This window comes from Phyllobates terribilis, unplaced genomic scaffold (assembly GCF_046119375.1).
Source record: "Phyllobates terribilis strain yellow unplaced genomic scaffold, ASM4611937v1 Scaffold_3__8_contigs__length_932513732, whole genome shotgun sequence".
NCBI lineage: Eukaryota > Metazoa > Chordata > Amphibia > Anura > Dendrobatidae > Phyllobates > Phyllobates terribilis.
The window spans coordinates 401559356-401631444 of record NW_027362763.1 but is presented as its reverse complement, the minus strand read 5'-3'; the positions used below and the strand labels follow the sequence as shown (position 1 = coordinate 401631444).

At 42.3% G+C, this 72089-nt stretch overlaps 1 protein-coding gene across 2 annotated transcripts; it reads left to right on the top strand.

Moving 5' to 3' along the window:
• Positions 1–17191: 17191 nt before the first annotated feature.
• On the top strand, positions 17192–67777 carry SLC17A5 (solute carrier family 17 member 5). 2 transcript variants are annotated; one of them, XM_073675566.1, is made up of 11 exons: positions 17192–17469; positions 36896–37092; positions 44463–44696; positions 46200–46287; positions 52211–52297; positions 54669–54787; positions 54995–55153; positions 60019–60151; positions 61438–61585; positions 64732–64822; positions 67259–67777. In XM_073675566.1, exons 1-11 carry the CDS (start codon positions 17370–17372, stop codon positions 67394–67396), a joined length of 1494 nt encoding a protein of 497 aa, XP_073531667.1. In that variant the 5' UTR covers positions 17192–17369; the 3' UTR covers positions 67397–67777. The 2 variants fall into 2 exon arrangements, with proteins under 2 accessions (XP_073531667.1, XP_073531668.1); XM_073675567.1 differs by lacking the exon at positions 17192–17469 and adding an exon at positions 35085–35210.
• Positions 67778–72089: the final 4312 nt, after the last annotated feature.

Sequence of the window (72089 nt, the reverse complement as noted above, 5' to 3'; positions counted from 1 at the left end):
TGATTTGTTCATTCTGCCTCCCACAGATTGTAGTAAGGCTGGGCGCATTGAGTGCTTACACAGGGGTTTCCATGTAAATCTCTGAAATACGTGATTCAGACGGAACCCCCGCCGGAAGATTCCCTATAATGAAGCACAGTCTGGCCTGTGATCCTGCGGTGTACTTCTTTTTAGGCATGCAAAAAGTGCAGTTGGCCATAGTTTTGTGCACTTCTGAAAAGAAGAACAACGCTGAACAGAGGCCAGACAGAGACCAGAGTTAGGCTATGTGCACACTAAGCGTTTTTGATGCATTTTCGTGGCGGTTTACCCACCGTGGAAACGCTGCAAAAACGCTTGTTAACCCTAGAACGCATGACCATAAAAATCTACTTTTTCACATACCTGGGGCCTTTTAGACCCGTGTGCAAATAACATGGAATAACTCAAACAAAAATGACAAACAACTATATACCTGAGGAATACCTAGAGTTTCAAAATTCTAACTAAAGTAATCTTGCAGAAAATAGAAAACAATTAACAGGGCAGGCCTGCGAGGCCCCAGGTATGCGTTCTAGGGTTAATAGGTCTGCCAGCTATACAATGGTAATCCTGATGTGCTGTGCACATGATGCGGAAATTTCCGCTCAGGATTACCATTGCGGAAAAAAACGCAGCATGGCCAGTGTTCGGGCATTTCCGCCGTGAATTCGCACCCATTGACTTGCATTGAACCGCAGCAAACCCGCAGGTATAAAATCTACACCTGCGGATTTGCTGCGTTTCAATTAAAGCCAATGGGTGTGAATTTGCGCCGGAAACACGCTGCGGGTGGTACCCGGGTCAGGAGAAGGGACTACTACTTATTATTATTTATTTCTATAGCACCATTGATTCCATGGTGCTGTACATAAGGAGGGGTTACATACCAAATACAGATATCACTTAGGCTGTGTGCCCACGATGCGTTTTTTAAGCGTCTTCGCAGCGGCAAAAACGCTGCAGAAACGCTTAAAAAAAGGGAGGTAGAAGGCCTGCTATGTTCCCCAATGATAATCCGCATGTGCTGTGCACATGCTGCGGAAATTTCCGCTGCGGATTATCATTGCGAAAAAAAAACGCAGCACTACTAATTATTTTGCGGAAATGCTGCGTTTTCGCCGCCATTGACTTGCATTAGATCGCATGGATTACGCATCACTGTATATGTAGATGCGCATTCCATGCGTTCTAATGTGCGGATGGTACCCAGGTCTAGAGGAGAGGAGACTCTCCTCCGGACCTGGGTACCATAGAAAACTGTAAAAAAAAGAATAAAATAAAAAATAAATATATACTTACCTTCTGGCAGCCCCAGCTGCGCTCCTCCTCGCATGCCGGCAGTTCGCGATGGACTGAAGGACCTGCGCTGACGTCATAGTCATGTGACGGGTCACGCGACGCTGACGTCGGCAGGACCTTCAGTGTACCGCTGCCGGCAAGGGAGAACGGAGGGAAGCAGGACACCGGGGGCCATCAGAGGGTAAGTATATATTTATTTTTTATTTTTTACCATTCTTTCGGTCACAGTATATAAATCCATGCCGTTTGCATGGATTTATATAGTGTGACCAAGTTGACAAGCACTTTCCAAGTGATGCTAAAATCGCTTGGAAAGCGCTTGTCAACCCGCATGCGGAAATGCAAGTGAAGAGCGCTTCACTTCCGCATGTCCCTGGCAGGAAAACGCATGTACAATCCGCATGCGTTTTTTTCTGCCAGGGAGATGCAGAAACGCTCAGGAAAAAATCCTGAGCATTTCTGCATCGTGGGCACATAGCATTACAGTAAACAAACTAACAATGATAGACTGGGACAGAGGGAAGAGGACCCTGCCCTTGCGGGCTTACATTCTACAGGAATGGGGAAGGACACAGTAGGTTGGGGGTTGCGGTAGCTCCGGTGTTGTTGAGGTGGCAGCAGGCAAGGTCATGGCAGGCTATAAGCTTGTTTGAAGAGATGGGTTTCAGGTTCTGTCTGAAGGATCCAAGTGTGGTGGATAATCGAACGTGTTGAGGCACAGAATTCCATAGGATGGGGGATATTCGGGAGAAATCTTGGAGGCGATTGGGCGAGGAACGAATAAGTTTTTAAAACAAAAGAAACCATGAGTACAAAATGGCATAGAACATTAAAGTTTTATTTAGTCAATCTGTAAATAACTTACATTAATATATCCATAATATAAATACAATACATAATAAGAAAATGCAATGTGCTGGAAGAAAAACGCAGTCCCACCTTCAAGGGCATATCATACGCAAGCTAAAAAGATGGAGTCCATATACAGACAAGGTCATGGCAGGCTGTAAGATTGTTTGAAGAGATGGGTTTTCAGGTTCCGTCTGAAGGATCCAAGTGTGTCGGATAATCGGACGTGTTGAGGCACAAAATTCCATAGGATGGGGGATATTCGGGAGAAATCTTGGAGGTGATTGGGCAAGGAACGAATACGTGTGGAGGAGAGAAAGAGGTCTTGGAAGGACCGGAGATTACGTAAGGGAATGTATCGGGAGATTAGTTCAGAGATGTACGAAGGAGAGAGGTTATGAATGGCTTTGTAGGTCAGTGTAAGTAGTTTGAACTGGATACGCTGGGCAATTGGGAGCCAGTGAAGGGATTTGGAAAGGGGGATAGCAGAGGAGTAGCGAGGCGATAGATGAACTAGTCGTGCAGCAGAGTTAAGGATGAACAGGAGGGGTATGAGAGTGTTAGCAGGAAGGCCACAGAGGAGGATGTTAAAGTAATCGAGGCGGGAGATGATGAGGGCATGCACAAGCAGTTTAGCAGATTGAGGTTTGAGGAAAGCATGGATTCTGGAAATATTTTTGAGCTAGAGGCAACAGAAGGTGGTAAGAGCTTGGATGTGGGGTTTAAAGGACAGGTCAGAGTCAAGGGTTACTCCGAGGCAGCGGATTGCCAGTAAAGTGGAAAGTGTGATGTCATTTATTGTGATAGAAAGGTCAGGTGGGGAGATATGCGAGATGGGGGAAAGATGATGAGTTCAGTTTTGTCCACATTGAGCTTGAGGAAGCGGGAGGAGAAGAAGGAGGATATGGCTGCTACACATGCTGGAATTCTGGACAGCAGAGAGGTGACATCTTGACCAGAGAGGTAGATCTGGGTGTTATCAGCGTACAGATGGTACTGGAAGCCATGGGATTTTATGAGCTGTCCCAGGCAAGGGTATAGATTGAGAAGAGTAGGGGTCCTAGGACAGAGCCTTGAGGGACTCCAACAGAGAGGGGGCGGGGTGAGGAGGTAGTGTGGGAGTGGGAGACACTAAATGTGTGGTTAGAAAGGTATGAGGAGATCCAGGATAGGGCAAGGTTTGTGACGCCAAAGGAAGAGAGGATCTGTAGTAGGAGGCCATGGTCAACTGTGTCAAAAGCCGAGGACAGGTCAAGAAGAAGGAGTACAGAGAATTATCTGTTAGCTTTGGCTGTAAGTAAGTCATTGGTGATTTTGGTAAGGGCAGTTTCAGTGGAATAGTGGGGGCGGAAATCGGATTGTTGGTTGTCGAAGAGAGAGTTAGATGAGAAGTGAGAGGAAAGTTCAGCGTGAACATGTTGCTCAAGGAGTATGGAGGCAAATGGGAGCAGCGATATGGGGCAGTAGCTGGACAAGGCGGTTGGGTCGAGGGATGGCTTTTTGAGGATGGGCGTGATTGTGGTATGTTTGAAGGCAGCAGGGAAGGTACCAGAAGTTAGTGATAGGTTGAAGAGATGGGTTAGTGATGGGATAAGTGTGAGGGTGATGTTGGGGAGGAGTAAGGATGGGATGGGGTCGATTGCACAAGTGGTGAGGTGTGATTTGGAGAGGAGACGAGTAAGGTCTCCTTCTGTGATGGGAGGTTATGGAGGAAGGGCAATGGTCTGGAAAACAAAGGGGTTTTGGTGGTTGGGCAGTAAAGACTTGCATTATTTGGTCAATCTTGTTTTTGAAGTGTGTGGCAAACTCCTCAGCAGAGAAGACGGAGGTCGGAGGGGGCAGTGGAAGGCAGAGGAGAGATTTAAAAGTGTTGAATAGCTGTTTGGGGTTGTAGGATAAGGAAGATATGAGAGTTGTGAAATAGGTCTGTTTAGCAGAAGTGAGGGCTGATTTGAATACGAGTGTTGCTTGTTTGAATGTAGTGAAGTCGTCTTGAGAATGTATTTTCTTCCAACGCCGCTCCGCAATCCTGGACGCTTATCGAAGTTGTTTAGTGAGGTTGTTGTGCCAGGGTTGCCTATTGACTCGTCGTGCTCTGCCATGCATAAGAGGGGCAACCGAGTCAATAGCTGATGCAAGAGTGGCATTGTAGAAAGCAGTGGCGCTGTCTGTGTTGTGAAGTGAAGATATGGATGTCAGTGGTAGAATAGAGTCAGAGAGTGGGTGAGTATCTAGATGTGCAAGGTTTCTGCGAGGGTGTGCTAGTTGCTGGACATGGATGACAGGTGAGGAGGACAGGGATGAGAACGTGAGTAGATGGTGGTCAGACAGGGGTAGAGGGGAGGTTGTAAGGTTAGATAGGGAGAAGAGTCGGGTGAAGATGAGGTCTAGTGTGTGTCCGTCTGTGTGGATGGCTGAGGAGGACCACTGAGTAAGTCCAAAGGATGAAGTAAGCGACAGGAGTTTGGATGCTGCTGGCTGGCGAGTGTCAGTGGGAATGTTGAAATCACCCATGATGATTGTGGGAATGTCAGCAAAGAGAAAGTAAAGAAGCCAGGGGTGGAGAATTGGTCAATAAAGGCAGTCACCGGGCCTGGAGGTCGGTATATGACAGCCACTTGGAGGTTGGAGGGAAAGTAAATGAGGACAGAGTGGACTTCAAAAGAAGGGAGAATAAGGGAGGGTAGAGGTGGAATAGGGCTAAAGGTGCAGTTGGTAGAAAGGAGAAGACCCAATCCTCCACCATGTCTGTTACCAGGGCGAGGAGTGTGTGTAAAGTGGAGGCCACGTAACACAGCGCAGCAGGGAAGGCAGTGCTGGAGGGTGTCAGCCATGTCTCTGTGATGCCCAGGAAGGAGAGATTGCGAGAAGTAAAGAGGTTGTGGACAAAATGGAGCTTGTTGCAGACAGAGCGGGCATTCCAGAGTGCTCCAGAGAGAGGGAGCAGGGGGGTGGGCGTGAGGGGCACAGGTTTTACATAGGAGAGGTTGCGGTAGTTGGCAGTTGGTTGGAAGCGATAGGTGGGGAATTGGTGGGAGGTGTAAGCTATGGGGGTCCAGGATTGGGAGACATGTCTCCAGCAGTGAGGAGAAGAAGAGAGATAGAACAAGTGGGAGAAGGAGCGTGTCTGGCTTTTTTTATGTTTTGGTAGGAGAGATCTGAGGTTGAGGAGCAGGTCTGCAGATGAGGTCAGGTGGGGAGGTAAGAGGGAAGGAGAGATGGTAATTTGGTTAGAGAGTGCTGGGGTTTGGGGATAGCAAAGGAGAGTGAGGATTGCCAACACAGTTTGGGGTCCATTTTTTCCTGTTACTCTTGTAAAAATAAAAATAATTGGGTCTAAACTAAAAAAAAAATGTTTCACATTCCAAAAATTCTTGTGAAGCACCTGAGGGTTAATTTAACTTCTTGAATGTGGTTTTGAGCACCTCGAGGTGTGCATTTTTTAGAATGGTGTCACTTTTGGGTACTTTTTGTCATATAGACCCCTCAAAGTCACTTCAAATGTGATGTGGTCCCTAAAAAAATGGTTTTGTAAATTTTGTTGCAAAAATGAGAAATCACTTTTAACACTTATAACTCTTTTACCTTTATAACTTCCTAACAAAGAAAAATTTGTTTCAAAAGTTGTGCTGATGTAAAGTAGACATGTGGGAAATGTTATTTACTAACTATTTTGTGTGACATATCTCTCTGATTTAAGAGCATAAGAATTCAAAGTTTGAAAATTGCAAAATTTTCAAACGTTTAGCCAAATTTGTTTTTTTCACAAATAAACGCAAATCATATCAAATAAATTTTACCACTAACATGAAGTACAATATGTCATGAAAAAACAGTCTCAGAATTAGAAGGATCCGTTGAAATGTTCCAGAGTTATTACCATAAAAAGTGACACTGGTCAGAATTGTAAAATTTGGCCTGGTCAGGAAGGTGAAAACAGCCTTGGGGGGGTAAAAGGAATCTGTCAGTAGGATCAAACCTTCTAAGCCGACTATATGGACATGTAGATCATAGGAATTTGAAGTAAATGATACCTTGATATCTGCGATCCCATATCTTATTCCAGAGAAATCCACATGTTCTCATATGTAAATGAGCTGTTAAAGACTATTTTTACAATAATGATATTCAATAACACAATATAATGTTCTCATTGATTGACCGGTTTTGAATATAAAAGTGATGCTCTATATTACTTGCATAAACTTTGCCCAATTATCAGTATATAGTCAAAAATAATACTTTTCCTACAGACACAGCTGGATCTTTCAAGATACCCCTCTCCAAATTTCACATGCAAGGTATACCAGGATTGGGATGAGGGGTCCCATGCATACCAGGATTGGGGATGAGGGGTGCCATGCATACCAGGATTGGGATGAAGGGTGCCATGCATACCAGGATTGGGGATGAGGTGGCCATGCATACCAGGATTGGGGATGATGTGGTCATGCATAGCAGGATTGGGGATAAGGTGGCCATGCATATCAGGATTGGGGATGAGGTGGCCATGGATACCAGGATTGGGATGAGGGGTGCCATGCATACCAGGATTGGGATGAGGGGTGCCATGCATGCCAGGATTGGGGATGATGGGGGCATGCATACCAGGATTGGTGATAAGGTGGCCATGCATACCAGGATTGGGATGAGGGGTGCCATGCATGCCAGGATTGGGGATGAGGTGGCCATGCATACCAGGATTGGGGATGAGGGGTGCCATGCATACCAGGATTGGGGATGATGGGGTCATGCATAGCAGGATTGGGGATGAGGTGGCCATTCATACAGGATTGGGATGAGGGGTGCCATGCATACCAGGATTGGGGATGATGGGGTCATGCATACCAGGATTGGGGATGAGGTGGCCATGCATACCAGGATTGGGATGAGGGGTGCCATGCATACCAGGATTGGGATGAGGGGTGCCATGCATACCAGGATTGGGATGAGGGGTGCCATGCATACCAGGATTGGGATGAGGGGTACCATGCATACCAGGATTGAGATGAGGTGGCCATGCATACTAGGATTGGGGATGATGGGGTCATGCATACCAGGATTGGGGATGAGATGGCAATGCATACCAGGATTGGGGATGATGGGGCCATGCATACCAGGATTGGGGATGAGGTGGCCATGCATACCAGGATTGGGGATGATGGGGTCATGCATACCAGGATTGGGGATGAGGTGGCCATGCATACCAGGATTGGGGATGAGGTGGCCATGCATACCAGGATTCGGGATGATGGGGTCATGCATAGCAGGATTGGGGATGAGGTGGCCACGCATATCAGGATTGGGGATGAGGTGGCCATGGATACCAGGATTGGGATGAGGGGTGCCATGCATACCAGGATTGGGATGAGGGGTGTCATGCATGCCAGGATTGGGGATGATGGGGCCATGCATACCAGGATTGGTGATAAGGTGGCCATGCATACCAGGATTGGGATGAGGGGTGCCATGCATGCCAGGATTGGGGCTGAGGTGGCCATGCATACCAGGATTGGGATGAGGGGTGCCATGCATACCAGGATTGGGGATGATGGGGCCATGCATAGCAGGATTGGGGATGAGGTGGCCATGCATACCAGGATTGGGATGAGGGGTGCCATGCATAGCAGGATTGGGGATGATGGAGCCATGCATACCAGGATTGGGGATGATGGGGTCATGCATACCAGGATTGGGGATGAGGTGGCCATGCATACCAGGATTGGGATGAGGGGTGCCATGCATACCAGGATTGGGATGAGGGGTGCCATGCATACCAGGATTGGGATGAGGGGTACCATGCATACCAGGATTGAGATGAGGTGGCCATGCATACCAGGATTGAGGATGAGGGGTGCCATGCATACCAAGACTGGGATGAGGGGTGCCATGCATACCAGGATTGGGGATGATGGGGCCATGCATACCAGGATTGGGAATAAGGTGGCCATGCATACCAGGATTGGGGATGAGGTGGCCATGCATACCAGGATTGGGGATGAGGGGTGCCATGTATACCAGAATTGGGATGAGGGGGCCATGCATACCAGGATTGGTTTGAGGGGTGCCATGCATACCAGGATTGGGATGAGGGGTGCCATGCATACCAGGATTGGGAATGATGGGGCCATGCATACCAGGATTGGGGTTGAGGTGGCCATGTATACCAGGATTGGGATGAGGGGTGCCATGCATACCAAGACTGGGATGAGGGTTGCCATGCATACCAGGATTGGGGATGAGGTGGCCATGCATACCAGGATTGGCTTGAGGGGTGCCATGCATACCAGGATTGGGGATGAGGTGGCCATGCATACCAGGATTGGGGATGATGGGGTCATGCATACCAGGATTGGGGATGAGGTGGCCATGCATACCAGGATTGGGGATGATGGGGCCATGCATACGAGGATTGGGAATAAGGTGGCCATGCATACCAGGATTGGGGATGAGGTGGCCATGCATACCAGGATTGGGGATGAGGGGTGCCATGCATACCAGAATTGGGATGAGGGGGCCATGCATACCAGGATTGGGTTGAGGGGTGACATGCATACCAGGATTGGGATGAGGGGTGCCAAGCATACCAGGATTTGGGATGATGGGGCCATGCATACAAGGATTGGGATGAGGGGTGCCATGCATACCAAGACTGGGATGAGGGGTGCCATGCATACCAGGATTGGGGATGAGGTGGCCATGCATACCATGATTGGCTTGGGGGGTGCCATGCATACCAGGATTGGGATGAGGGGTGCCATGCATACCAGGATTAGGATGTAGGGTGCCATGCATACCAGAATTGGGATGACGTGGCCATGCATACCAGGATTGGGGACGATGGGGTCATGCATACCAGGATTGGTGATAAGGGGACCATGCATACCAGGATTGGTGATGAGTGGGCAATACTTACCAGGATGGAGAGATTTACCAGTAGCTACTGCATTTCCCACCCTAGGCTTATACTCGAGTCAATACGTTTTCCTAGTTTTTAGTGGTAAAATTAGGTGCCTCAGCTTATATTCGGGTCTGCTTATAGTCGAGTATATATGGTAGTCATGTGTGGACTACATGCATTTGGATGCGTTTCTGATGCGGAAACGCACTAAATACGCACGTGCGCTTTATATCTGCGGACTTTCCGCACGTAATGCAAGTCTATGGGAAAAATCTGCACATAAAACTAGGCGTACAGCAACAGAAATTCACATGCTGTATATATGTAACACGCACCACAGGTCAGTTTACAATGAGAAAAAAAAAGCACAGTGGGCATGAGATTTCTTTACATCCCATCCACTTTGCTGGAACTGTGAAACGCTACAGTAACAAAAAATCATCAAAAACGTATCGTGTGCACACAGCTTAAGGCTTTCATAGTTGGCAGATTCAAGAGCCATAGTTAGTATTTTTATTGCCATGTCACAGGGGAGGTGATGGGGTGCCAAGGGCACCTCCTTTTCACTAAATAATCACTTGGATGCAAAATCACTATTGATCAGAGGTTTTTCTGATTCTGGCCATTAGAATGGGAGACTGGCTAATAGCTTCTAAGCCTATTTGATCACTGAAACATAAAGATAAAAAAGACCATTGCATAGCTGTATTAAAGAGAGCCTATCAGCTGATTCAATGGTTTCACAGTGCTAGAAGCACTGCAATGGCTTATGGAGACTCTGTCAGCACTGAATGATTGCTCAAATTAAGTCTGCCGCTCGATGCTTCATGGCGGGGGCAATCATTTAAATACACTTTCCAATCTATCTTGTCTCCCTCTGTCTCCAGTCCCCCTCTTCTTTGATTGACAGCTTCAACTTCACAGGACCAGTGAAGGGTGGAGATAGAGGGAAAACAAGGTGTATTGAAATGATTGGCCCACTCCATGGAATCATGTCTGAACATACATGCCTGGACGCCCTTTATGGCAGCCCACTGGCTTTTTGATCTCCATGGAAACGCCCTGAGGTTTGAATGGGGCGCGCACACATTGAAACTAGGAAGCGCACTGTGCCTGATTGACAGACGGTGCGTAGGTTCCTAGGGAGACGACTGATGCGCTCCAGGGGGAGCGCATGCTCATTCTTTTATACCAATACCATACATGCATGTACTATATTATACACCACTTGGCTGACCTGGAACTAGTCATGTTTCACTTCCTGGACACTGACCTGTGTTCCCCTGCTCTGTTCTATTTCTCATATGTATGGGCACTATGGCGGCCGGCCTGACGGCGGCTTTCCTCAGCTGACATTGTTTCAAGGTAATTACCTAATGATATATAAGTATTTGACTAGATGAACTTTACCACTATTACTTTTCCCCTGATGAAGCCACCCTGTTAGTGGCGATACGCGTGGGGTTTTCTTCCCCTTTTTTTCACCTCTTTATGCATTTTTACACACTCACATGCATGGCACTTTGGGTATTTTCCCTAGATAAAAGTCCTATATTTTTTTCTTGATATGGTTGTACCTACAGCAGAATAGTAATTACCTATGTATCATTTCACATGTTTCCTTGCTTTGTCCTGTATTGTAAGCAGGGATTATATTTATTGGTATAACAATTTCTTGGATTGTGCCATTTTGTGTCTATTATGACTATGTTTGAGGTTTAGCCCACATAATATTGTGATGGGGCTTGTTGTTATATTGAAGCCTTGTGCTTTTTACATGTTTTTAACTGGGTTTGTTTGTCTAGTTACTTGTCCAATAAAAATTTATGATTAAAAGTTGGTGATTCCTGTCTATACATACTTCTTTTCTTTCTCTTATGATGTAACTGCAATTGTCTGGTATGTGATGGGTTGAACGCCATAGTATAGTATTACTATTATTGCTATTGTGGTGGGTGCCCTCCGTTTTTCTCCCTAATTGTATGGGGTGGCATTTCTTTGGAGGGCCGCACAGCCCTCCATGTGCTCGCCAGAGGTAGCCTGACTGCCATTAGGTACAGAGATGAGATCCTCAGACCCATTGTGAGACCATATACTGGTGCGGTTGGCCCTCGGTTCCTCCTAATGCAGGACAATGCCAGACCTCATGTGGCTGGAGTGTGTCAGCTGTTCCTGCAAGATGAAGGCATTGAAGCTATGGACAGCCTCGTCCGTTCCCCAGACCTGAATCCGATTGAGCACATCTGGGACATCATGTCTTGCACCATCCACCAACGTCACGATGCACCACAGACTGTCCAGGAGTTGGCGGATGCTTTAGTCCAGGTCTGGGAGGAGATCCCACAGGAGACCGTCCGCAACCTCATCAGGAGCATGCCCAGGCATTGTAGGGAGGTCATTACAGGCAACGTGGAGGCCACACACAATACTGAGCCTCATTTTGACTTGTTTTAAGGACATTACATCAAAGTTGCTTCAGCCTGTAGTGTGTTTTTCCACTTTAATTTTGGGGGTGACTCCAAATCCAGGCCTCCATTGGTTAATAAATTTGATTTCCATTGATGATTTTTGTGATTTTGTTGTCAGCACATTCAACTTTGTACAGAACAAAGTATTCAATGAGAATATTTCATTCATTCAGATCTAGGATGTGTTATCTGAGTGTTCCCTTTATTTTTTTGAGCAGTGTATCTCACATGGACTAAGTAAACACATACAGGCGCATCTCACTAAATTAGAATATCATCAAAAAGTTAATTTATTTCATAATTTACGGAGATAATGTCTTTTATGTTTTCATTGGCTGTAAGCCATAATCATCAACATTAAACACTTGAAATAGATCACTCTGTTTGTAATGACTCTATATAATATATGAGTTTCACTTTTTGTATTGAAAAACTGAAATAAATTAACTTTTTGATGATATTCTAATTTAGTGAGATGCACCTGTATATACAATCTTTATACATAGGTAACATCCCTAGAATTACCATAATCTTGATTTTTCTTGTTATATGTTTTCAGTTTTTGTCCATTTGTGTATTTTAATATTAAATAATAAAATTATTCTATATACAAATCTTAACGTTGCATGTGTGTCACATTTATAGGTTCTATATAATGTAAGCGGACACACATTCTGTGTAATATTTACCTATTGTGTTTCCTTGTGTCAGCTAGTTCTACGTAGCAGTGTGGTGTGTAGTATGTAGTAGGTGTGTAAGGTTGATTCACTTTGAAAGGAATACCGTACACGCTGCCCTACTCTTGCTGACAAAAATAAAGACTTTGCAAATGTGGCTCATGACAGAATCTCTGAAGCAGGTGTGAGCATAGCCTTAGGCCGGCCAGTTTTAAGTCAGGGGTTTTTTTTTCTATGAAAGGACATTCTTTTTCAATCCGAGTGCAGTTTGTTGTGTCTTCCGTATTTCGGATGAGACTCGCCTATTCTAGTCTATGCACAAAAAAAAATTGTATCTTATGTGTATCAACCATGTAGCATCCACATTTGAAAGATACAATTCAGTTCCTAACATAGAAAACTGGTTTTGGTCTTGTAAATGTTATTCATTGCTGCTGTTTAAAAACAAATACCATATGGTGACAATATAGATAAAAAATCATCCTTTGTTTCTGGATAAAATCAGACGATTTTTTTTTTTATTATCTCTGTGAACTTAGATAATAACTGAATGATTTAGATCAGTTTTTATTGTTTAAAAAATAAAAACTAAGACAAATGATGAACGTTTCTCAAGCTTCTCCTAGCAAAATGGATGCAAATAGGATGCCATTAAGTCCCAAGTTTTTCACAGACTTGCGTGGATTTGAGCAGTGACTGCTTTTTGTTCTGAAGACACTTTCTCCACAAAGTCAACAAGTGAACGGTCCCATAGACTATAAAGGGTACATGTTTTATTTATGAAGAACACAGATTGCGTATATTCATACAAACATATTTTTTATCTGTGTGATATCCATGTGGAAAAAGAACAAACCACGGACACAATATTAGCCTATTGGCTAGTGTGAAACGGTCTGTATGGAAAAAAAAATCAAAGTATGCTCCAGACTTACACATGTATGTAGCATGTACGATACAAATCAGTCACAGGATGGACACACGGTGTCCAATTACCATTGGGGCACCAGGTGCAGACGACTGTATATTCATCAGACAGAATTGGGCCGATTATGCAAATCACACTCTGATTAGAGTATTATTATAGTGTGCGGCCATTCTCTTGGATGAGAAGCTGGAGAAAAATAATGTCTCCATCTTCTCCATTCTGTGAGTCTGTGGAAATCGGACTGCACTCAGATGTCATCCGCGTGCAGGCTGATGTTTCCCACGGGCTCATTGACTTGCATGGCTGAGTGCCATCCGAATATCAGATCAGAGCTGTCTAACAGCCGTCACACTTGTACGCGCAGCGGCAATGAAACACAGAGCACGCCAAAATACTCGGCGAGTACCCGAGTGTGCTCGCCAAAAGGGTTAATGAGGCATACTAGCTCATCACTACCTGCGTCCTAACCTGAAAGCGCAGTGAATGTGCCAGTAAGGCTAAGTGCCCACGATGCAGACATGCTGCAGATTTTTTCCGCTTCTCCCTGTCAGGAAAAACGCATGCGGATTTTACATGCGTTTTTCCCGCCAGGTAGAAGTGTTTGACAAGCGTTTTTGCATGCATTTCTGCATGCGGATAATCAAGCGCTTTTCCAAGCGATTTTAGCATTACTTGGAAAAGTGCTTGACAACTTGGTCACACTATATAAATCCATGCAACCGGCATGGATTTTATATAGTTTGACCAAGTTAGTTAAAAAAAAAAGAATAAAAATGGTAAAAACTGAAAAAAAAACATTATACTCACCTTCCGATGGCCCCCGGTCTCCTTCTCCGGTGCGTCCAGTGTCTCGCGGTTGTGTAAAAGGACCTTCCATGACGTCAATTAGTCATGTGACAGGTCACGCGACTGCCGACGTCAGCGGTCGCGTGACCTGTCACATAACTAAATGAAGTCAGGGCAGGTCCTTTTAGACCATCGCGAGCTGCTGGGAAGCGAGGACACATCGCTATGGAGACCGGGGGCCATCAGGAGGTAAGTATAATTTTTTTTTATTTTAAATTCTTTTTTTTTTTTACCGGTACTATGGTACCCGAGTCTGGGTGAGAGTCTCCTCTTCTCCAGACCGGGGTACCATCCGCACATAGAATCGCTTAATATCCGCATGTGCACATGTAGTCATGCGGATATTAAGCGATTCAATGCAAGTCAATGGCAGCAATTATGCTGCATGTCGCAAAATTAATGGACATGCAGCGTATTTTTCCGCAATGATAATCCGCAGCAGAAATTTCTGCATGTCCACAGCACATGCGGATTATCATTGGGGACCATGGGGCACGTATTAGGCTGAGTGCCCACTATACGTTTTTGCCACGGAATTTCCAAGCGAAAATGCTTAAAAAAGGCTTGGTAATACGTGCCCCATGGTCCCCAATGATAATCCGCATGCGCTATGCACATTTTGCGGAAATTTCCGCTGCGGATTATCATTGCGGAAAAATCCGCAGCATTAATTTTGCGGACACGCAGCGTAATTGCCGCCATTGACTTGCATTGAAACGCTGGATATCCGCATCACGACATGTGCACACGCGGATATGAAGCGATTCAATGTGCGGATGGTACCCAGGTTTGGAGAAGAGGAGACTCTCATCCAGACCCGGGTACCATGGTACCTGTAAAAAAAAGAATTTAAAATAAAAAATAAAGATTATACTCACCTTCCGATGGCCCCCGGCCTCCTCAGCGATGCGTCCGGTGTGTTGGGAGGCTCACGGTGGTGTGAATAGACCTTCCATGACGTCATTTAGTCATGTGACAGGTCACGCGACCCCTGACGACGGCGGTCGCGTGACCCGTCACATGACTAAATGATGTCATGCAGGTCCTTTTACACAACTGCGAGACACCGGGGAAACCGAACGCATTGGAGGAGACCGGGGGCCATCGGAAGGTAAGTACTGTATAATCTTTATTTTTTACCATTCTTATTCTTTTTTTAACTATTACTTGGTCACACGATATAAATCCATGCCGGTTGCATGGATTTATATAGTGTGACCAACTTGTCAAGCACTTTCCAAGTGATGCTAAAATCGCTTGGAAAGTGCTTGATAACCCGCATGCAGAAATGCATGTAAAAACGCTTGACAAACGCTTCTACCTGGTGGGAAAAACTCATGTAAAATCCGCATGCGTTTTTCCTGCCAGGGAGAAGCGGAAAAAATGTGCAGCATTTCTGCATCATGTGCACTTAGGCTGTGTGCCCACGTAGCGTTTTACAAGCGTTTTTGATGCGGAATTTCCGCAGCGGAAACGCTTGTAAAATGCTTGGTAACCCGCACCCCATGATCCCCAATGGGTTTCCGCAACTTCTATGCACATGCTGCGGATTTTTCCGCAGCGTTTATGCCGCGTTCAAAAATCCGCAGCATGTTATTTAATTTTGCGTTTCCGCAAGCGGAATTGCCTTTGTCCAATGCATAAAAAACGCAAGGCAATTCCGCATGTGGAAAACGCGTGATAAACGCGCGAAAAATGCGCGATAAACGCGTGCGGAATTCCGCATGCGTTTTTCCGGGAGAGGACTTGCATTTATGCAGCAGAAATTTTCTGCTTCATAAATGCAACGTGGGCACATAGCCTTAGCCTTACCAAGCGTTTTTAAGCGTTTTTGCTGCGGAAATTCCGCGGCAAAAACGCATAGTGGGCACGCAGCCTAAGGCTATGTGCCCACGATGCATTTTTTAAGCGTTTCTGCAGCGGCAAAAACGCTTAAAAAATGCATGGTAGAAGGCCTGCCATGTTCCCCAATGATAATCTGCATGTGCTGTGCGGAAACTTCCGCTGCGGGTTATCATTGCGGAAAAAAACGCAGCACTGCCAATTATTTTGCGGAAGCGCTGCGTTTTCGCCATTGACTTGCACTGGAACGCATGGATTCCTCATCACTGGATCTGTACATGCGGAATCCAAATGTTTCAATGTGCAGATGGTATCCGGGTCTGGGGGAGAGGAGACTCTCCTCCGGACCCAGGTACCATAGAACCTGTAAAAAAAAATAAAAAATATATATTTACCTTCTGATGGCTTCTGGTGCGCTTGTCTTCGCTTGCCGGCAGATCGCGGTGGACTGAAAAACCGGGGCTGACGTCATAGTCATGTGACGGCAGGTCCTTCAGTGTAGTGTACCGCGAGCTGCTGGCAAGCCAGGACGGAGCGAAGCAAGACTCCGGGGTCCATCAGAAGGTAAGTATAGATTTATTTGTTATTTTTTACCATTCTTTCGGTCACACTATATAAATCCATTCCAGTTGCATGGATTTATATAGTGTGACCAAGTTGTCAAGCACTTTCCAAGTGATGCTAAAATCGCTTGGAAAGCGCTTGAGGCTGTGTGCCCACGTAGCATTTTTCAAGCGTATATGCTGCGGAATTTCCGCAGCGTAAACGCTTGAAAAACGCATGTATATCCGCACCCCATGGTCCCCAATGGGATTCCGCAAGTTCTATGCACATGCTGCGGATTTTTCCGCAGCGTTTATGCCGCGTTCAAAAATCCGCAGCATGTCATTTAATTTTGCGTTTCCGCAAGCGGAATTGCCTTTGTCCAATGCATAAAAAACGCAAGGCAATTCCGCATGTGGAAAACGCATGATAAACGCGCGAAAAATGCGCAATAAACGCGTGCGGAATTCCGCATGCGTTTTTCCGGGAGAGGACTTGCATTTATGCAGCAGAAATTTTCTGCTTCATAAATGCAACGTGGGCACATAGCCTGACACCCGCATGCGGAAATGCAAGTGAAGAACGCTTCACATCCGCATGTCCCTGGCAGGAAAAACACCATGTACAATAAGCATGCGTTTTTTCTGCCAGGGAGATGCAGAAACGCTCAGGAAAAAATCGGGAGCATTTCTGCTTCATGGGCACATAGCCTAAGGGGCTAGCTGTGGTGTCACTGCACTGTGTTGCTATGGCGGCTGTTACCGTAGGCGCTGCCCTGTAATGTGAGGAAGATGCGGGCGCGTCACACACAGCTCTCTGGTCTCCTCAGTACAGAACGCCACCGCCTGCACCGCCCGCCTGAGGAAGTGGCCCGGAAGGAGGGGTCAGCAGGCACGAGGAGGAGTCTCCGGTGTTTGCGGGCTGCTGACTCAGACATGGGGTTCCTGAGCACGGGACTCGGCTGAGCTGTGACAGCACCCAGCTGCCGGCTCGCCATGAGGAGGTGGGGAAGTGACAGTGACGAGGACCGGAGCCCTCTGCTGGGAGAAGAAGATGAGGCGACCGGCAGCATCCAGCGCAGCCCTCCTGCCCGAGGTGAGAGCCGGCGGTGTGGTGTGTGCAGCCTGTGCCCTGGCATGGGATCAGCTGACTGTGACACGTGACGTGTGTGTGTATTTATACCGTATGTGTGTATGTATATGTGTCACATATATAGTGTGTGTATGTATCAGGGGCAGACCTATCATTAGTGCAGCCGCACAGATGTAAGCCGGCCCATTTCTACCTCCAAACAAAGTGGGTTCCTTTATTATGATGAGCTATTGGACTGTTAAGGGCCCATATACTGTTCTTGTACAGTATCTGTCTGTGTCTGCCATTGATATATTATACATGATGTGTATGTTGTTTGCCTGTGTCACATAATGTAATTGCTTCCTCATTCTGTGGCTACCTGGATCCTCCACGTTGGCACTTTGGCTTTTGTGTCACCTTTTGCTCTCCTGGCATAAACAATGTCATGTGACAACAGCCACTGATTGTTTTCACATGCTGTATCAGCAACCAATCACTGCTGCGATTGCATCCGAGAATTGGATTGCACGCACCGTACCCATATAAGTCTATGAGTGCGAGTGAAACATCGCACTGCACTCGGATATCATGCAAGTCCAGTGTGATTCCCATGGACGCCGGCAATGGAGGAGATGGAGAAATTACTTCTCCCTCTCCTCCGCAGCTATGCTGCAATCCTGTCAAGCAAGAGGACGAGAGCACTGACTCTCAGCTCACGCTTGCAGCAGAGCAGGAGCCAAGTGTCATTAGCATATCACATCCAATGCTCACATCAGATGCCATACGCTAGTGTGACTCCAACCTAAGGCTGTGTTCACATGCAGCATTTTTTTTTTTGTTACATTTTTTTGTACAGAGAAGAGCTGCGTTTTTTCCAGTACCAGCAAAAGCACAAGATTTCAGAAATGTCATGCACACACTTGTTTGTTTTTTTTCCTGCCTGAATTTGAGCCTTGCAGCGTTTTTAAAATCTGCAGCATGTCAATTCTGTCAGCGTTTTTGCAGCATTTTTTCACCCATAAAAAGTAATGAAAAAATTTGAGAAAAGCACTGCAAAAACCGCAACAATCGGGATTTGCAGCGTTTTTTTTTTTTTTTTATAAAGTTAGTTTTATTAAACATATACTGTAGGCAAATCGCACATTGAATCCACACCAAAAACACAGCAAAACCAACAAAGAAGGTTTTTTGCTGTAGAAAAAAATAAAATGATGCAAAAGCGCTGCGTGTGAACATAGCCTTATTTGTTTTACTTAAATTTTGAAGTTAATCCACATCACCTACTTTTTGAATTCTCTTTGACGTAGATTTCGAAGCAGTTCCGCTGTAAAATCAACATTAAAAAACTCCATGTGAACATTCCCTAAGCCAGGGTAGATTTAGATTGCCAGAGGAAGGGGCATGTCCCCGAAACGTTGCATCAAGACGGCGTGTTGTGTTACACACTAAAAATTCTTCCCACTACCTCCATCTCTATTTCCTCCGATGTATCATGTTTGATGTTTGTAAGATATGAGGATCTTCTATAGGATTCAGTCATTGTTGCCTTATCGTTTGCCGCATTTGGGTTTTGCTGTTTTTTGATGTTATAACGGAGGATTTGGAGATATCCTAGTTCATAAAGAGCAGTTTCCCCAAGAATGCAGTGGGGGTCTTTACATAGATTTTGTATTCACAAAAGTGTCGCATATGTATGATAAGGGCATGCCCACAACAGGCAAAAAGACTGGCCACAAATCCACCTTCAAATTTTGCTATTTTGTGCAAATCTGTGTAAAGCATGTGTAAATCCGTACTCATACAAGTGCTATCCATGTTTTTAACAAATTACACTCTGTAATAGTGTGTGGGGTAGTTCAAAAATCTGTGTTTTTTTTTTTTCTGCAGCAAAGCCTGATCTCTTGGCAGGAAAGAAGCTGCGTCAAAAACGCTGGTTTTGGTGCATTTTTCAGGATCCCAAAGTTCAGCTTTGGTTCCACCATAGAAGCATGTACACAGGTCACCAATGCAAGACATATGTGAAACCATATTAACCAGAATTTCAAATGTAACAGTAGGGGAAGGTGAATTGTTCAGGTATAGTTTTTCTAAAACATTGGCAGTGCATTGAGTTTGTAGGACACTATTTACTTTCACACTATTGTCTGCCATTCAGTTGCTCAGGGCATTGTTCAATTTCACACCTACCTGGGCCACAAGTATTGTTCAGTCTCACACCTAACTCAGCCAATGTTGTATACATCACTAATTCTATTAAACTGTTCTAATCCAAGCTGCCCTCTCAGGTGACCAAGACAAGATGGTAAAATCACAAAAATAAATGAGTTTCACATACTGTTGTACTTGCTTTTTTTCACTAAAAACGCAGCAAAACCTGATAGCTATGTTCACACTAGGCGTTTTTTCACTACCCGTTTCTTTCAATGGGTTAAAAGCGCTGAAAAAATGCTGAAAGAAGTGACATGCTCTATTGCACAAAAAACTGATCAAACAAAAACCAAGGAGTGTGCATGAGATTTCTGGAATCTCATAGACTTTGTTGATACTGTAAAACGCAGCTGAAAATTTGCATTAAAAAACCGATGAAAAAATGCAATGTGTGAACATAGCCTTAGAAACCTCCATCAATTTTTCTTTTTTTTTTACTTTTATTCAAGAAAAAACAATGAAATTCTGACCAATCTCCGTTTGTAGAAGCTGACACACTGACCAAACTCTGATGCTCTGATCAAAATCACTGAAACTTGGACCATTTTTTGTGTACTCAAAAAAAAAAAAAAATCCCTGACGTGTGATTGAGCCCTAACACTGAAGATTAGCAACAGAAATTAATTTGCAGATTTTAAAAGTTTTACTGCAGGTTATTTTCTGTGTGTTGGTTAAAAAAAAGAGGCATGATGATATTTGTTCATAGCATTTACAGCCTTTCAGATGAGATATCTGCTGTGAGTTTTCCATGTGCAAATCCAAACTGAAAATCCCAATCTACAGCAATCCTGCCACATGTGAAAATGTATGACGTTGTTTTTTACTTTTTTTGTTTGCCAATAGCTGACCATAATCTGTAATGACTCATTAATTTGGCCTATTTCATAAATATTTTTATGTATGTACATTTATTTCTATTTATCTATATATATTTAGCTCCAACTATACGTTAGAATATTTAGAAACCAGAACAAATGTCTTCATGTGTTTCACAACCATGTTGATAACAACTGACAACTGCACAGGAAATAGTCCAAAAAATACCTTGTAATTATTTGTGTCAAATTTTTGGAAGTTATCCCGTCTGCTTTCATCAGCTGCCCCATAAAGAATGAATGGAGCGGAGGAGTGCATGCTCAGTTTTGTCCCAATCAGAAGGGGCTGTCCAGAGCCTCATTCTCGGGATTTGTGGGGGATCCAGTGAGCAAGAATTTGTTCTCTATTCTATGCATAAGGGATAACTTACAAACTTGATATAAACCCTTTTAAATCAGGTCTTAGGCTATGTGCCCACGATGCAGAAATGCCTAGGATTTTTTCCTGAGCGTTTCTGTATCTTCCTGGCAGAAAAAAACGCATGCGGATTGTACATGCGGATTGTACATGCGTTTTTCATGCCAGGGACATGCGGAAATGAAGCGTTCTTCACTTGCATTTCCGCATTTTTAGCATCACTTGGAAAGTGCTTGACAACTAGGTCACACTATATAAATCCATGCAAACAGCATGGATTTATATAGTGTGACCCGAGAGAATGGTTAAAAAAAAAAAAAAAAAAAACTATACTGACCCAGGCTGTCTTGCTGCGCTCCTGTGCTGGCTGCCGGAAGATCGCGGTACGCTGTATTGAAAGACCTGCCGTCACATGACTGTGACGTCAGCGCAGGTCCTTCAGTCCAGCGCGGAAGGACAGGGAAGGAGTCCAAGGGCCGTCGGAAGGTGAATATAATCTTTATTTTTTAGTTTATTCTTTTTTTTACAGCTTTTAATGGTACCTGAGTGTGGAGGAGAGTCTCCTGTCCTCCACACCCGGGTACCATCCGCACATTAGAACGCGCCAATTACGCAAGTACAGATGCAGTCTTGCGGAATTGGCGCGTTCTAATGCAAGTCAATGGCGGAGAAAACGCAGCGCTTGCGCAAAATTAATGGACATGCTGCGGATTTTTGAGCGCAGCATAAACGCTGCGGAAAAATACGCAGCATGGGCATTGAAAGTGCGGAATTGCATTGGAGACCATGGGGGAAGGTTTACCAAGCGTTTCCCAAGCGTTTACGCTGCGGAAATTCCGCAGCGTAAACGCTTGAAAAACGCATCGTGGGCACACAGCCTTACAGAGATAACATTACATACATTTGACTCAGGTAATTAATCATTGACCTCAGCTAATGATCAGCCGCAGCAGTCTCGTGAATGATGTACTTGACATCATGTTTTCTTACCATTTCGTGTTCTTGGGCAAGTTTAAAATCCCCAACAACAACTTAAGAACATGGGGCAAAGTGTTCTCTTGCACAAGCAGGTTTTACTGTGTAAACAACCCAAAGCAAATCAGATCTGTTCCACGCAGCAGGAAGAATCTGTACATTTCTATCATACTTTAGCTGTAATGACAAATAAGCAAAAAAAAAAAATAATTTTACTTGGGCATGGTATTTAGCCCATCTGCTTAGTCAGTAATTATGATAATTACAGTACATAAAAATATAGTTGTCCAGTAGACGTCAAGTTTCGGAGGAATTGTTATTTTATAAGGGGAAATATAGCAATTGTGAAGGGTTTGTCAGAGTAGTGGACAACTCCTTTAAGGCTAGATTACTTTACACAAATTGAAATTGCTCTAAAAAAAACTATTAGCACCATAAATATTGCGTAGTTTGCAAATTAACTTTAAATCTCTGTTGGGCTGCGTGCCCACGTTGCGGATTACAAGCGTTTTTGATGCAGATTTTCCGCAGCGTAAACGCTTGTAAAACGCTTGTTAATCCGTCCCCCATGGTCCCCAATGAGAATCCGCAAGTTCTATGCCCATGCTGCGGATTTTTCCGCAGCGTTTATAAATCCGCAGCATGTTCATTAATTTTGCGTTTCCGCATGCGGAATTGCCTTATTCAACGCATGAAAAAACGCAAGGCAATTCCGTATGTCGAAAACGCGCGATAAACGCGTGCGGAATTCCGCATGCGTTTTTCCGGGAGAGGACATGCGGAAATGAAGCAGAAATTTTCTGCTTCATTTCCGCAACGTGGGCAAATAGCCTTGAAGAGAACAATTAAGCAAGACTGACAATTAATATGCCGTAGGCTTTCTATTGTATCCGTACTTCACTCTGTGCACACGGGGGCAGGAGCTGTGCACTTCTGCACACTTCTCTACCATCTTTTGAGTGATCGATGGGGACCCGGACCCAGAACCTCACCAATCTGCAGGCATGTAAACTGCCTGCAGAAAGTTTAGTTACTGTTTAAAGGGACCCTGTCAGCACAGAATGACTGTTCAAACCAAGTGCAGGCGCTCGGTGCATCAGGGCGGGGCCAAACATTTAACTACACCTTCCCACCTGCTTGGTTTTCCTGTATCTCTGCCCTTCTTTGGCTCTATGAAGCCAGAGCTGTCAATCAAACAAGAGGTGGAGCATATAGATAAAGGTAAAACAAGTAGGTGGGAGGGTGCACTTAAATGTTTGGCCACACCATGATACACTGAGCACCTGTACTTGGTTTGAATACTCATCCTGTGCTGACCGTCCCTTTAAGCATTAGGGATATCAATCTATCCTGTTAGGAAAGCATAAAGGTGAACCTCCGCCCACGGTGATGACTCATTGCCGCATATTTGTTTCACATTTGCGTGGCCATTGGCCCCCTACTGGTAGGGATAGGTTTTACAGTGTTGCCACACACTAAGCAATTGTGAATTTTACCTGCTTTGGAGCAAATGAAAGTGACAACGGGTGCATTGGAGTATCAACAGGTAGACAACCGCCCCAAAAGGAAGTGGTCTTGCAGATGGTAACCACAGATAATTGCTGTCTTATTCTTCCTGACTGATTTTTTTCTCTAGTTTTGCATGTTGTTAGTGTCCTTATAGAATGAGGCGGTACCAACAGCCCATTTCGGTTACACACATAGTCCAGCACATCCATACGATCACAAGAAGATATGCCATGTATCCCAGCAGTCTCAACGGCATAGAATATATGGGAAGTTACATGAGGAGAGCCAGATAGGTCCATAGAAGGGCAAAAACCCAGCAGCAGGACCGGTATCTGCTCATTTATGCAAGGAGGGCCAGGAAGAGCACTGACAGAACATAAAAAATGACCTCCAACCAGCTATTGGTGTGTATGTTTCTGATCAAACTAGTAGGACTTGCTCACACGAGTGTATAACACGGCCGAGTACTATGCAATGTTTTATCGGATAGCACTCGGCCCAATGTTATACTATGGGGCAGTGAAGATCTGCGATTATTTTCATTCTCATGCCGATTTTGGCATGAGGACACAATAGCAGCATGCTGTGAGTGCATCCGATGATTGGATCATGCGCATCCATACAAGTCTATGTCATCTGAGTGCAGTTCGATTTACGCCCACAGAGAGAGTGGAGAAGATGGAGATATTAAGTTCTCTGTCTTCTCCGCACCTGTGCTCTAAGCTGACACTCGAATCAAACTCTGACAGAGTCATGGGTTCCCTAGACAGTCTGTGTAGCTGCAAGAACACCATTTCCTGTTTCTTCAGGAGCATGCTTATTGTCAGGGTTTCATAAAGGCCTGTGGGGGCCATACAAACGAATGAGTCACATTGGATCCTCCTGCAATTTCAGTATTTTACTTTGATTTTCGTGTTGATTTATCAGTCTTCAATTCATTGATTTTGTTCTTAAAAGATCAAACAATTTACATCAGTAAAGATTTTCAACTTTTGTTCATTGATATCTGATATATAATTCTAGTGTTTCCCTATGTCTTTTTTTTTTTTTTGAGCAATGTACTTACACAGTTAAGGCCAAAAGTGTTGGCACCCTTGAAATTGTTCCAGAAAATGAAGTATTTCTCCCAGAAAATTAATGCAATTATACATGGTTTGTTATACACGTGTTTATTTCCTTTTGTGTATATTGGACCAACACAAAAAAAATATAAAAAAAGGCAAATTGGACATAATTTCACACAAGCCCCAAAAATGATCCGGACAAAATTGTTGCCACCCTCAACTTAATATTTGGTTGCACCCCCTTTGGAATAAATAACTACAAACAATTTCTACCTATAACCACCAACAAGCTTCTTGCTGTCAAGTGTTCAATGGGATTTAGATCTGGACCCATTGCTGGCCGCTTCAGAACGCTTTCCCCAGCGCTTTGTTTCTATCCGTTTCTGGGGATTCTTAAAGTACGTTTGGGGTCATTGTCCTGTTGGAAGGCCCATGTAAGACTCAAACCCAGCTTTCTGACACTGGACACTACATTGCTTTCCAAACTCCTTTGGTAATCTTCAGATTTCATGATGCCTTGCACACGATGAAGGTACTCAGTGCCAGAGGCAGCAAAACAACCCCAAAACTTCTTTTAGCCTCCACCATATTTGACTGTAGGTACTATCTTTTCTTTGTAGGCCTCATTCCGTTTTCTGGAAACAGTAAAATGATGTGCTCTACCAAAAAGCTCTATCTTGGTCTCATCTGTCTACAAGACACTTTCCCAGAAGGATTTTGGCTTACTCGCATACATTTTGGCAAACTGCAGTCTAGGTTTTTTATGTCTCTGTGTCAGCAGTGGGGTCCTCCTGAGTCTCCTGCCATAGTGTTTCATTTAATTCTAACGTGGACGGATAGCTCGCACAGACACTGATGCACCCTGAGCCTGCAGGACAGCTTGAATTTCTTTGGAACTTGATTGGGGCGGCTTATCCACCATCCAGACTATCTTGCATTGCAACCTTTCATCAATTTTTCTCTGCCGTCCATATTCAGGGAGATTAGCTACAGTGCCATGGGTTATAAACTTCTTGATTATGTTGCGCACAGTGGACAAAGGAACATCAGATCTCTGGAGATGGACTCGCAACCTTGAGATTAATATTTTTCAACAGTTTTGGTTTTCAAGGCCTCAGACAGTTCTCTTCTCCTCTTTCTGTTCACCATGCTTATTGTCGCACACATAGACACACATTACAAAGGTTGAGTCAACTTCTCCCCTTTTTATGTGTTTTCAGGTGTGAGATTCATATTGCCCACACCTGTTACTTGCCACATGTGAGTTTGAATGAGCATCACATGCTTGAAATAAAGTTGTTTACCCTAAATTTTTGAAAGGTGTCAACAACTTTGTCCAACCCATTTTGGCGATTTTGTGTGAAATTTGTTAGAACCTTGCTCTTAGGTTTTTTCCTTTGCTGGTCACATGACCTTGTTGGCCTATTTAATCCTGCTCCGCCCTTCTGGCTTTGCTGGACTTCATTGTATAACTACTTTCTAACTAGCCTGTGCTCTGTATCTAACTCTGTTAGTTTGCTTGGTCTACGGACCTCTATGTTCTATATATTTTGTTTGTTCGTCTGTCTGCTACTATTTCTGTTAGGAGGTGTCCCATATTCCTCCCAGTCCTTAGTACTTGTAGGGATTCCTTCCCCACATCTATAGGTCTCCGTACAGACTAGCTTAGGACTTTAGCAGGTCTGATCGCAGGATCAGGTTCCCTGTTACATCGTAGGGATTCAGCTGAGTTCTATCGTAGGGACAGATCTCCTCTCTTTCCTTAGCTCTGGTAGCAGAACATAACAGTAAGTCCAGCCTGCAAATTCTCTAAGGAAAGATTTTTCTGTTCCATCATGGTGTCGGTTCAGGATTTGGCTCATCGCCTGCAGGGACTCTCTCTGGAGGTGGCCGAGCTCCGTCAGCACGTGAGTAACTGTCCTGGAGCACATTTCTTGGAGCCTAAGGTATGTTTGCCGGATTTATTTTTTGGTGAACACCGAGAATTTTTTTCATTTAAAAATGCTTGCTTATTGTATTTTCGTTTGAGACCCAAGTCCTCTGGGGATGAATCCCAGCGCATAGGGTTCATAATGTCACTTTTGCGCAAAGAGCCTCAGGAGTGGGCCTTTTCTTTGCAACCTAGTGATACATGCTTCAGATCATTGGATAGTTTTTTTTCTGCTTTGGGGCTATTATATGATGATCCTGACCGTGTCGCATCAGCTGAGACTGAGTTGAGACGTTTGAAACAGGGATCAGGTAATGTGGAAAAATATTGTACTCATTTCCGTCGATGGTCTACTCAAACAGGGTGGAACGATTCTGCTCTGAAAAGTCTATTTCTTGCTGGGCTCAATGAAAGGGTTAAAGACCTGCTAATTGCTTATCCTACACCTGAAGATTTGCAACAGGCTATGCAATTAGCTATACGGGTGGATAGGAGACTGCGTGCAAGGGTTAATGAGAGCAAATCCTCTGCTATGTCAGTTTCTGGTTATGAGAATGTGTGTACTAACAGTGGTGAACCGATGGAGATTGGATCGGTGGCACCTCGCTCTCAAGAAAAAGACCGTAGATTTTTTGAAGGCTTGTGTTTCTATTGCGGAAAATCTGGTCATTTGATTAAAGGCTGTGAGCTTCGTATGAAGAAAGAAAAAAAAATGGTCAGTCATGCCCGTATTGCCTGTTTAAATTCCAAGGGTGTATTTTTAGCTGCTTCCACGATTGCTCAGGAAAAATTAATGGAATTTCGGGTGTTTGTCGATTGTGGGTCTACTCTGAATGTAATTGATGGGGAATTCTTGGAAAGACTCAATTTAAAACCCGAACCTTTATCATCCCCCATTGCTGTGGTTTCTGTGGATGGTTCCCCTTTGAAGAATATTACTCTCAAGGTCTGTGAATTTCCTCTCACTATTAATGGTGTTCACCATGAGAAATTGGATTTGGTAGTTTTGAATAACTTGCCTTCTCCAGTAATATTGGGATTGCCCTGGTTAAAATTTCACAATCCTGTACTGGATTGGTCTACCAGTGAAATTAAATCCTGGAGCCATAAATGTTATGACAAGTGTTGTAACGGGCGTATTGCAGCTTTGGATAGGGGAGAATTGCCTGTTCCTATTCAGGATTTTTGGAGAGTTTTTTCTGAGAAGGAATCGCAGGTTTTGCCTCCCCATAGAGACTATGATTGTTCTATTGAATTTGTCCCTGGAGCGACTCTTCCTAAAAGTCGTTTATTTAACCTTACTATTCCTGAGAGGAAGGCTTTGGAGGAATACATACAGACAAGTTTGGCCGCCGGTCACATTAGGCCTTCTAAGTCTCCTGTGGCGGTTGGATTTTTTTTTGTAAAAAAAAAGGACGGCGGTTTACGTCCTTGTCTGGATTTTCGTGAGATTAACAAAATTACTGTACGCAATCCTTACCCACTGCCATTGATTCCTGATTTATTTAACCAGTTAATGGGGGCCAAGTGGTTCTCTAAAATTGACCTTAAGGGGGCATACAATCTGTTGCGCATGAAGGAGGGTGACGAATGGAAGACTGCTTTTAACACTCCTGTGGGTCATTTTGAGAATCTGGTTATGCCTTTTGGTCTTACTAATGCTCCTGCATTTTTTCAGAATCTTATTAATGACATCCTTAGACCTTTGATCGGCAAAAATGTGGTTGTGTATTTGGATGACATTTTGATTTATTCGCCGGATCTGGAGTCTCATTGGCGGAGCGTACGTGAGGTATTACAGTTGTTAATGGACAATTCGCTTTTTGCTAAGCTGGAGAAATGTGAGTTCGCTGTACAGAGAATTAGTTTTTTGGGTTACATTATCTCCAGCGAAGGTTTTGAGATGGACCCGGTTAAAGTTCAAGCTGTACAGGAATGGCCTAGGCCTATTGGTTTGAAATCGATACAGAGGTTTTTAGGTTTCGCCAATTATTACAGAAAATTCATAAAAAAAATTTCTAGTATTGTCAAACCTCTGACCGATCTCACCAGGAAAGGTGCTGATGCGGTTCAGTGGTCTTCTGAGGCTATTGAAGCTTTTGTGTATCTCAAGGAGAGGTTCACCTCTGCTCCCATCCTTATGCAGCCTGATGTGACTAAGCCGTTTTTGGTTGAGGTTGATGCTTCCTCTGTGGGGGTTGGCGCAGTATTGTCTCAGGATAACGGGGATGGATTACATCCCTGTGCCTTTTTTTCAAAAAAATTTTCGGAGACTGAACTGAATTACGATATTGGTAATCGGGAATTATTGGCTATTAAACTCGCATTTGAACACTGGCGCCACTTCTTGGAAGGTGCGGAATTTCCCGTTCAGGTTCTTACGGATCATAAAAATCTGATATATCTTGATGCTGCCAAGCGCTTGAATGCCCGTCAGGCTAGGTGGGCACTGTTTTTCTCGTGGTTTAATTTCTCCGTTACTTACATCCCTGGTACTAAGAATGTTAAGGCGGATGCCTTGTCTCGCAGTTTTTCTCCCATAGTCGGTGCTGAGAAAGAGGAGAACATTTTACAAGAAGGTGTTGTGATAGCTGCTTTGGACTCCGTTTTGGAAGATGAGATTCTTAAAGCACAGGAGAATGCCCCATCTAACACTCCTCATGGGAGGTTGTTTGTGCCTGGGACCTTTAGGAGAGATTTGTTTGTTGAGTGTCACGAATCTCGGTTGGCAGGTCATCCCGGAATCTCTGAGACCAAGAGACTGGTGGGTCGCAGTTTTTGGTGGCCTGGATGGCAGAAGGAAGTCATTAAGTGGGTGCGTCAATGTACTATATGTGCTAGATCTAAGTCCTCACATACTCCTGCTGCGGGGTTGCTTTGTCCTTTGGAGGTTCCCAGTGCTCCTTGGACACATTTGGCTATGGACTTTATAACTGACCTTCCCCCCTCTGAGGGTTTTACTGTCATCTGGGTGGTCGTGGACCGTTTTAGCAAGATGTGTCACTTGGTTCCCTTCGTCAGACTGCCCTGCGCTAAAACTCTCGCTAAGGCCTTTGTCAAGGAAATTGTCAGACTTCATGGCGTTCCTACTGACATTGTTTCTGATAGGGGTCCTCAGTTCGTGGCTCGTTTTTGGCGTGCCTTTTGTGACAGGTTGGGAGTTCATTTATCGTTCTCGTCCGGATATCATCCTGAATCTAATGGCCAGACAGAAAGGAAAAACCAGGATGTTGAGCAGTTCTTGCGCTGTTTTGTGGCAGACAATCAAGAGGGGTGGTCTGAGTTTCTGCCACTTGCTGAATTTGCTCTGAACAATCATACATCTTCTTCTGCTGGTTGTTCGCCTTTTTTTTTGTTGTTCTGGGAGACATCCGTCGTTTGGGTCGTTCTCCAAGTTGGGATCTGCCGTGCCTGAGGAGGAGAATTTTTTCGGTGATTTGGAGAGAGTTTGGACGGATGTGCGTGGTAATCTTCAGGAGGCCAACAGAAAATCTAAAGACTACTTTGATAGGAAACGACAGGAGGTTTTGTTCGCTGTTGGTGACATGGTTTGGTTGTCCTCTAGGAATCTGCGGTTGAGGATTCCTTCTAAGAAATTGGGTCCCAAGTTTGTAGGGCCCTTTAAGGTGCTTCAGGTTGTCAACCAATCTGCTGTTAGGTTGGAGGTTCCTACCTCCTGGAGAATTAATCCGGTATTTCATGTCTCTCTGTTAAAAAAAGCTGTTGTGTCGGATGGTGACGCCTCTGCCTCTGTTCCTCCGGTGGTGGAGGACGGGGAATATGAAATTTCTCGCATCCTTAACTCTAGACGGTATAGAGGTAGTTTGCAGTATCTTGTGGCCTGGAAAGGTTTCGGACCCGAGGATAACTCTTGGGTGAGGTCAGATGATGTTTCCGCGTCCAGACTTATCAGAGCGTTTCACAGGAGATTTCCTGATAAGCCTGGTCCTAGGGGATCCGGAGGATCCTCTTAGAAGGGGGGGTACTGTTAGAACCTTGCTCTTAGGTTTTTTCCTTTGCTGGTCACATGACCTTGTTGGCCTATTTAATCCTGCTCCGCCCTTCTGGCTTTGCTGGACTTCATTGTATAACTACTTTCTAGCTAGCCTGTGCTCTGTATCTAACTCTGTTAGTTTGCTTGGTCTACGGACCTCTATGTTCTATATATTTTGTTTGTTCGTCTGTCTGCTACTATTTCTGTTAGGAGGTGTCCCATATTCCTCCCAGTCCTTAGTACTTGTAGGGATTCCTTCCCCACATCTATAGGTCTCCGTACAGACTAGCTTAGGACTTTAGCAGGTCTGATCGCAGGATCAGGTTCCCTGTTACATCGTAGGGATTCAGCTGAGTTCTATCGTAGGGACAGATCTCTCTTTCCTTAGCTCTGGTAGCAGAACATAACAAAATTATGCCCAATTTGCTTTTTTTTTTTTCTTATGTGTTGTTCCAATACACGCAAAGGAAACAAACGTGTATAATAAAACATATGTAATTGCAATTATTTTCTGGGAGAAATACTTCATATTCTGGAACAATTTCAAGGGTCCCAACACTTTCAGCCGTGACTGTATGGGTATTATGCATACGTCAATGGAGAATTTCCAATGATGTGAATTAGAAACATGTGTTTTCTACATTTTCCTATGTTTATAGAATAACACATTCATTATAATCTTACTATTATTTGCAATGTCTCACAGACATCACTGGCTTCCTGCGTCATAAGAAAATACAATAAAGTCATCTGCAATTTCTCGTAATCCATGCTTTTTCTTTCATTTAGATGAATCCTGTGATTTTGTAGAGCAGATGATAATTCTTTATCAAAATGTAATTGACTGACACAATTAGGGTACAACCAAACATAGTATCCAACTTTTCGCCTCGTTTACACTGGGTTTCCTTTTATTCGCTGGTCTTTATCGTCTGGTGGATTATTTGATCACTCCATTTAGTCAGACAGCACAGTATTTTTATGTGTGCCATTTTTGTTAATAGAAGAGTTGTCCCTATAGCAAACTGCTTTTTGCATAGAGCAACATCTGATGAGAGATCCGTTGTAAATGGGTTGTCCACATTTGGCACGAAAGCCAATTACATATATTTATATAAAAAAAACAAAAATAAAAAAAAATAAAAAGTACACATTTGGTACTGCCGCGACTGTAACAACCCGAAGTATAAAATTGTCACACTAGTTAACCACATCAGTGAACACTGTAAAAAAAATAAATAAAAAACGAGGCAAAAAAATGCTTTTTCATCATATCGCTGAACAAAAAAAGAAATAAAACACCATCAAAAATTTGAATGTAAATAAAAATGATACAGCTGGAAACGTCATCTTGTCCCGCAAAAAAAACAAGCCGCCATACAGCTCGGTCAGCCGAGAAATAAAAAAGTTATAGCTCTCAGAATAAAGCATTGCAAAATTAATTATTTTTTCTTAAAAAAAAAAAAAAAAAACATGAAAAAAAAAATTACAGAAATGTGGTATAGCTGTAATCATACTGACCTGAAGAATAACGTTGTCTTATCACTTTTACCACCTGGGGAACAGCATAAAAAAGACCCAAAAAACAAATTCTTGAACTGCTGGTTTCTGTTCATTCTGCCTCACAAAAATACAAAGCAATCAAAAAAATGTGCCCGAAAATGGTACAAATAAAAACATCAACTCATCCCGCAAAAAATAATCCCTCACATGACTCTTGGCAGAAACATAGAAAAATTATAATTTTCAAAATATGGTGATGCAAAAACAAACAAAAAAAAGCGTATTTTGGTGTGTGATAGCAGCTGAGCATAAAAAAAAATATATAAATCTGGTATCGCTGTAATTGCACTGACCCGAAGAATAAAGTCGCCTTATCACCGCTGAACAGAGTCCAGAGTAACTCTGCTGGATCTTTATAGTGAATGGATCCCTCTGAGATTTCATCTGAATCATGTCACTCAGAGATTTCGATTAAAACCCCGATGAAAGTGCTCAGCGTAGAGTGCAGGATAAATGTGATCCAAAATGTTATGTAAAATGTTCCCAATAAAAGCTTCAACTCAATCCACAAAAAAGCAAGTCCCCACTCAGGTCCATCATCAGTCATTGGAAATATAGGGGACTTCCACATAGCTGGTAACACAAAGGCTCTGGAAAAGCGCTATGGCTCCTCGCCCCCAAAAGAAATTCAGCAAATTCTACACTCCCAAATCCTAATGCCATTCTTCCTTCTGAGCCCCAGTGTGCCTAAACTGCAGTTAGCATGCAAGTTTGGCATTTCTGTAGTGATCAGACTGCCTAATTTATGGGGGGGATCTATGTCTCCAGAAGCACAAGCTGGGCACAATGTATGGACACTACAAGAGCAGATTTGCAATTTTCACTCAGCAACATCCTCTGCTGCTTGTTTCTGGAAAACACCCATGGAGTCAAAATTGTGACTTCAACTGTAGATAAATTCCCAGTTTTCTGCTCATCTGACACTTAGGGGCTTCTGTATATGATGGAGACTGCAAACTATTCTATGATAATTCTCCAAGAGTCAAATAGCGCTCCTTCCCTTCCGAGTCTCGCCGTATGGCTAAGCAGTACTGTACAGCCACATATGGGGTATTTCTATATTCAGCAAATATTGTGACAAATTTTGGTGCCATTTTTCCCCATTTCCCCACGTGAAAATGTAAAATCTGGGGCTAAAACAAAATTTATGTGGTAAAAATGTAATTATCTTTTTTCACCACCCAATCGTATAAAATTCTGTGAAACACTCGTGGTGTCAATATGATCACTGCAACCTTAGATGAATTTGATGAGAGGTTTTTAAAATGGGTCACTTATGAGGGATCTGGTGTTCTGGCACCTCAGGGGCTCTGCCAATGTGACATGGTACCCGCAAACTCTAACAAAATATGCATTATAATATGGCTCCTTACCTTCTAAGCTTTGCACTGTGCCTCAAATGTAGTTTTCTACCACATACCGGGTATTGGCGTGCTCAAGAGAAGTTGCGTGACAAATTGTAATGTTTATGATCTCCTATTACCCGTTCTGAAAATTAAAAACTTGGGGCCAAAGCAATATTTTTGTGGGAAAAAAAAATAATTTTCCATTTACTCAGCCCAATGTTATACAATTTTGTAAACTGCTTGAGATTTAAAGGGGTTGTCCACTACTTACATTGATGCCCTATTTGTAGGATAGGGCATCAATGTATGATCGGCCAGGGTCCCGCACCCGGCACCCCCGCCGATCAGCTGTTCTGGCGGCCGGCCAGAAGTGCTCACCTTTTCTTCTCCGCCGTCAAGTGGTAGTGGCCATCGCAGTGTACTGCAGATCCACCTCCCATTCAATTGAATAGCCCCGCAGTTTAGCACTTTCAGCCGCCGGCACTGGTAACAGCTGATCGGTGGGGGTGTCGCGTGCAGGACCCCGGCCGATCATACATTGATGCCCTATCCTACAAATAGGGCATCAATGTAAAAGTAGTGGACAACTTCTTTAAAAATGCTCATTACACCCCTAGATGAATTCCTCAAGAGTTGTAGTTTCCAAAGGGGGTCACTTGTAGGGGTTTCTGTTGTTTTTGCATGTCAGGAGGTCTTCAAATGTTACATGGCATGTACAATATATTCCAGCCAAAATGGCGCTCCCAAATTCAAATGTCGCTCCTTCCCTTCTGAGCCCTGTAGTTTTACATTACATATGGGGTATCTGTGTACTCAGAAGCAATTGCACAACAAATTATACAGTCCATTTTTTCCTGTTACCCTTGTGAAAATGCAAAATGTGGGGCTAAAGCAAGATTTTTGTGAGAAAAAAAACAATTTTCATTGTTTCCTTCCAACTTGCTGTAATTCCTGTGAAACACCTGAGGGGTTAATAAACTTGTTGAGTGTGGTTTTGAGCACTTTGAGGATTGCAGTTTTTAGAATGGTGTCACTTTTGGTTATTTTTCTGTCATATAGGCCCCTGAAAGTTACTTCAAATGTGATGTGGTCCCTAAAAAAAAAAAATAGTTTTTGGAAATTTTTGTTGGAAAAACGAGAAATCGCTGATAAACTTTTAATCCTTCTAACTTCCTATCAAAAACAAATTATGTTTAAAAAACGATGCAAATGTAAAGTAGACACGTGGGAAATGTTATTTATTACCTATTTTGTGTGACATAACTCTCTGGTTTAAAAATAAAAATGTTGAAAATTGCAAAATTTTTGCCAAATTTGCGATATTTTTACCAATAAATGCAAAAAATATCGACCTAAATCTACCAATAACATAAAGTACAACATGTCACAAAAAAAAAAAAAAACAATCTCAGAATTTCTGGGATTCGTTGAAGTGTTCCAGAGTTATTACCACATAAAGTGACACTCGTCAGAATTGTAAAATTTGACTTGGTCAGGAAGTTGAAATCAGGGTGGTGGGGGAGGTGTTAAAAACACATTCCCACCTGCTGGTTTTCAATTTATGTGAATAAAATAAGGGGGGTGTGGAGATGGGGACAACAAGCAAGTTGGAAGGTGTATGTAAATGTTTGACCCCAGCCATAAAGCACCAAGCAGGCGTGACTTTGTTTGAACAATCATTCTGTGCTGACAGTCCCTAACTTTATCATTCACATATAGAAAAAAGTCAGTTTGACTCACGTTTTCATGTCTTTAAGCCGTAATTCATATTTCATTATCCTTTAAGATAAACCAGACCTGCAGGTTTCTCTTTTTAATTAGCTTCTCAGTTCCTCTGCAACATCCAGCCCATTGCTAACAATTAGCTAGTGGAATGAAACCAGTAAAGTATTCAGTTAGCAGATGCTGCGCCCATATGATCGTCTGCAAGAACCAAAACAGTAAGACAAAATTATTTTGTTCTTTTATAATGGCAATTTTTTTTTAGTTTTCCTGCATTGTCTGGAGTAGTGGACTGCAACTTTTTGTGTGTGTACATAGACTTTTTTTTGCCTTGAGTCCTGCTTGTTAGATGTAGATTGAAAGGCTATGTACATATTTAGGTGGTTTTTTTTCTTAAAATGCAAGAATTTTCACCTGAAAATCATTTTATAATTGTCTTTTATTAAAACATTATCCTGATTTTAGTTGCGGCAGCTTCCCAGTATGATGGTATATAGCAAAATGCTGTTCACAGGCAAATCCAGCAGATGGCTCATCTGATGGCTGCGACTCCAGTGGCTCTTGTGTCCTCATAGTGATTATGGGCAGCCTAGATGGACCATGCTCGTCTTTATGGTCTTATGTTTACACCCCATTTTACTGAATGTCCTTAGGCTTGTCAGCACTAATATTCGTACTGTTACTTCTTGAACAGCATTTATTAACAATGTCTGATTATTTGGTATGTGGAAAAATGCAGACATTTATGCCAAGTTTACTATGAATATACAGAACTCATTCATATTATATGAAAATGTATATTTTTAAGGACAGGTTTTTAAAAATGAGCCTGAATAAATGTTTAGTGTTTGTTGCTCTGTTAAAAATGTATGCCCACTCCTGAATACCGTTTATTTTTACTCAACTCTACAAAAATACACAAGACCCTATTGTTGTTAGCCCATGGCCACCGAACCAGAGCTCTGTGACCTCCTTTTTCCTGGCAGCATTCTAGGGGGCTTTTCTGATTAATGGGACCGGAATGACGTCATGTGTGCGTCACGATGATGACGTCCTCCTGAGCCTTCTAATCAGAAGAGGCATGTTGGAGGAGTCTCACAGGCCTCTGATTTGGCAGCCGCAGACTACCGATGTGGCTGCTGGTTAAGATTCCTGCGAATCTTTTTGCTCAACATTTTCAGAAAAACAAAAAAAGGCACAAAATCCATTGCTAACTGCTTATGACTTTATAGTAACTAGATGTCTGCTTTTCTGATCCTAAGGTAGGTTCGGAGCCTTCTACATACTGTTGTATATTGAATTGGGTATCACAATATGCAGTATGTTTTCTCGAGTGATGTCTACAGGCATCCAACATATTACCGTATATTATGAATCCATACAGGGGATTTGATGTTATTTGTTGAAAGAACTGTCATCAGGTTTTCCCGTAAATGGTTGCCTCTTATTGCTGTCCTTTTTATGAACATCTTTTTAAATATGGACTCGCATGCTCACCACCACAGCACGGCACACCGTAGAAAAATAAGTTTACACATGTAAATTATCGTAGGGAATTTTTTCACAAATGGCTGGAATGGCCTTTTCCAGTAATATACTGAGCAATATTTTAACTCTAGTGCCTATCATGGCTGATACAGGGGTCATCACTGACGTGTATGTGAGTACACCTTTTCCTCCTGTATATAGTGTGCCTCATGCACGTCGGTTACATCCGCGTTTATGGCTGCCTGGCTTGCTCTCTGTACACATAAAAAAGCTATTAGTCTGCTAAGCAAACAGAACAGTGAATGTCATCATTAACTTGGCTGGAAAACTTGCCCTCCTGCTCCTCACACACACAATCTTCTACGTTTTTATTCTCCATGACCGTTCACACCAAAGATGTCTTGTTGTGTTTCAGTGCCTGCATGTTGTTCTGCTCGCTACAACTTGGCAGTGTTGGCATTACTGGGCTTCTTCATGTTGTACGCACTACGGGTCAATTTAAGTGTAGCACTGGTGGATATGGTCAATTCAACATCGAGTGAACAAGTAAACCAAAGTGCCAACGTGTGCCCTGACCATTCCGTTTTACCCAGCAAACCTCATAACTCCACGGTAAGAAAACTTCCATTATTATAGTGTATTTTTATTCTTCTGTCAATCAAAAAGGAATTTTCGGTATCATTTCTGAATTGTGCTTTATTACTTCTGCCTCTTTCTTAATCTTGTTGAGTCTCAGACATTTTTTTTGCTTTAGTTTTTTTTTCTTCCTCTCCTTCCAAGAGCTCCTTTATTTTTCCATTTACAGTCATTTGAGGGTATTTTTTTTTCATTTTGAATGACACCATACATTTTATCATATAATGTACTGAAAATGGGTGGGATTCCAAATGGGATGGAATTTACAAAAATGCAGCAATTATGCTGTTTTGTTGTGTTTTTGTTTTTATAATGTTCACTTTTCTGTAAAAAAAAAAAAATGACCTTGTACCTTTATTCTGGACAGTTTGATTATGGTGATATTGATGTAACACACATGTCTGAAGCTGGGGTCCTAAAAGATCAGGGGCCCAAGCCCCAAAGTACATGTCTCCCCATATGACCTTAGGAGAATCTATACATATGTCATATACCAATGTTGCTGCTAAGCCAGGAATGAATATTACCTACATAGTAAAACACTCTATATACATAGACCATTACTAAAATGACTACTAATGTACACACACTGTACACAGACCAATATTATCTAATAATACAACTGTACACCTACATAATGACTAAATTTAACCAAACTGTTAAATAAAAAAAAAAAAACATAAAAATCCTTACACTATTAAGAAGACTGATATACCCCCCCCCCCCCATACAGTGACCATATAGTAGTAGCAGAAGTAGATCCCGGTCCAACTAACCATATAAGAGATTCCTGTACAGTTATATACAGCGCAGAGACGTTATTTCTGATTATAATCATTCACTTTTCTCTAGTTTTCCATGTGGCACACACCGACATGACAAGTATGACAAGTTCTTCTAGCCACAACGTGTCTGCTTAGCTTATAAGACACATTTTACTTCTCATATTTCCAGCACCGTCCCCCAACTATCGCCGACCTACACACTCACCACACTCACCAGCAGCATAGAACAGTGAACCCACTATTTATTACTTGAAGGGGGCACTTTGGACATTATAACATTCAAAGCACATGGGAAATTATTACTGTCGTACATTCGGGCCTTATTACTATTATTTAAAGATTAATAATAATTTTATTTAATATGTTAATATCAAAAGACTGACCGTCACTTCCAAACAGACAAATGTGAACAGGTGGAAGCAAAGAGAGCCACGCTATATGTAACTAGCAAATTAAGGCTGAACTCTGAAACGCTATAGTATGTGAACATTGAATATATGAAATTGGAATTGCATTACTGCTGTAGAAAATAAGATGAAAAATTTGCAATTTATTTACAGTGGCGACCAAAAGGTTTGAATTTTTTTTTAAAAACTGTGATTACTTCTGTCTGGTTGTTGTGATGCCATTTTCCTGGTGATGAATTGAAAGTGCACGAAGTTGTCATCATGCAAGACCTTAATTTTAACCTCTGTCTGACGTGTGACCTAATAGTACATCATGGTGACCTGGAGTGACAACATCCAGGTCACCAGACAGCAGGAAGATAATTTTGGTCATACCCAGTGCATGACCAAAGTATCTTCTCCCTCTGCAGCAGTGACCGCCTGTATAGCACAGGGAGCTGCTGCTGCTCTCTATGCTATACAGGCGATCTGAAAATAAAAAGTGAAAGTCCCATAGTGGGATAAGGTGTAAAAGTAAAAAAAAAAAAAAAACAGAATGTGAAAAAAAAATTGTAAAAAAAAAAATATATATATTGTACCCATAAATATTATTGTGGAAAAAAAAACAATAAAAGTACACACATATGGTATCGCTGTGTCCGGAACGACCTGTCCTATAAAAATGTCCCACTAGTTAACCCCTTTAGTGAACACGGTAAAAACAAAGCAAAAAAAATGCTTTATCATCATACCGCCAAACAAAAAATGCAATAAAGCGCAATCAAAAAGACCAATGCAAATAAAATTGGAACCGCTGAAAACGCCATCTTGTCCCGCAAAAAACAAGCCACCATACTGCTCCAACGTCCGAAAAATAAAAAGGTTATAGCTCTTAGAATAAAGCGATGCAAAAAAAATATTTTTTCTATAAAATAGTTTTTATTGTGTAAAAGCGCCGGAACACAAAAAAACAATATAAATGTAGTACCACTGTAATCATACCGACCCGAAGAATAACGCTGCCTTATCAATTTTACCCTACGCGGAACGGTGAAAAAGAAAAAAAAAATCCAGAATTGTTGGTTTTTGTTTATTCTCCCTCCCAAAAATCGGAATAGAAAGCGATCAAAAAATGTCACATGCCCAAAAATGGTACCAATAAAAACGTCAACTTGTCCCGCAAAAAACAAGCAATCACATGATTCTGTCGGCCGAAATACGGAAAAATTATAGCTCTCAAAATATGGCGATGCAAAAAAAGCGTCTTTGTGACAGCTGTCAATCATAAAAACCCGATATGAATCTGGTATCACTGTAATCTCACCGACCCGAAGAATAAAGCGGTCTAATCACTTATAGCTCACGAGGAACAGCGTAAAAAATAAACTCTAGGGTTAGGGTTATGCTACGGTTAGGGTTGTATTGGGGTTGGGATTTTTTCAAAAGTAAAGAAAAAAAATGACGATGATATGGCGACTAGTGAGCTCAAGTGCTCACTACTTGAGTTTGCATTGGGTGCTCGGGTATTAACCGAGTATCGCGGGTGCTGGAGTGACATGCTTGACTCTCCTCCCCAAATGTTTTGCAGCTGTTATACAGCCAAAAAAACCTTGCGGAGATTGCCTTCCATGCACGAGCGATCCCTGCATATTGTTTTTTTTTTGGGGTGTCTAATAACCGTGAAACATGCGGGCGGGGACTCGAGCATGTCACTCGAGCACCCACAATACATGGTGCATACCCGAGTACCCGATGCAAACTCAAGTAGCGAGCTCTTGTGCTCAAGACTGACAACTTATTCAATATGATGAGCTAATGTTATCAAGTTCTGTGTCGTACCTCTGGGTTCAAAATGTTCACTATACCCCTTGCTAAAATCCTTGAGGGGGCTAGTTTCCAAAATGGGGTCACTTGTGAGGGGTTTCCACTGTTTAGGCACATCAGAGGCTCTCCAAAAGCAACGTGGCGTCCGCTAATTATTCAAGCAAATTTTACATTCAAAAAGTCAAATGGCGCGCCTTCCCTTCCGAGCCCTGCCGTGTGCCCAAACAGTGGTTTTCCCCCATATATGGGGTATCTGCGTGCTCAGGGGGAATTGCACAACAAATTGCATGGTGCAATTTCTCCTGTTACCCTTATGAAAATGCAAAATTCTGTGAAGCACCTGGGGGATCAAGGTGCTCACCACACATCTAGATAAGTTCCCTGAGGGGTCTAGTTTCCAAAATGGTGCCACTTGTGAGAGGTTTCCACTGTTTAGGCACATTAGGGGCTCTCCAAACGCATGGCGTCCGCTAATTATTCAAGCAAATTTTACATTCAAAAATTCAAATGGCGCTCCTTCTCCAAGCCCTGCCGTGCGCCCAAAAAAAAAAAATGGGGTCTAAATTAAAAAAATTTGTGAAAAAAGTTAAATGTGCATCTTTTTTCTTCCACATTCCAAAAATTCCTGTGAAGCTCCTGAAGGGTTAATAAACTTCTTGAATGTGCTTTTGAGCACCTTGAGGGGTGCAGTTTTTAGAATCGTGTCACTTTTGGGTATTTTCTATCATAAAGACCCCTCAAAGTCACTTCAAATGTAATGTGGTCCCTAAAAAAAAAAAAAAATGGTTTTGTAAATTTTGTTGGAAAATTTAGAAATAGCTGGTCAACTTTTAACCCTTATAGCGCTCTATCAAAAAAAAAAATGTTGGTTCCAAAATTGTGCTGATGTGAAGTAGACATGTGGGAAATGTTATTAACTATTTTGTGTGACATATCTCTCTGATTTAAGGGCATAAAAATTCAAATTTTGAAAATTGCTACATTTTCTCCAAATTTCCATTTTTTTCATAAAAATAAGCTCAAGAGTTATCGAAGAAATTTTACCACTATCATGAAGTACAATATGTCACGAAAAAAATTTTTCAGAATCGGGGATCCGCTGAAGCGTTCCAGAGTAATTACCTCTTAAAGTGACAGTGGTCAGAATTGTAAAAATTGTCCGGTCATTAACCCCTTTCCGACCTGGTCAGTAATAGTACGCACCAGGTCGGAAAGGCCGGTTCAGCGGGGGCTCCGGCGGTGAACCCGCACTGAACCGAGCACATGTCAGCTGATTATTACAGCTGACATGTGCACGCAACAGCCGCGGGTGGAATCGCGATCCACCCGCGGCTGTTAACATGTTAAATGCCGCTGTCAATCTCTGACAGCGGCATTTAACTCGCGCTTCCGGGAAGCGCGTCCTAAGCCCCGCCCATCGGTGACCCCCATCACGTGATCGCGGGTCACCAATGGGTGGGCATGACAACCCAGGGTCTGCAGCAGACGCCTGTGGTTGTCATGTCTCAATTGCTATGAGCGCCACCTAGTGGTCAGCGCTCATAGCAAGTGAGCATTTCTCCTGCATACAAGCGATCTGCTCATCGCTTGTATGCAGTAGAAGCAATCAGACAACTGCTGCTTCTAGTCTCCTATGGAGACTATGGAAGCAAGCAGAAAGTGTAAAAAAAAAAAAAAAAAAGTTTTTAAAAATATTAAAAAAATAAAATATAAAAGTTTAAATCACCCCCCTTTCGCCCCAATCAAAATAAAATATATATATAAAAAAAAACAACATACACCTATTTGGTATCGCCGCGTTCAGAATCGCCCGATCTATCAATATAAAAGAAGAATTAATCCGATCAGTAAACAGCGTAACGAGAAAAAAATTCTAAACGGCAGAATTACTTTTTTTTGGTCGCTGCAACATTGCAATAAAATGCAATAACGGGCGATCAAAACATTGGATCTACCCCAAAAATGGTATCAATAAAAACTTCAGCCCGGCGCGCAAAAAATAAGCCCTCACCCAGCCCCAGATCCCGAAAAATGGAGACGCTACGGGTCTCGGAAAATGGCGTCTCCCTTTTTTTTTTTTTTTAGCAAACTTTTTGCATTTTTTTTTCACCACTTAAATAAAAAAGAACCTAATACATGTTTGGTGTCTACGAACTCGTAATGACCTGGAGAATAATGATTCAGGTCAGTTTTAGCACTCAGTGAATGTGGTAAGAAAAAGGACCCAAAAAACAACTGTGGAATTGCATATTTTTTGCAGTTTCACCGCACTTGGAATTTTTTTCCCATTTTCCAGCACACGATATGGTAAAACCAGTGATGGCGTTTAAAAGTACAACTCGTCCTGCAAAAAATAAGCCCTCACACGGCAATATTGAACGAAAATTAAAAAAGTTCTGGCTCTGGGAAGAAGGGGAGCAAAAAAGGAAAACACAAAAACAGAAAGACCCAAGGTCGTTAAGGGGTTAACGTGCAAACCACCCTCGGGGGTAAAGGGGTTAACCAAAATGCTTTTGAATATAGATATGGTCATTTAATTAAAGAAAACTGACTGCCAAAAGTTTGGCATATACTATTTATTGATCAGAACATAGAGAGTAATTCATTGTTTACAATGCCATAATTTAGTATTTTTTAGCATAACCTCTTCCTTTAATTACTACACTGCACCAACGAGGCATTGAAACCACTAGGGTATTCAAGACATCTGGAGGGATCTTGCTGGATTCCATTTTCAAATCTGCAAACAATTCATCTCTATTGCTATGGGTACGGGCCCCAACTCATCGCCCTAACTCATCCCAAAGGTGCTCTATAGGGTTTAAATCAGGTGATTGGCTTGGCCTTTGCAACAGATGAACATTTTTCTTTGCTAACCAATTTTTGACTAAATTGGATGTGTGTTTAGGATCATTGTCTTGCTGGGGTTTCCATCCCCTGCCTACTTTTGGTTTTACCATGTGGTAGCATTACATTCTCCAGGAGAACCTGTACCTTGTACATGGTAGCATTCATATTTCCATCAATTGCAGAGGGCCAATGGCAGATGCAGAAAAGCAGCCCTAAACCATGACATTGCCACCACCATGTTTCTTTGTAGGTGTTTGGTACCTTACATCATTACGTTTTCAAATTGGGTGGTATATATAGTGCTTGCCATCACTACCAAACAGATTGAACTTGGATTCATCCGACCACAGCATGGGCTCCACATAGTCCTCCATACAGAATAATGGGCCCCACATAGTCCTCCATACAGTATAATGGGCCCCACATAGTCCTCCATACAGAATAATGGCTCCACATAGGGGTGGTGGTTCTGGTGTCACGGGCCAAATGAAGCCACTCTGCGGGTCAGATTTGGCCCACAGTCCAGAGTTTGACATGTATACCTTAGACCAATCTGTCGCTTTCCATTGGCTGTGTTCTTTGGCAAACTCAAGTCTGACCTTCCACTTCTTTGCAGAGATGAAAGGCTTCTTGACTGGAACTCGTGCATTCAACCCTACTGCTCTTATCCATCGCACCACAGTTTGGTGACTCACTTTGACCTCATATTCTTCATTCATTTTGCGTGAAATCTGTACAGCACTTTTATGGATATCAGATACTGACTTTTTCTTAATAATGTGATCAACTCTGGAGGAAGTTTCAGTGGTCATCCACTTCTAGGTTTGTCAGCTGTTCCATAACCTTCTTTTTCTTTCTTTAATATACGTGACACTTGACTCTGAGGACAGTTGACAGTCACTCCCTGATGCCTGCGCAATAGAAACCTGTGGCGAAGTGCACAGGCAGACGGGGCCGAGATGAAGCAAAGCATGCTCTATGTGATCAGCGCTTTGCGCATGCCCGGGAAGTCAGGGAGCACAGTGCACGTTACAGGGCCCTGTGACATGCAGGGGAGGGGAGGAATATGATAATTAAGCATACAGGCGGGGATTCGGGGGAATAATAAGAACATAGGCGGGGATTGCTTGGCGTCCCCCGGACGCCTAGCCTGTACAAAATAGAATTGATTAAAGCGCTTTTCTCTGCAATCAAACCTCTACTATGGTATGTATAGATTTACTTTTCTATACCCTGTATGGCCATAGTAGAGGTCTGATATCGCCCAGGGGGGTGACAGATTTCCTTTAAATCCACCTTCCCACTTGCTTATTTTTCCTCAATCTCCACCCTCTCCTCTCTTTCACAGCTCTGCCTTCATAGAGAAAGTTGAGTAATGGAGAGCTCAGAAGAGTGTTGGTGTTTTTTTGTTTTCTAGTATGATGGTACTGATTTCTAAAAACCCCAAAAAAAACATTTTTGTTAATGTCAATGCTTACTTTATTATTTCAATACATTAAAGGGCAAGAAGTATGACTGGAATGCAGATACCCAAGGCTGGATACTTGGTTCCTTCTTCTACGGATACATTCTCACTCAAATCCCTGGTGGATACATAGCTGGCAGAATTGGTGGCAAACTGTTACTCGGATTCGGCATTCTGGGCACTGCAGTATTCACTTTACTAACACCGCTGGCTGCGGATTTAGGTGCTGGGTACCTTATAGCAGTTCGAGCATTGGAAGGTCTTGGAGAGGTAAGTGTTTTTGTTTATTTTTCAGGAGGAATTGCTGCTTTACACCAGAAAGTATGAAGCAAGGGATGTGTTGGACGTTTTCTAACCAGTATGAGTGCTTTGCTTTGAATGCATGACAGGCCCAACCGTGTGTTGGTGAAGACGTTGGGGAATATTTAAATTAAGCATATTACCGGGCATTTCTTGGCATCCCCTGAACTCCAAGCCTAGGAAGAAGCATTTTATAAAAAGCTATTTTACAGCCACAAGACTGCTAATATGGGCCATACAGGTAAGTACAGATTTACATTTCTATCACCTGTATGCCCATATTAGCGGTCTGATAGGCACCAGGGGGTGACAGATTCCCTTTAACAGGCGTGGGCAGAACGGTCAACTGCAAATAATGGTTACAGGGTTAAGCATATAGTTTCTTTTTTTAACTTGAGGACACATCAATTTTCTATTGTTAATAACTGTTTTATTCAAGTTTTAAGAAATGTTCACTTTATCTTACTGGTCAGTAAGATTACGGCAATATCAAATCTATAAATCTATAATTCTGCACCTATTAAGTAAATTGGGTTTTGTATTTTTGTGCGCGCGTTTTTTTACGTGTGGTCGTGTGGTTTTTTTATCTCGTTTTTGATGCGTTTTTAGTTTTGGTATATTATGTTTTAAACAAAGCTGCTTTGTTTGTAATACTTTCTTGCATTTTGCTTTGACAAAACTTTGATAGTCATGTGCAGATTACAAGTGTTTTTTAATGCTTTTCCACTGCAGAAATGTACTAAAAATACATGTTCAATTTTTACCTGCAGATTTTCCGCATCTAATGCAAATCTATGGGAAAAATCCGCCTATAAAGCTCAGCGTACACACAAGAAAAATTGACATGTTGTGGAGTTAAAAAAAAAAAAGCACAGTGGGCATGAGATTTTTATAAATCCCATTCACTTTCCTGGAACTGTAAGACAGAGTTTCTGATTTTAGCAAAAATATGCAGCGTCAAAAACACATTGTGTGCACACAGCCTAAGGGCTTATCTTGTGTATGATGTGTTGACGTTTTCAATTTTTTGGGAACTAGATAATTTCATTTTTTTAATTACTTTTCATTTTAGTTTTGAGAGGCAGATAAATGAAAACCAGTAATTTTTGTATTGTGGGTTTCTCCTCCCTCTGTCACCACTTACTCTGTTGCCAGTATCTGTGTTTTCCTCCTCACTGCCCACTATTTCCATAGGAGCTTGGCTGTGTTTTGTCAGTTGGGCTCTTGCAGCTGATCGCACCTTTGTATAGGCAGTATCTGCCTGATCACTATGACCTGTCATGTAGCATTAATTTACCAGCACTGATGACCGATATGTATATGTCATGGAGTGTTAAGGTATTAATGCCAATGTTTATCTTGGCAGCAATGTTTTCATTGTCTCAAACTGCTAAATTCAAATTTGTATGACCTTTTAAAAAACAAAAGTGAAGTTGTGCTCAGTGAAATAATGTATTTCTAATGTCTATGCAGGGTGTTACCTTTCCAGCCATGCATGCAATGTGGTCATCTTGGGCCCCACCGCTTGAGCGTAGCAGACTTTTAAGTCTTTCTTATGCAGGCGAGTATAAGAAAACTGTTAGTCATTAAAGCAGTGAACTATTGTATGCCTCAAATCGCTGTATAGTGAATGAAAATATCCATCTACGATTGGTTGGTTAGATTGTGGTTAATATTATAATTATTTCTTATTATAGCGCCATTTATTCCATGGCGCTTTACAAGTGAATAAGGGGGTATACATAGCAAAAACAATTACAATAATCTTGAACAAAAACCTGACGGCGACTGGTACAGGAGGAGAGAGGACCCTGCCCGTGAGGGCTCACAGTCTACAAGGGATGGGTGAGGGTACAGCTGGTCGTACAGCGGTATGGTGGAGCGAGGCTTTCTGCAGGTTGTACGCTTGTCGGAAGAGTTAGGTCTTCAGGTTCCTTTTGAAAGTTTCCACGATAGGCAAGAGTCTGGTATGTGGGGGTAGAGAGTTCCAGAGCAGGGGAGATGCACGGGACAAATTTTGTATGCGATTGTGGGAAGAGGAGATTAGAGGGGAGTAGAGAAGGAGATCTTGTGAGGATCGGAGGTTGCGTGCAGGTAAGTACCGTGAGACTGGGTCGCAGATGTATGGAGGCGACAGGTTGTGGATGGCTTTGTATGCCACGGTTAAGGTTTTGAACTGGAGTCTCTGGGCAGTGGGGAGCCAGTGAAGGGATTGACAGAGATGAGAGGCCGGGGAATAGCGGGGGGGGGGGCAGGTGGATTAGTCGGGCAGCTGAATTTAGGATAGATTGGAGGGGTGCGAGAGTGGTAGAAGGGAGGCCACAGAGCAGGATGTTGCAGTAGTTGAGGTGAGAGATGATGAGGGCATGCACTAGTGTTTTTGCAGATTCGTGGTTGAGGAATGTGTGGATCCGGGAGATATTTTTGAGTTGGAGTCGGCAGGAAGTGGAAAGGGCTTGGATATGTGGTTTGAAGCAGAGATTAGAGTCTAGGTTTACCCCGAGGCAGCGGGACTGGGGAAAGAGTACAGCCATTGACTTTGATAGATAGGTCAGATGTGGGGGTTGAGTGAGATGATGGAAAGATGATGAATTTGGTTTTATCCATGTTACGTTTTTGAAATCTAGCAGAGAGAAGGATGAAATAGCGGACAGACATTGTGGGATTCTGGTTAGTAAGGAGGTGATATCAGGTCCAAAAAGGTAGATCTGTGTGTTATCGGCATAGAGGTGATACTGAAAGTCGTGAGACTCTATGAGCTGTCCCAGGTCAAAGGTGTAAATGGAGAAGAGCAGGGGCTCTAGGACTGAACCTTGGGGACACCAACAGATAGGGGGCGAGATGAAGAGGTGGTGTGTGAGTGGGAGACACTGAATCTCCTGTCTGTTAGGTATGAGGAGATCCAAGATAAGGCCAAGTCTGTGATGCCGAGAGATGAGAGAGTCTGTAGTAAGAGGGAATTGTCCACTGTGTCGAAGGCTGATGACAGGTCCAGGAGGAGGAGGACAGAGTAGTGCCACTTGGATTTGGCAGTTAGTAGGTCGTTTGTGACTTTAGTCAGGGCAGTTTCAGTGGAATGGTGTGGTCGGAAGCCCGATTGTAAGCAGTCAAAGAGGGAGCAGGAGGAGAGATGCGAGGACAGTTCAAAATGGACGTGTTGTTCCAGTAGTTTTGAGGCATAGGGGAGAAGTGATATAATACAATAGCTAGTCAGAGAGGATGGGTCGAGGGAGGGCTTTTTCAGGATGGGTGTGATCGAGGCATGTTTGAAGCATGAGGGGAAGACACCAGATGTTAGTGACAGGTTGAAAAGGTGGGTTAGGTTTGGGATGAAGACTGTGGTAAGGTTAGGAAAGAGGTGGGACGGGATTGGGTCAAGTTCACAGGTGGTGAGATGTGATTTGGAGAGGAAAGTTGATCTTCCGTAATGGTGGAGAAGCTGCTTTTAGGGGAGAAGGGTTGAGTAGATATGAGGAGGGGCTGTGGGGACTTTAGGCAAAAGCTTTGTCTGATGGTGTCAATCTTCTCTTTGAAGAATGAGGCAAAGTATTCGGCTTAGAGGAGAGGGAGGAGGCGCTGGGGGACGGAGGAGAGAATTGAAAGTGTTGAATAGCTGTTTAGGGTTGTGAGACAGGGAGGATATGAGAGAAGAGAAGTATGTTTGTTTTGCTGCAGTGAGTGTGGACTTGAAAGTAGCGAGGGACAGTTTGAATGCTATGAAGTGCTCATTGGAGTGGGACCTTTTTAACCCCTTAAGCCCCGGAGCATTTTTCGTTTTTGCATTTTCATTTTTGCTCCCCTTGTTCCCAGAGCCATAGCGTTTTTATTTTTTGGTCAATATGGCCATGTGAGGGCTTATTTTTTGCGGGACGAGTTGTACTTTTCAACGCCATTACTAGTTTTATCATATCCTGTACGGGAAAACGGGAAAAAAATTCCAAGTGCGGTAAAATTGCAAAAAAAGTGCAATACCACAGTTGTTTTTTATTTATTTTTTTTACCATGTTCACTGAATGCTAAAACTGACCTGCCCTTCTTATTCTACAGGTCATTACGAGTTCATAGACACCAAACATGTATAGGTTCTTTTATATTTAAGTGGTGAAAAAAAATTCCAAAATTTGGTAAAAAAAAAAATAAAAAAATAGCGCCATTTTCTAAGACCCGTAGCGTCTCCATTTTTCGTGATCTGGGGCTGGTTGATGGCTTATTTTTTGCGTGCCAGGCTGACGTTTTTATTGATAACATTTGGGGTAGATCCGATGTTTTGATCGCCCGTTATTGCATTTTATTGCAATTTTGCGGCGACAAAAAAACGTAATTCTGGCGTTTAGAATTTTTTTCTCGCTACGCCGTTTACCGATCGGAATAATTCTTTTTTTATATTGATAGATCGTGCGATTCTGAACGCGGCGATACCAAATATGTGTATGTGGGGTTTTTTTTATATATATATTTTATTTTGAATGGGGCGAAAGGGGGGTGATTTAAACTTTTATATTTTTTTATTTTTTTTTATATTTTTAAAAACTTTTTTTTTTTACTTTTTGCATGCTTCTATAGTCTCCATAGGAGACTAGAAGCAGCAACTATCCGATCGCCTCTGCTACATACAGGGGACGAGCAGGTCCCCTGCATGCAGCAGAAATGGTCCTGTGCTATGAGCGCCGACCACTAGGTGGCGCTCATAGCGACAAGATCATGACAACCACAGGCGTCTGCTGCAGACCCTGGGTTGTCATGCACGCCCATCGGCGACCCGCGATCACGTGACGGGGTCGCCGGTGGGCGGGGCTTATGACGCGCTACCCGGAAGCGCTCGTTAAATGCTGCTGTCGGAGATTGACAGCAGCATTTAACTGGTTAACAACCGCGGGTGGATCGCGATTCCACCCGCGGCTGTTGCGGGCACATGTCAGCTGTAAGAATCAGCTGACATGTGCTCCGTTCAGTGAGGGCTCAGCGCAGCAGCCCTCACTGAACGGGGGGTACGCAAATATGCGTACTAATACGTCCCCGGTAAGTAAGGGGTTAATCTCCGCTCAGCAACCCTAGAAGCCCGTCTCAGTTCTTTAGTCAGGTTGGTGTGCCAGGGTTGCCTGTTGATTGTGCGAGCTTTCGTATGTGTGCGGGGGGAAACCGAATTAAGAGCTGCAGCTGTTTTGTTATATAAAGCGGCAGCAACATCTGCATCATGTAAGGAATTAATGTCTGGAAGAGGGAGAAGGATTCAGAGAGTGAGTGTAGGTCAAGGTGTTTAAGATTTCTGCGAGGGTGTGCAAGTTTGTGGAGTGGAGATTGTGCAGCTGGAGAGGAGAGGGAAGAGAATGTAAGTAGGTTGTGATCAGAAAAAGGAAGAGGTGAGTTAGAGAGGTTAGATAGGGAACAGAGGCGGGTGAAGATGAGGTTCAGTGTGTGGCCATCTTTGTGAGTGGCTGCGGAAGACCCTTGAGCAAAGCCGAAGGAGGAAGTGAGGAATAGAAACAGAGACAGCTGAGAGGGAAGTATCAATGTGGATGTTGAAGTTGCCCATGATGATAGTGGGGATGTCAGCGGAAAGGAAGTGAAGTAGCCAGGTGGTGAAGTGGTCGAAGAAGGTAGTGGCTGACTCTGGGGGTGGTAAATCACAGCCAGGTGGAGGTTGGAGGGGGAGTAGATGCGCACACAGTGCACTTCAAAAGAGGGGAGTGTAACGGAGGGTGGCAGTTGGATTTGGGTGAAGGAGCAGTTATCTGACAGGAGAAAACCTACCCCTCCACCATATTTGCCGCTGGGGCGGGGGATGTGGGAAAGGTGGAATCCACCGTACGAAAGTGCTGCTGGAGAGGCTGTGTCAGAGGGGGTGAACCAGGTTTCGGTGATGCAGAGGAAGGAAAGTTTGTTAGTAATGAAAAGATCATGGATGTAGGAAAGTTTGTTGCAGATGGAGCGAGCGTTCCATAGAGCACCTGTTAGTAGGACTGGGCAAGCGGGGGCTGTGTGGATGGGTATAAGGTTTGAAGAGTTGCAAGAGTTTGTGATAGATCGTGGATAGGAGGTGGAAGTGACTGTAGGAATGTGTTGAGGAGGACCAGGATTTGGAGGGATGTCGCCGGCAGTGAGGAGGAGCAAGGAAAGTGTTAGCAGGTTGGGAGCAGGAGAAGGCATGAGGTGGCTGTCTGTGTTTGGAGACACAGGATTGTATGGTGAGGAATAGTTCTGAGGAGGAGGTGAGATGGATGGGGAGGATTGAGGGAGAGCTGAAGAGTTCATTGCTAGGTGTAGGGATTAGGGGGGGTTAGTAGAAAGTGGAGGATTATAAGGCAGTGAGTGAAAACAAACAGAAACATTGTTTACTTTTGCCTGGGTATCCAGTTTCCTTCAGGTCTAGTTCAGTTCATCACACTTGTCTGTTACACACTGCCAGACTATGTCAGCAGACTCACTACTCACAATATATTTGCTAGCAAACCTATTCAGGTGTTAAAGATGGGTCAGAGGCCTCTCCCCTCTGCTTATCAGATAATTACTAATTGAGCCAGATGCAGGGTATAAAACACAGGCAAAGTAAAAACAGGCTGGTCATAAAGAAAAGTGATGAGCATGGGTCGTACAGGGTCCCCTTACAAACATACTGAGTTAGTGAACAGAGGAGTTAAGATTTCTCACACAGTTGGAAAGGTGGGTGATCACATACACAGTTGGAAAGCTGGGTGATGGCATACCTGTAAGAATAGATTATTATTTATTATTATAGCGCCATTTATTCCATGGCGCTTTACATGTGAAAAAGGGGTATACATAGCAAAAACCATTACAATAATCTTAGGCACAATGTGACAGCGACTGGTACAGGAGGACCGAGGACCCTGCCATCGAGGGCTCGCAATCTACAAAATAGATAAATGGACATGCTGATTAGTGTGATGGTTATAGATGTCAAGATGCAGACTGTATACTTTGTATTAAATTCAGGTCTAATTCAGTTCATCACACTTGTCTGATACACACTGGCAGACTACAGACTATGTTAATATTAATGTATGGTAAATCTATAACACGGTACAAAGATATGGTATATATTTTCTAAATTGAAACCAGAGATTCAAAATGACTGGATATACAGGGTGGTCCAAAAGTAGGTGGACAGAAAATAATAACATTTATTTTGATTTATATATAAAATTATAATTACTAACACAAGCATAACATTGACAATTACATTTTATTCTGAACAATAATACAAAAGCCCTTAAATTTTATCAACGCAGGTGCTCAAACTGTTTCCCATTACAATTTGCACAGCTTTGAAGTCTGCCTCTTACGCTTCGACAAACTTTTTTGTTCAAGGGCAACTGAGCCAGTTTCACTTTACACCATGTTTGATAAATCTCCCCCTTCATAACCTTATTACACTTTCTGTCCACCTACTTTTGGACCACCCTGTATAGTGAAGCATCCTTGTTTCACCTTGTTATGATAGCTGCTTTTTTCTTGTTTTGTAGGAGCTCAGCTTGGTACTGTGGTATCGCTGCCTCTGTCTGGTTTAATCTGCTATTATATGGACTGGATTTATGTCTTCTACATTTTTGGTAGGTAATTTATCAATAATGAAGGTGTAAAGAACATTGTAATGCATCCATGTTTAAATACAGTAATGTTTCAGTCTTTCTGTGCTCACACACAGATTAATATATACTGTATTTGCAGCTGTATGACTAGGTTACAACAAATGTGTTGTCTCCAGGTACATTTCTACTCCTGTATCATAAATTCAGTTTGGCTTTAATCACCATTTAGTTCAGTTGTGCACAATGTTATGTATCAAATATGGTACCAATAGAAACTTATTCCACAAAAAACAAGCCCTGACTGAATACAGATTTTACTCGTTTATTGAGAATGAATGATCAGTCCAGGAGGAGAAAGAAGCAGATTTCTCTGATATATTACATTTTTATGTGTACTTAGGGTGCTTTCAAAATGCATTCTGTGTCCCCGTCGGGACATATGTCCGAATTCCACAGTCCACCGCAAAATGAGGTCCGGACTCATGTGCAGTCTACTACGTCTGAGTATCCACCTCCTGTAGGCGTACACTCCTGAAAAAAGTGCGCGGCAGAGCTCACGTTTGCTCTGCCGTCACCATTACAGTCTATTGGCCCCGTCTGCGCATGCGTCCGGACCCCGTTTTGCGAGATTTTGGACGTATTCCCCAATGGGGACACAGAACGCAGTGTGAAAGCACCCTTATGAATGCAAATTAAAACGGCAATTACTCTTTAACCCCTTACGGGCACTTGATATAGTGTTTTGTCATATGCCGGCTCCTTGATTTTCGCAGGTTGAAGTCCCCTAAAAGGACTAACAAATTAAATAAAAAGTAAAATAACATATCAAAGTTGAAATCTCCCCCCGTTTTCCATCATTAAAAATTAAGGCATACATATATGTGGTATTGCTGTTTTGTAAAAGTCCGATCTATCAAAATATAAAATTAAGTAATCCAAATTAAAAAATCAAAACTCAAAAATTGCATTTTTTTTCAGCCACCACAATCGTGCAAAAAAATGTACTATGAGGCGATCCAAACATTCCATCTAACCCAAAATAGTGCGCTCAAGGCACAAAAAAACCAGGCCCTCACATAGCTTCATTAACCAAAAATTGGAAATGTTATGGCTTTTGAAAAATGGTGCCACGAAAATTCTTTTTTTCTTTTTTAAATGTTTCAAATTTCTGATTTTTTTTTCACCACTTAATTAAAAAAAAAATGCACGTTTGCTATCGCCCTAATCGTTCTGACCTGTTGAATCACATTTCCTGGTCATTTCTTACGCTGGGTGGATTTTTTTTCCCGCTTTCCAGAACATCACGTGATAGAATGGATAGTGTCATTCAAAAGTACAACTCACACTGCAAAAAAACAAACCTTCACATGGCTATGTAGACTAAAAAATAAAGGAAAAAAAAATGAAAGCGCCAAAAAAGGAAAATGGCCTGGTCGGGAAGAAGTTAGGGCTTGCCGCACACCTGGTTACACATTTATTTCATGCATTGCCTTTATTAAATTTCCCATATTGTTATTGAACGTTTCTTTGTTTCTGGTTCTTTCTCCTGAATACTTACAATATGTGTGTGATCTTAAAGGGAGCGGATTCATGCTGCCTGAAACACGAGCAACAGCGGCTGTGTCACTGCAGCGGCATTTCAAGAACAAAAAATACTGTGCAAATTTGTCTTTCTCTAACTGACTCTGACTAGTTTTCCAAAATGCATAATATCTATCCAGCTTTACAAAGTATGCCTTCACTGAAATGCCGCTGTGTAAAATATACGCGGCTGCAATAACACAGCCAGTGTCTGGTTCAGGCGGCATGAATCGACTGCCAGGTTTAGTTTAAATGAGTTTTCCCACAAATAAAAGTTCTTTTTAATCAATAGATCTTAAGAATAATAATAATTTCCACAATTGAATGTATTTAAATAAAATGTTCTGTGTAGTTATAAATGTGCCTCTGCTGTGTACTGTGTAATGGCTGTGTCTGACCGTACAGGAACATGGTCTGATCATACCACATCTCCTGGGCAGGGAGGAAGCATAAGAGTATACAGACATTACATCAGGGGATCACAGCTGATTCTTTCTTTGAGTTAAAACATTGTTTAAAAACAGGCAGGGAAATGTTTTACTTCACAAAAAGAACCAGCTGTGATCCCCAGCTGTAATGTCTGTATACAGCCATTACACAGTACACAGCAGGGGCACATTTATAAGATTATCTCAGCACAGGAACATTTTATTTAAACACATCCAATTGTGGAAATTTATTATTATTTCAAGAGCTATTGATTAAAATTAACTTTCGTTCATGGGGAAACCCCTTTAAGGCCCTATACACAGAAATCCCAGCTTTGATCTGTCGGCACATGTATTAACTCTGTTTTTCTCTCTATGAACAGGTGCTCTCGGTATTTTATGGTTTATATTGTGGTTGTGCATAGTCAGTGATACTCCTCAAACCCACCGCTCAATATCAGACTCTGAGAGAGAATATATTTTGTCAGCTCTCAAACATGAGGTAAGTAGGTTTAAGGTCTTTTGTACTTTTCTGTGTTGGTGTTTTGTTGTTTTTTCGTGGTCAGACATAACATTTTTGTAAGTAGACCCCACAAATTTGTGTTAAATTGTGAGTAAATCATGACTATAGTGCCTGGACTAGCTAAATTATTAAGCTAATCAGCAAATTTAATGATGGTGAAATGTATCTCTGACTTCTGTTTTCTAGCTCTCTAGGGACACAGATGTACCGGTTTGTGCTATGCTGAAATCATTGCCTCTGTGGGCTATTGTTGTAGCTCATTTTTCTTACAATTGGACCTTCTACACTCTCCTGACTTTATTACCTACCTACATGAAGGAAATTTTACGTTTTAATGCACAAGAGGTAAGTCCAGGTTAGGACACAGCTAAACATTTCACTTTTGAGAACATATTAATAATTCATGAACAGATGTTCCCTAAGGTTTAAATGTCTTTGTTATTCATGTCCAGGACCTTTGCGGCAGAAATGTTACCTGGATTATAGAACAGGAAGGCATATATAGGTGTAGCCGTAAGGCGTTCTCAAATTACTTAAATTTAAAATGAATAATTTTATTTTCCTGTTTTGTACATATTGTGTGAACCATTTTTGCATTCTTCATATTAACAATTGAAACCTACCAAAACATGAAATATGTATATCTATCTGCAGATGGCTCTGGATTTGTTGAACTAGGACTGCAGAATAGCAGGGATTATGTTATACAGATCACATCATATGCACATTAATAAAGCTGCCTGTTTTCATAGCTTTTTAAAAATAGACCATTAACCCCTTTCTGTGCTGTGCCATAGGTTTGCTGTGCTGCGCCATAGGTTTGCTGTGCAGGGGGTTCTCTGAGAAATATACTAAAATAAATAAAACACATTTTTCTAAATATCTTTTAAATAGCAAAAAGGGCTGGTTTATCTACTGCACTCTGTCAGGATTCCATGATGGCAGCTACCGTCAATCACTCCCGTCCTATATGTCACTGGACACACTGCGTGAAGCACCAGACAGAGGTCATGTTAGAGCAGCGTCCTGTCAGGCATCGTGAACACACATTCCATTCTTCTGTTCAGTCAACCTGACAGGACACTGAGCAGAAGGGGGGGCTTATTAGGCCCTACCAGAGGCATGGTCTAATAGTCTGCATGTCACTGTTATCATGATAAAAAATACATTGCGATACAGAATTATTGCTGAATAACATACCAGCCATTATAAAAACAACAAAACTTTAAAAGTAAAAATAAATTGCTTTATTTTTTGAAAACATGGCAAAATAAAAAAAATCTCTTCGACAACAATGTGAATTATAAAAAAAAAAATCTAAAAACAAGCCCTCATAAAGTTCAATGAACTGAAAAATAAAAAATGCGATGACTCTCAGATTATAGAATATGGCAATGCAATATCACACAGAGATATAGAATAGAATTAAAGCAGCACTAGAGAATAAAATGTCGGTGCAAGCCCCAGGACAATTACCCAAAAGTTTTTATAGTCTAAGCAAGAAGAGGCAGCACTCCGTCATTTAAGTGAAGAAAAAGAAAAAAAAAAACTACCGGTATTTATATCCACCCATTAGTGTTAATACTCAACGTTTCACCTCCAAACACAATATTGAATCATCTTCAAGGCTGAAGTATTGTGTTTGGAGCCAAAACGTTGAGTATTAACACTAATGGCTGGATACAAATAGTCTGTTTTTTTCACTTGAATGGTGGTCTGCCTCTTTTTTCTTGCATTAGATTAAAACAGCAATTGATTTCTCTATTTTTTTTCTGTTCGGAGTATGCTCATTGTTTAGGGGGTAAAAAAAATCTATGAAAAAAAAAAATATAACTTTAGTATCACAGTAATCGCAGTGAACCAGAGGATATATTTAACATGTCATTTATATCACAAGGTGAACACTATAAAAGCTGAACCAAAAAAACTATGGCAAAATTCCTGTTTATTTTTCATCCCCCCTTCACCTAAAAAGGATAAAAGTTAAACAAAACATTGTATGTATTCTAAAATGTTGCCACTAAAAATAATACTTAAACAAAAAAAATAATTCCTATGGCTACCTTGATGGAAAAATTAAAACATTATGGCTGTCAGAATGCAAAATGATGGCTCAGACTAATTCTTACGCCTTGCAGTGATGCACCCAAAACCCCATGTCATCATTTGTTAGGTCTCCCCCATTGAAGCAGCAAAGATAATATTTGGGGGCCTTTTACTGCATATGGTACTAGTGATGAAACTGAAGATAAGGCAATACTGGAGCGCAGATATTTAGTACAACATCCTGATTAAATGTAAAGCCATGTTCTAGATACGGATACGGCAATGTAAATAGTAATGTACAACCCCCAAAAAAAAACGAACCCATGGGCACAGTAATACAAAGTACCATTGGCAAGCAAGAGTATCAGATGCTTGGGGAAAAAAAATCAACACTGCAAAACTGGTATGACAGCTGAAAACCAATATGAGATTTGTGCCCAAATAGCGGTTTTAATCCACAATTATGGAATTGTATACGCGTATCCGGATTTTTGAGCAGGAGTTTACCATTGTCCTGCCTCACGGTTTCCTGCTATACAAAGGGTGGTGTGTGCCATGATTGACTGTTCAGTCCAGAGGAATGGTTGTGCTGCAGCGTGGGGAGGAGGGGAATGGAGGTTAGAAGCTTACCACATTGAAAACCAAAGAGCCTCAGCTGGAGTCCATCCTGTGGGGGCCGCACCCATTGGTGATCGCAGAAAAAGTGTAGAAAGGATGAGTTGAACTGGCACATCCAACCAGGAAAATATTAAAAATAGAAAATTTTATTGGGAAAAATTATTTTAAAACATGATGTAAAATGGAAACCTCAGGAGAACCTGACGCGTTTCAGGTGCAGAACGCGCCCTTAGTCATAGGATGTGGAGTAATGCGACATCCTATGACTAAGGGTAAAAATTTTCTATTTTTAATATTTTCCTGGTTGAATGTGCCGGTTCAACGCCTCCTTTCTACGAATGGTTGTGTTGCTGGCCCTCACTTTGTGCTCTCTCATGCTGCCAGCAGAGGCAGCACTACCTCTGCAATGTTGGAGGAGCTCTAAGGCTGGCTGGATCCAGTTTCAGTGCAGCAATTACAAGCTCTATAGAAAAATGCTTGTAAGTGCTACATTCTGCTCCTTGGCGACTGGCGTTACTGATAGACTGCAGCAGCAGCCGGTAAACTAAGTAACAAGCAGTAATTATTAAAACTTAAAAGCTCTTTGTTCTTCCGAACAGAAGAGTTTTAATAACACCTACTGTATCCCCACCCATCCCTTGTAGATTGTGAGCCCTCGCGGGCAGGGTCCTCTCTCCTCCTGTACCAGTCGCTGACTTGTATTGTTCAAGATAATTGTAATTGTTTTTGCTATGTATACCCCTTTCACATGTAAAGCACCAAGGAATAAATGGCGCTATAATAATAATAAGTAAATTGCAAACAGAAACATACAGAGACAGGGAGCAAGCATCCAAAATGAAATAAAAATCTTTATTGAAAAATACAAACAAGGTAAAAATACATAAAAAGAGAATGTCAGACTGAAGACTAAAGCCAAACAATGGGCCTTAATGCCAAAGTGACTCCAGCTAGTCAGGCAAAAACATGAAGGCAAATAGTATAGACTAATAAATATAATGCAATCAATTTAATAGGGGACCTGCAAGGGAACATGTCAAATGGCACAGTCCAAAGGAACTCCAGAAAAGAAAACAAATGCTGTTGATTGGTAGGGAGATCCAGAGACCCACTAAAATAGATAATGTAATAAGTTCTTGTAAGTTAATTACACTAGATCCATATATTAGTAATAAAACCAAAAAAGTCAATGAGAAATAAAAGGAAAAAAGTATCCCAGATGAGAATAGAATCAAAGTATAATACAAACCCTGGGAAGAAGCTGACATGGGTGTTCTTTTTGGCTGACCACCACACAGGTTCTTGCCCCTTCTAACTAAGCAATTTATGATGTAATCAGTAGGTCATCAGGCAATTTTTCTGGCTCTCCTTTCCTTTACCTTTTTTGGCTTTGCTCTCACTTGGCATCTCTTCAAACTTTCCTATGTCCCTTTGATCAGATGGGTTAGTATGTCCTAGTGTAATAAGTTTGTCCAAAACCACTTTCTTAAGGAGTTAAGGAAAGTCTCCCTAAGGCCCCCCTTCACACGTACATTTTTTTTTCACGGATACCACATGTACCCATTATAATGCATGGAGATCTGCACATGTCCTTGTTTTCAAATGGACCATGTGAACCACATGGAGACATGTCTGTTTTTTTTTCCGGCAGCACGAATAACAAAGGCCAATAAAAGTCTATGGATCCATGAAAAACAATGGCGTCCATGTGCTGTGTACGTGTTTAACATTGCAAAGTATAGGAGAATCTTTGTAATTTCATTCTTTCTTTATCCATGCTGGAAAAACACTGATCGGAAACACTGATGACAGCGGTACTAATTTTTCTGGTACCGGTTTTATGCGGATGTGTGAAGAGGGCCTAACAAATATTTATTGGGCTTTAACAATTACATATGTTCAGGCTTCTACAAAGTTTGGTACGCTTGGTCTGCTGTCTTTCATGTTTTCCTAAACCACATGATACTGTTATGTTCTGCTACCAAAGCTAAGGAAAGAGAGGAGATCTGTCCCTACTATGAGACTCAGCTGAATCCCTACGATGTAACAGGGAACCTGATCCTGCGATCAGACCTGCTAAAGTCCTAATCTAGTCTGTACGAAGACCTATAGATGTGGGGAGGGAATCCCTACAAGTACTAAGGACTGGGAGGAATATGGGACACCTCCTAACAGAAATAGTAGCAGACAGACGAACAAACAAAATAGATAGAACATAGAGGTCCGTAGACCAAGCAAACTAACAGAGTTAGATACAGAGCACAGGCTAGCTAGAAAGTAGATATACAATGAAGTCCAGCAAAGCCAGAAGGGCGGAGCAGGACTAAATAGGCCAACAAGGTCATGTGACCAGCAAAGGAAAAAAAACCTAACAGCAAGGTTCTAACAGATACATAGTACCATTATCGAGCAACTAAATGTTGTCAATTCTAGTTCTGTAGCCATGCTTAGTAATGCTCTGATTATTGCTCTCATTTGGGTTGTTAAGATAAATTGTCTGCTATGAATTGAGTTTAATTAATTGGATTTCTTTTTTTTGCTCCCAGAATGGCTTTCTCTCCGCCCTTCCTTACTTTGGATGTTGGCTTTGTATGATCCTTACTGGTTATGTTGCAGATCTCATGAGGGAAAGGCTGAATTTCTCAACAGTTGTTGTCCGCAAGATATTTAACACTTTGGGTAAGTTCTGTGCAATTTTTCAGGTAAAGTGAGTATTATGCTAGGATTCGGTAGTGATTGTTTAGCACTGTGACTATGCAGCACTGGGAGTCTAAGTTGGCCTCGTCTAAGGAAATCACTACTTGTGGACTTTCTCTATTCTTGTAGGGGTTTCCTTTGGACTTTTCTATATTGTTAGCTTTTTATGAAATAGACGTGTCTGCAATGGGTACAAAGATTGTTAGTGCCACTGAGGCACAGACTGAAATGAATGATTCAAATATTTGTACAGCATTAATATATCAGCAACGAAAGTAACATTTGACTACCTTTTAACCCTCAAATTTCTGCCAGTACACCTTTTTATGGATGTAATTAAAGGGGTTGACTGCAGACTTGTAGTTTTAGGCTGGACAGCCCCTTTAATGGGCCATTCTAAAATAATGGCTGCACAAGAGGTCCTGAGTGGGTAGGAGCCTAATGCCCACAGTATATTACCAATTGTGCCTTTCATATTGCTGATATCAGGGTTATAAATGCATTTGAGGCGGTGCTTTTTAATCCCAGCAATCACATGATTGTCGGGTAACAGGTCAGAATGGTTAAGATAACCATTCACCTTGGTCTAACTATTGTAGACAGCACGAAATGGTATATTTTTCCAAAAGGGGAAAGAAGATGTGCATCCATCAAATTATGTCTTAGCTTGCGTATTTCACATCAGCTGTGATTTTTATCCTTATCATTTTTCATTAGTTATTTTCCCTAGAACATGGGCTGCCATATTAGTTATGGGGTAAACAGCCCAGACTAGTGATGACCGTTACTGCCAGGGTTGTGCTGCATAGAGAGAAATCATCAAGCGGGGTCTCGGGTCCTAGTATCAAAATGGTACTATTTTAAAAGTTGTCTCCAGCACCATAAAACTCAACTTTTAATATAGCATAAGTTTATAATAGTAGACAGAAGGAGCTAAAAGGCACATCCGTGAAACCATCACATAGCTTACATATTTCAGATACACTACGATCCTTACTCCTAGCATGCGCCCAAAACGCTTGTTAGGTATAAATAATGGCTGATGCTTTTTCATGCATTTTAAAACACCAGAAAATAAAACTGTGTAAAGAAGTCCCAAGTAATACTTCTGCTGGATTTGTGGTCCAGAATGGGATTTCATATCTCTTTGTTACTAAGAGTCACCATGTGGCACACCGATATTAAAAACTGTCTTTTTGCCATTCCTAGAATTTGTTATGTGAATGCTCATGACCCTAGCCTGACTAACAATGCCTTCTTATATGTAGGAATGATTGGTCCTGCAGTCTTCCTGTTGGCGGCCGGTTACACGGGTTGTGATTATACTTTAGCTGTTGTATTTCTTACACTATCGACCACACTTGGAGGTTTCAGCATGTCTGGATACAATATTAATCACTTAGACATTGCACCATCGTAAGTACTGTAACTTGGATGTGGTTTTCTAACTAGGAATCTTGCATATTAAAACAGCAATTCACAAAGCAATATAAATTGAGTGTGCACAAACTGTAATTCTACAAATGATGTCAGACTTCAGAAATATAACATGTATAATCTTTTTAAAAGACTGTTAAAATACATTTTATATCATATTTAAGTATAAATCAGAAAATACAACACACAAAAGTGGGCATCAGTTGGTAAAGGTAATACAAAAGTGTATAATAGGAGATTAATGTAATTAATAAGTATTAGTTATGAGCGCAAGTGCTCGTTACTCGAGTTTTCCTAGGGTGCTCAGGTATGCGCCAAGTATCGCGGGTGCTCGAGTGACATGTTTTGGCCACAAAACATTCTGGGATTGCTTGACAAACACGAACAATCCCTGCATGTTTTGTTGCTGTTTAACAGCCGCGAAACATGCAGTCGCAGGGACTCGAGCATGTCTCTCGAGCACCCGCGATACTCTGTGCATACCCGAGTACCCTCAGCAAACTCTAGTAACGAGCACTTGCACTCATCACTAGTAAGTATTACAAGTACATATAAACGTACTGTATATAATAGGCCTAGATGCATCCATTAGCAAAGCATATGCAAAAATGTACATGTATACATGATAGTATAGCAAGTGGAGCATAATCACAGATGTAGTAAATACATCCCCTGGCAAAAATTATGGAATCACCGGGCTTGGAGGATGTTCAGTCAGTTGTTTAATGTCGTTGAAAAAAAGCAGATCACAGACATAGTACAAAACTAAAGTCATTTCAAATGGCAACTTTAGGGCTTTAAGAAACACTAAAAGAAATCAAGATTAAAAATGTGGTACTCAGTAAGGGTAATTTTTTTCAGACCAAGCAGAGGGAAAAAAATATGGAATCACTCAATTCTGAGGAAAAAATTATGGAATCACCCTGTAAATTTTCATTTCCAAAACGAACACCTGCATCAAATTAGATCTGCTCGTTAGTCTGCATCTAAAAAGGAGTGATCACACCTTGGAGAGCTGTTGCACCAAGTGGACTGATATCTCTCCTGTTGGAGCCATGATTCATGTCAATTGAAACAAAGGAGAGGATTATCAAACTCTTAAAAGAAGGTAAATCATCACGCAATGTTGCAAAAGATGTTGGTTGTTCACAGTCAGCTGTGTCTAAAATCTGGACCAAATACAAACAACATGGGAAGGTTGTTAAAGGCAAACATACTGGTAGATTAAGGAAGACATCAAAGCGTCAAGACCGGATACTTAAAGCAATATGTCTCCAAAACAGGAAATGCACAACAAAACAAATGAGGAACGAATGGGAGGAAACTGGAGTCAATGTCTGTGACCGAACTGTAAGAAACCGCCTAAAGGAAATGGGATTTACATACAGAAAAGCTAAACATAAGCCATCATTAATACCTAAACACAAAAAAAAACACGTTACAATGGGCTTAAGAAAAGCATTCGTGGACTGTGGATGACTGGATGAAAGTCATATTCAGTGATGAATTGCGAATCTGCATTGGGCAAGGTGATGACGCTGGAACATTTGTTTGGTGCCATTCCAATGAGATTTATAAGGATGACTGCATGAAAAGAACATGCAAATTTCCACAGTCATTGCTGATATGGGGCTGCATGTCAGGTAAAGGCACTGGGGAGATGGCTGTCATTACATCTTCAATAAATGCCCAGGTTTACATTGATATTTTGGACAGATTTCTTTCTCAATTGAAAGGATGTTTGGGGATGATGACATCATTTTTCAAGATGATAATGCATCCTGCCATAGAGCAAAAACTGTGAAAACATTCCTTGAAAGAAGACGCATAAGGTCAATGTCATGGCCTGCAAATAGTCCGGATCTCAATCCAATTGAAAATCTTTGGTGGAAGTTGAAGAAAATGGTCCATGACAAGGCTCCAACCTGCAAAGCTGATCTGGCAGCAGCAATCAGAGAAAGTTGGAGCCAGATTGATGAAGAGTACTGTTTGTCACTCATTAAGTCCATTCCTCAGAGACTGCAAGCTGTTATTAAAGCCAGAGGTGGTGCAACAACATACTAGTGATGTATTGGAGTGTTCTTTTGTGTGTTTGCTTTTCATGATTCCATAATTTTTTCCCTCTGCTTGGTCTGAAAAAAATTACCCTTACTGAGTACTACATTTTTAATCTTGATTTTTTTTAATGTTTTTTTAAAGCCCTAAAGTTGCCATTTGAAATGACTTTAGTTTTGTGCCATGTCTGTGATCTGCTTTTTTTCAACAACATTAAACAACTGAATGAACATCCTCCGAGCCTGGTGATTCCATAATTTTTGCCAGGGGTTGTAATTACCCAAATACCATGGAGGATGACCACACCCCAACGCACGTTTCGCACACTGCTTTCTCAATGGGATGTAGAAAAAGTTGTTTTGAATGTCACAATGAATTTTATTGAAACACTGGAATAAAAAAATTCCAATTGTGGTGAAAACAACACAAATGTGCTATTTATTTTTTTAATTTTGTTTTCATGGCGTTCAGTATGCAGTAAAAAAATGATTAGGCAACACGATTCTTCATGTTAGTACAATTACTGTAATACCAAATATGTATTTTTTTTTCTTTATTAAAATGTGTGGCAAAATAAAATTCAGAACTATATAAAAGTTTTCTGAAAGCCATGATTTTTGCATTTTTTCCATTAGTGGAGCTGTATGAGGGCTTCTTTTTTTGTGTGCCAGCTGCTATTTTTATTGACACTATTTTGGGGTCTATATGATTCCTTTTTATTGCATTTGTCATAGAGGTGGTTGCGATGGGGAAAAAAGGCAACAGTATTGTGGTATGTAGCAGTCTGGCAGCGGTTTTCTCCTGCTTTCCCACAGAAAACGCATGAACGCTCAGCTAAGCTGAACATTCATCTGTATCGAGGAGTCGGAGAGAGCTGTTGGCTGAACACTCTTTCTTTGGCATATGGCCAGCTTTAATTTGCCTCCGAAAATTGTTTACACAGAGAGTAAATTAACTTTTTTCCTATAAAGTCTTCAGAAATCAAGCACAATCTTTAATATCATTTTAGTTTGCTGCTGAATTCTTATATCTGCTGTCAGTTTGACTTTGTCTCCTTTCTTGATTTACAGTTTTGCTGGTCTTTTACTTGGAATCACAAACACATTTGCTACAATTCCTGGAATGGTTGGCCCAGTCATTGCCAAAGCATTAACTCATGAAGTAAGTATATTAGAGAACATTTTTTTTAAATGAGCTATACTTGGAATCTACCTTATTAGTTTCCTTATCAACTGTTCCTTCTATTAAGGGTTCGCTCACTTCTGCGTATATGAAGTAGCTGAGATTCTCAGGCAGAAAAGTTGGAGAGTGTCAGGCGTTTTTTTTTATCTCACCTAGCATCCGTATGATATGCTTATGCAATTCGTGTGCAATGCATTTTTAATGTTAGCTTTTACATACAGTAATTCTGTCATTTCAATCTAGTTTTCGAACTAATTAAACAATCTTGTATACAGATATAGATAGATGATGGTAAGAAATATGTCAGTGAGATATATAATTAGTGCAGTGCGTGTGTAGCTTAATGTACATGCATTTAGCTAATAAAGAAATAAAAGAAAAAAATGGCATGGGGGTCCCCCTTATTTTTAATACACAGCTGAGGGAAACCACACAGATGGGGGCTGGTGTTATCATTCTGGGAAGAGGCCAATATCCATGAAGCTTCCCAGGCTATTAGTATCAGCTCACAGCTGTCTGCGTAGCCTTTACTGGTCATTAAAAAGGGGGGAACCCCAAAATAACGTAGGGCTCCACTATTTTTAATAACTAGCAAAGGCTAAGCAGACAGCTGCAGGCTGGTATTAATAGGCTGGAAAGGGGCCATGAATATTGACCTCCTCCCAGACTAATAATACCAGCCCTCAGCCGCCCCAAAAATAGCGCATCCATTAGATGTTCAGATTCTGGCGCTTAGCCTCTGCTCGTCTCGATTGCCCTGGTGCATTGGCAGTCGGGGTAATGGGTTTGAGTTGATGTCAGCTGTGTAATGTCCGCTGACATCAAGCCCAGGGGTTACTAATGTAGAGGCGTCTATAAAACCCCCCATTACTAACCCTGTGGTCAAAAACAATAAACAAACACACACACATAGAAAAGTCCTTTAAATGTAAAAATCACCCCCTGACCCTCTTTCACCCATTTATTAGCTTTAAAAAATAAAATCCCAAGGGGTTTGTCTTAAATTCTTCCCACGACGATCCCTGACTCTGCTACATCCGGATGCAATGCTGAGCAGTGATATCAGTAATGTGACCTCTCGGCACGGCCGCCGGAACACAATAACAGTAGCTTGAGAATCCGGCTGCTGCCACGAGCGCTGACGTCAGTGAGCTTATCGCAGTTCATAGCCAATGAACTGCGGTAACCTTACTGATGTCACCGTTCGCAGAGTTTAAAGGCTACGCAGACAGCTGTGAGATGTTAATAATAGCCTGGGAAGCTTCATTGATATTGACTTCTTCCCAGAATGATAACACCAGCCCCCAGCTGTCTGCTTTCCCTCAGCTGGGTGTTAAAAATAACTGTCTATTCTGACAGTTCACGGTGTGAATTTACTGTACTCAGCTGATGAAATGTCGGGTTTCCTATGACATGAGTGTGTAAAAATCAGACGGCACACACATGGTCCATATGCCTTGCGATTTTTTTCCTCTTGCACCCATTGACTTGCATTGGTGAGTCTCGGCTGTTTTACGTGGCCACACGCAGCATGCTGCAATTTTTTTCCTCACCACAATTCCAGGTAAGGAAAGACACGCAGATAAATACTGCCTGATTTAATAACACTGGTGCAAGTGCAATGCAATTTTTTTCTCACATTGCACTCGCTGATTTTATACGCAGATGTGAGCGAACCCTTATAGCTGCAGTCTTTTCTAGTTTTGTTTCTGATCCCCACCTGCCCCCTCTGGGTATGTTCACACCAGGTTTTGTACATGGATTTTGAAGGAGATCTACTTGAAAATCCACAAAATTGTGTGAACAAACCCTTAAAGGGGACGATTTTGAAGTCGTGATGATTCCTTTTAAGCAACAAGCATTCTAAGGGTGCATTTACACTGACCGACCTGCAGCCATTAAACGACCACCGATTGGCTACATAGAAGTCGATCAGCAGTTAATTAAGAGCCTGTTTAGACAGGCTGACTGCACTACCCCTCACACAGAACGATCATTAATAAGATCGTTCTTTGCAAATAGAACATCATGTTCTCGCAGCAAAGGTCAGTACAGTACATTCGTTTGTAAGCAAACTTAAAAATCATTTCACCCAATGAACGAGTATTTTACTCATTATTCCGGTGTTTGGCAGCCTGTTTGGACTGGCAATTTATGGGGAAACAAGTGTTCCTAGGAACGTTCATATTGGAAGGTCACAAAGAAAAGGGTGAGATATCAGGAAAGACTTCAGCCTGAAGTTTATTTATGGCTCAAAGCTGACTTAATCTAAGGTAATCTCCCTGCATCCTACAGAAGGTATCAGAGAGGCATTTATTCGCTATAACGCATCATGGAGAACAAAGGTCTTGTATTATGTGCATCTCGGTGAAAAAAATCCTTGACGTAATTCGTTGACTTGTTGTCTTTTTACAGAACACTGTGGAACAATGGCAAATCGTCTTTTACATTGCAGCTGCCATTAATATTTTTGGAGCCATCTTCTTTGCAGCATTTGCCAGTGGTACAGTTCAAGACTGGGCAATAAGAACTAATAAAGCACAAGGAAGCTAATGCTGCTTGCCTCAAAAAGCCTTACTTTATGATTTTTTATTATTATTATTGTCCCAGACAAAAGCCTATAGAGCTATAAACAAATTGTAAAAGACTTGCGTGTCTACGAACTTGTCCTGAAACAGTGCTATCTATGAATGTGATTTCAGATGTGGAAAAGGGAGTCTGATACTGCGCAGTACAAGAAGCCTCATACCTCACGTTTGATTTTAGATGTTTTTCCTTAAGGCTTTTCAGCATTGCATTCCATAGGTTAGATATTTTATTTGTATAAGAAGTGCCTTATGAAGTAGCCTTAAAAAATACTGTACTATCTGAAGATCTGTAATGAATTTCAGAAATAAAGGGAATCTGCTCAATGCTTGCAATTCCATTCGAAGAGGCTTTGGAAAAAAACTTTTTTTTCTATTTATACCACTGCATTTTCTATGCTACGCTTTGGAAGACTCGTAGGGCTTGTTTACACTGGCCGACCCGTGGCCATAAATGACTGCGTTCAGCTACACAGTCAATTGATGGCCATTTAATAGCCTGTTTAGACGGTAAGTGTACACAGCAATCAGTAATCGTTCTGCGCTTGTAGGCAGTCATAAACAGGGTATGTGCTACCGAGAACAACGATTGTTTTTTTTTAACCTCTTCCCAATATCCGTCATACATGTACGGCAAGTCGGGAGCAGTTTATGGAATGGATAATGGCTGCGTATCACACCCAGGAACTCCCACTAACAGCAGATGGTGGAGCAGAGCTGCACCTGCAACTGTTAACTAGTGTTGAGCCACCCCCGTAGTGTTCGGGTTCGGTTCGGTTCGTCGAACACCGGGATGTTCGAGGAACTGTTCGTCGAACTGTTCGTCGAACACCTTAGAACACCGTCGAACACCGTTAAAACCAATGGCAGGCAAACAAAAACACATAGAAACACATAGAAAACACCTGCAAAGGTGTCCAAAAGCTGACAAACTGCTCAGAAGACACTCTCTTTAAAAAAGCCGGCCGGCAAATTCAGCAGCGGCATACACCGGTACCCGACAATTTAGACAAGAAGGAATAGAGCATCACACATAGATTAGATAGATAGAAACATGTCAGTCACACATATAAGAAGCACAGTGACAGTGTTGGTTACTGCACTTGTCATTTAGTGTAAAGGATTTATTAAAAAAAATATTAGTGTTTTCATGCACCGTCTCTTTAAAAAAGCCGGCCGGCAATTCAGCATCTGTACCTGACAATTTAGAACAGAAAGAATAGAGCTTCACACATAGATTAGATAGATAGAAACATGTCAGTCACATATATAATAAGTACAGTGACAGTGTTGCTTACTGTACTTGTCATTTAGTGTAAAGGATTTATTTAAAAAAATAATAGTGTTTTCATGCACTGTCTCTTTAAAAAAGCCGGCCGGCAATTCAGCAGCGGTACCCGACAATTTAGAACAGAAAGATAGAGCATCACACATAGATTAGATAGATAGAAACATGTCAGTCACATATATATGAAGTACAGTGATAGTGTTGGTTACTGTACTTGTCATTTAGTATTAAAATAAAGGATTTATTATTAAAAAAATTGGCGTGGGGTTCCCCTTAATTTTAGGCTCTAGCGGAGGTTAAGCAGACGGCTGGGGCAGATGTTTGAAGCCTGGGAAGGGGGTAATACCCACGGAGATTCCCAGGCTACTAATATCAGCCCCCAGCTGAATACATAGCCTTTACTAGCTATTAAAATGGGGGACCCCCCAAAAAAAATGACGTGGGGTCCCCCCTAATGTAATAGCTAGCAAAGGCTAGGCAGACAGCTGGGGGCTGATATTAATAGCCCAGGAAGGGTGCCATGAATATTGGCCCCCTCCCAGGCTAGAAACACCAGCCGTCAGCCGCCCCAGAAATGGCGCATTCATAGGATGCGCCAATTCTGGCACTTAGCCTCGCTCTTCCACGCTGCCCTGGTGCGGTGGCAGGGGGTAATAGGGTTGGGGTTGATGTCAGCTTATAATGCCAGCTGACATCAAGCCCAGGTTAGTAATGGAGAGGCGTCTATAAGACACCCCCATTACTAACCCCATAGTCAAAGTTAAAAAAAACACAAACACCCAGAATAAAGTCCTTTAATTGAAATAAAGACACAATCCTTTATTGTTCTAAATTAAACCATACTTACCATCACGCCCATTCCAGCTGAAGCCAACGATCTCCTGCAATAAAAGAAAAATAATAAAGCAACCTCATCCTTACCTTTCCATGGTTCCCAGGACAGCTTCAGCTCTGCTACATCGAGATGACAGGCTGGACCGCAGCAGAACGCCGCCATCCAGCCTGTCATCCCGCAGACACTGAGAAGCGCAGGCTTGCTTGCGCTGCTCAGCGTCTCTCTGTGACGACATCCAGATGAGCCGAGTTCATGTCCAATGAACTCGGCTCACCTCATGCACGTCACTGACAGCGTGGGAAAATTCTCACGCTGAAGCGCTGATTGCAGGAGAATTTTCCCACGCTGTCAGTGACGTGCAGGAGGTGAGCTGAGTTCATTGGACATGAGCTCACCTCATGCACATCACTGACAGCGTGGGAGAATTCTCCTGCACTCAGCACTTCAGCGTGAGAATTTTCCCACGCTGTCAGTGACGTGCATGAGGTGAGCCGAGTTCATTGGACATGACCTCGGCTCATCTGGATGCCGTCACAGCGAGACAGTGAGGAGCGCAAGCATGCCTGCGCTTCTCAGTGTCTGCGGGATGACAGACTGGATGGCAGCGTTCTGCTGCGGTCCAGCCAGTCATCTCGATGTAGCAGAGCTGAAGCTGTCGTGGGAACCATGGAAAGGTAAGGATGAGGTTGGTTTATTATTTTTCTTTTATTGCAGGAGATCGTTGGCTTCAGCTGGAATGGGTGTGATGGTAAGTATGGTTTAATTTAGAACAATAAAGAATTGTGTCTTTATTTCAATTAAAGGACTTTATTCTGGGTGTTGTGTTTTTTTTAAATACTTTACTAGAAATTCATGGCGGTCATGTCTAATACTGGCGTGACCCCATGAATTTTGGGCTTGGGGCCAGCTGATAATACCAAGCTGGCCCTAACCCCTTTATTACCCAGTGAGCCACCGCACCAGGGCCCTGGATGAGTTGGGTACAGCGCCAGAAGATGGCGCTTCTATGAACGCGCCATTTTCCGGGGTGGCTGCGGACTGCAATTTGTAGCGGGGGGGGGCCCAGAAAGCTTGGGCCTCCCTGCGCTGCAGATTCCAGCCCCCAGCTGCCTAGTTGTACCTGGCTGGACACAAAAATAGGGCGAAGCCCCACATACTTTTTTTTTAATTATTTCATGAAATTCATGAAATAATTAAGAAAAAAAGGCCTTCCCTATATTGTTGTGTCCGGCCAGGTACAAATAGGCAGCTGGTGGTTGGGGGCAGCCCGTTCCTGCCTGCTGTACCTGGCTGGACACAAATATAGTGCGAAGCCCCACTTCAATTTTTTTTAATTATTTCATGAAATTCATGAAATAATTAAGAAAAAAAGGGCTTCCCTATATTGTTGTGTCCGGCCAGGTACAAATAGGCAGCTGGTGGATGGGGGCAGCCCGTTCCTGCCTGCTGTACCTGGCTGGACACAAATATAGTGCGAAGCCCCACTTCAATTTTTTTTAATTATTTCATGAAATTCATGAAATAATTAAGAAAAAAAGGGCTTCCCTATATTGTTGTGTCCGGCCAGGTACAAATAGGCAGCTGGTGGATGGGGGCAGCCCGTTCCTGCCTGCTGTACCTGGCTGGACACAAATATAGGGCGAAGCCCCACATCAATTTTTTTTTAATTATTTCATGAATTTCCTGAAATAATTTAAAAAAAATTGACGTGGGGCTTCGCCCTGTTTTTGTGTCCAGCCAGGTACAACTAGGCAGCTGGGGGCTGGAATCCGCAGCGCAGGGAGGCCCAAGCTTTCTGGGCCACCCCCGCTGCAAATTGCAGTCCGCAGCCACCCCGGAAAATGGAGCGTTCATAGAAGCGCCATCTTCTGGCGCTGTACCCAACTCATCCAGGGCCCTGATGCGGTGGCTCACTGGGTAATAAAGGGGTTAGGGCCAGCTTGGCATTATCAGCTGGCCCTAAGCCCGAAATTCATGGGGTCACGCCAATATTAGACATGACCACCATGAATTTCTAGTAAAGTATTTAAAAAAAAACACAACACCCAGAATAAAGTCCTTTAATTGAAATAAACACACAATTCTTTATTGTTCTAAATTAAACCATACTTACCATCACGCCCATTCCAGTTGAAGCCAACGATCTCCTGAAATAAAAGAAAAATAATAAAGCAACCTCATCCTTACCTTTCCATGGTTCCCATGACAGCTTCAGCTCTGCTACATCGAGATGACAGGCTGGACCGCAGCAGAACGCTGCCATCCAGCCTGTCATCCCGCAGACACTGAGAAGCGCAGGCTTGCTTGCGCTCCACAGTGTCTCTCTGTGAGGGCATCCAGATAAGCCGAGTTAATGTCCAATGAACTCGGCTCACCTCATGCACGTCACTGACAGCGTGGGAAAATTCTCCTGCACTCAGCGCTTCAGCGTGGGAGAATTCTCACACTGAAGCGCTGAGTGCAGGAGAATTCTCCCACGCTGTCAGTGACGTGCAGGAGGTGAGCTGAGTTCATTGGACATGAGCTCACCTTATGCAC

What these genes read in the sequence shown, in the direction of transcription:
- SLC17A5 (XM_073675566.1), top strand. Translation starts at nt 17,370, where the DNA reads ATGAGGAGGTGGGGAAGTGACAGTGACGAGGACCGGAGCCCTCTGCTG. An exon ending in TACGTTTTAATGCACAAGAG is followed by an intron (nt 55,154 to 60,018) that starts GTAAGTCCAGGT and finishes TTTTGCTCCCAG; the next exon opens with AATGGCTTTCTCTCCGCCCT. An exon ending in CAAGATATTTAACACTTTGG is followed by an intron (nt 60,152 to 61,437) that starts GTAAGTTCTGTG and finishes TCTTATATGTAG; the next exon opens with GAATGATTGGTCCTGCAGTC.